We start from the raw sequence: 60,948 nt of genomic DNA on the forward strand, positions 1-60,948 counted from the left end.
TTTTAGGGTTGTTAGGGTTAGGGTTTTAGGGTTGTTAGGGTTAGGGTTAGGGTTTTAGGGTTGTTAGGGTTAGGGTTAGGGTTTTAGGGTTGTTAGGGTAAGGGTTAGGGTTTTAGGGTTGTTAGGGTTAGGGTTTAGGGTTAGGGTTAGGGATAGGGTTAGGGTTAGGGTTTAGGGTTAGGGTTCGGGTTCGGGTTCCGGTTAGGCTTAGGGTTTAGGGTTAGGGTTAGGGTTATTGGTTAAAGTTAGGGTTAGGGTTCGGGTTAGGGGTTAGGGTTTAGGGTTAAGGTTAGGGTTATTGGTTAGGGTTAGGGTTCGGGTTTGGGTTCTGGTTGAGGTTGGGGTTTGGGTTCGGGTTCGGGTTAGGGTTAGGGTTAGGGTCAGGGGTTAGGGGTTAGGGGTTAGGGTTTGGGGTTAGGGGTTAGGGTTAGGGTTAGGGTTTTTGGTTAGGGTTTGGGTTCGGGTTGGGGTTGTGGTTTGGGTTAGGGTTAGGGTTAGGGTTAGGGTTTGGTGTTAGCGTTAGGGGTTAGTGGTTAGGGTTAGTGTAGGGGTTAGGAGTTAGGGGTTAGGGTTAGGGTTTTGTGTTAGGTTTAGGGTTAGGGAAGGGTTAGGGTTAGGGTTAAGGTTAGGGTAAAGGCGTTAGGGTTAGGGTTAGATTACAATTTCTAACCTGTTTTATTTTGTTTTTTTTCTGAGACAGGGTCTCCCTCTGTTGTCCAAGGCTGGAGTGTAGTAGTGCTATCGCAGCTGACTGCAGCCTCAACCTTCCAGGCTGAAGCGATCCTCCTACCTCACCCTCCCACGTGGCTGAGACTACAGGTGCTTGACACTATGCCCAACTAATATTTGGAATTTTCGTATACGTGGATTCCAGAGGGGTGACAGCGAAACGTGAGTAAGCATGGATTTTGGTATATGCAGAGATGGGGTGCTGGAACTGATTCTGTATACTGAGGGACGACGACTGTATATGTTTTTACAATTACGCTGTAGGATACATTCTGTTGCATAGCCTTGAAAATAATCATTTTTAATTGAGTGGAATAATAATAATAATATTGCTAAAAGTAGCAGCTGGCCAGGTGTGGTGGCTCACACTGGTAATCGCAACACTTTGGGAGGCTGAGGCGGGAGGATGGCTTGAGGCCAAGAGTTTGCGATAGGCCTTGGAAACGCAGGGGGAGTCACCGTCCCTACAGAAAAATACATGAATTAGCCTAGTGTGGTGGCATGTTCCTGTAGTCCCAGCTACTTGGGAGGCTGAGGTGGGAGGATCGCTTGAGCCCAGGGAGGCTGAGACTGCAGTGAGTCATGATCAGGCCTCTGCACTCCAGCCTGGGTGACAGAGTGAGACCCTGTCTCAAAACAACAGAAAAGTAGCCGCTAACGTCAACTGAACTTTTATACCAGGTGCCTATTGATACCATAGTTTAATTTCTTAGAACTGTTTCTTATTTCACTTACCAACTCTGTCTTCAGTTACTCCCAGATTTCTACTGTGTGTGTCCAGATGACCTTTTGTTTAGATTGAATTGTCTCCCCAGAAGTAAGATTACTGTGAGTCATGGTGAATGGACATTCTCATTACCCTTGATGTAAGTTGACAGGGTTTTGAGTGCCTCCCAGCTATAATCTTAGCACTTTGGGAGGCCAAGAGAGGAGGATTGCTTGAGGCCAAGAGTTGGAGGAGGCAGTATGGCAGTATGGTGAGACCCTGTCTCCACTATTTTAAAAAATTGACAGGCTTTACCCTGGAAGGCTTATACACAATTTCAACACCCCTCGTAGTATAAGAAAGTGCCCATTTCACTGCACCTTTGCCAGCACAGGGTATTATAATTTAGTAAGTCATTTTTTGTTTGATTATTTTAAATAGATAAAAGACCTCATGTTACTTTACTTGTCACATTTCAACATCTTTCCTTAGCTTATTAGCTCTATCTCTTCTCTGTCTGTAAATGGTTGTTGTTGTTGTTTTGTTCTTTGAGACAGGGTCTTGCTCTGTCACCAGGCTGGACTGTAGCGGCATAATCATGCCTCGCTGCAGCCTTGACCTCCCAGGCTCAAACTTCAGCATTCCGAGTAGCTGGGACTACAAGTGTGCACCACCACTCCCAGCTAACTTTTTTTCATTTTTTTTTTGGATAGAGACAGGGTCTCACTGTGTTGTCCAGACCGGTCTCTAGCTCCTGGCCTTAAGCAATCTTCCTGCATTAGCTTCTCAAATGGCTGGAATTTCAGGCATGAGCCACCATGCCTGGCCTGGGCTAGTCCCATATTCTCTAGAGTTCTCTTTACTTTGTGCTAGCCAATCTCTCATTGTGCTGTTCACCTGTTATAATGAATAATTCTCTGTATTAAATTTTACCACTTTAAACTTTTGAGTGGTTTATGCTTCCTGATTGGACTCTGACTAATATGTTAGGAAGGGTCCCAGGAGGTAAACCCACACAGATGGGATTTGGGCATAGGTTTGGTTTCCCAGGGGGCAGTGCTGAGCTCTTTGCCAGTGGGAAATGGGATGCTGGTGATTTCCAGTAGGTGACCTCACAGTGACTCAAGCTACCACTTACTGCTGATTGTGACAAAATGCCAGCTGAGGCACATGCCTTGGGAGCTAAGTGGTTTCTGCCCTTGACCACTGTGAAGACTGTTTTGGGAAGGGTCGCTTTGGATGCACTTGAGCAGGGGTCCCCAACCCCTGAGCCATGGAGCCGTAAGGAGCCACACAGCAGGAGGTGAGTGGTGTCCAGTGAGGGAGTGAGGGAAGCTTCGTCTGTATTTACAGCCACTCCCCTTTGCTCACATTCCCGCCTGAGCTCCGCCTTCTCAGATGAGCAGCAGCATTAGATTCTCACAGGAGAACGCACCCTGTTGTGAACCGGGTATGTGAGGGATCTAGGTTGCGCTGTCCTTATGAGAATCTAATACCTATTGATCTGTCACTTTCTCCCATCACGCTCAGGTGGGACCATCCAGTTTCAGGAAAACAAGCTTAACACGCCCACTGATTCGACATTATGGTGAGTTCTATAATTATTTTATTATATATTACAGTGTAATAATGGAAATAAAGTGCCTAATAAATGTAAATGTGCTTACATCTTTTGGCCCAGCTCCTACCTCCCGGCAGCCTCTCCAGGCCCAGAACTTTCTCCAGTCAGTCTCTACAGACCAAGCTCCTGACTCACAATGGCCTATTTAGGCCCATACCCTACGTCACGGCAGTCTCCGCAGATGAGGCTACTGCCTCACAACAGCCTCCACAGGCACAGCTCCATCGTTACAATGGCCTCTTTAGACCCAGCTCCTGCCTCCCAGCCTTCTCTCCAGGCCCTGAACTTTCTCCGTAAGTTGAGGTAGCTGGGACTGTAGGTATACATGACGATACTTGGGTAATTTTTAAATTGTTTTGTAGACATGGGGTCTCACTTTGTTGGCCAGGCTGGTTTCAAACTAATGGCCTCAAGTGACCCTTCCACCCCTGCCTCCCATCCTCGAGGTATTTGCCACCACAAGGAGCACTTGTTCAATTTTCTAAAAAAAAAATTTCTAAAGTAAGGCTGTGGGATGATGGCAGGAAGATAAAAGAAAAACAGAAGAATAAGTTAAAGTGACTTATTCACACATATTCTTTTGGCAGCAAGAAGAACTTTTAGTATATACATTCCTTACAAACAAACAAAGGGCAGGTAAACAATGTTGTATAGGAACTTCAACACACACTGTACAGTATTCCCACTTTGCTGACATAAGTTACGGAAATTTCGTAGTTTACTTGAGTGTCGCTACCAGTATTTTGCTTCTCTGATGATTTTTATCAACTTCCTCATCTGTTAACTTCTCTCCAAGGTATGTCATGTCACGACATACTGCCGCTGCACGAACATGGCCAGTGTCTTCCTATTCAACATGTAGAATGCTTTCCTAATTTCTCTTTTTACTCTCTGTCTTTGTGTTCTGCATTTTCCTTACTTTTATTGTCAGAAACTCCAGAAAGTCAATCGTACTAATTTATCACGATTTGCTTTATTAATTTATACTTTGCTTATATGGAATTTTGCCCAGCAGACCTCATTACAGTTTCTAACCTGTTTTATTTATTTATTTATTTTCCGAGACAGGGTCTCCCTCTGTTGTCCAAGGCTGGAGTGTAGTAGCGCTATCGCAGCTGACTGCAGCCTCAACCTTCCAGGCTGAAGCGATCCTCCCACCTCAACCTCCCACGTGGCTGAGACTACAGGTGCTTGCCACTATGCCCAACTAATATTTGGAATTTTCGTATACGTGGATTCCAGAGGGGTGACAGCGTAACGTGAGTAAGCATGGATTTTGGTATATGCAGAGATGGGGTGCTGGAACTGATTCTGTATACTGAGGGATGACGACTGTATATGTTTTTACAATTACGCTGTAGGATACATACTGTTGCATAGCCTTGAAAATAATCATTTTTAATTGAGTGGAATAATAATAATAATATTGCTAAAAGTAGCAGCTGGCCAGGTGTGGTGGCTCACACTGGTAATCGCAACACTTTGGGAGGCTGAGGCGGGAGGATGGCTTGAGGCCAAGAGTTTGCGATAGGCCTTGGAAACGCAGGGGGAGTCACCATCCCTACAGAAAAACACATGAATTAGCCTAGTGTGGTGGCATGTTCCTGTAGTCCCAGCTACTTGGGAGGCTGAGGTGGGAGGATCACTTGAGCCCAGGGAGGCTGAGACTGCAGTGAGTCATGATCAGGCCTCTGCACTCCAGCCTGGGTGACAGAGTGAGACCCTGTCTCAAAACAACAAAAAAGTAGCAGCTAACATCAACTGACCTTTTACCAGGTGCCTACCGATACCATAGTTTAATTTCTTAGAACTGTTTCTTATTTCACTTACCAACTCTGTCTTCAGTTACTCCCAGATTTCTACTGTGTGTGTACAGATGATCTTTTGTTTGGATTGAATTGTCTCCCCAGAAGTAAGATTACTGTGAGTCATGGTGAATGGACATTCTCATTACCTTTGATGTAAATTGACAGGGTTTTGGGTGCCTCCCAGGTATAATCTTAGCACTTTGGGAGGCTAAGAGAGGAGGATTGCTTGAGGCCAAGAGTTGGAGGAGGCAGTATGGCAGTATGGTGAGACCCTGTCTCCATTATTTTAAAAAATTGACAGGCTTTACCCTGGAAGGCTTATACACAATTTAAACACCCCTCATAGTATAAGAAAGTGCCCATTTCACTGCACCTTTGCCAGCACAGGGTATTATAATTTAGTAAGTCATTTTTTGTTTGATTATTTTAAATAGACAAAAGACCTCATGTTACTCTACTTGTCACATTTCAACGTCTTTCCTCAGCTTATTAGCTCTATTTCTTTTCTGTCTGTAAATGGTTGTTGTTGTTTTGTTCTTGGAGACAGGGTCTTGCTCTGTCACCAGGCTGGACTGTAGTGGCATAATCATGCCTCACTGCAGCCTTGACCTCCCAGGCTCAAACTTCAGCATTCCGAGTAGCTGGGACTACAAGTGTGCACCACCACTCCCAGCTAACTTTTTTCTTCTTTTGGATAGAGACAGGGTCTCACTGTGTTGTCCAGACCGGTCTCTAGCTCCTGGCCTTAAGCAATCCTCCTGCATTAGCTTCTCAAATGGCTGGAATTTCAGGCATGAGCCACCATGCCTGGCCTGGGCTAGTCCCATATTCTCTAGAGTTCTCTTTACTTTGTGCTAGCCAATCTCTCATTATGCTGTTCACCTGTTATAATGAATAATTCTCCATATTAAATTTTACCACTTTAAACTTTTGAGTGGTTTATGCTTCCTGATTGGACTCTGACTAATATGTTAGGAAGGGTCCCAGGAGGTAAACCCACACAGATGGGATTTGGGCATAGGTTTGGTTTCCCAGGGGGCAGTGCTGAGCTCTTTGCCAGTGGGAAATGGGATGCTGGTGATTTCCAGTAGGTGACCTCACAGTGACTCAAGCTACCTCTTACTGTTGATTGTGATGAAATGCCAGCTGAGGCACATGCCTTGGGAGCTAAGTGGTTGCTGCCCTTGACCACTGTGAAGACTGTTTTGGGAAGGGTCGCTTTGGATGCACTTGAGCAGGGGTCCCCAACCCCTGAGCCATGGAGCCGTAGGCAGCCACACAGCAGGAGGTGAGTGGTGTCGAGTGAGGGAGTGAGGGAAGCTTCGTCTGTATTTACAGCCACTCCCCTTTGCTCACATTCCCGCCTGAGCTCCGCCTTCTCAGATGAGCAGCAGCATTAGATTCTCATAGGAGAACGCACCCTGTTGTGAACCGTGCATGTGAGGGATCTAGGTTGCGCTGTCCTTATGAGAATCTAATACCTATTGATCTGTCACTTTCTCCCATCACGCTCAGGTGGGACCATCCAGTTTCAGGAAAACAAGCTTAACACGCCCACTGATTCGACATTATGGTGAGTTCTATAATTATTTTATTATATATGGGATATATAATAAATATATATATTTATTATATATATTAATATGTTAAATATATTAATATATGAAATATATTATTATATATTGTAATAATGGAAATAAAGTCCCTAATAAATGTAAATGTGCTTAAATCTTTTGGCCCAGCTCCTACCTCCCGGCAGCCTCTCCAGGCCCAGAACTTTCTCCAGTCAACCTCTACAGACCAAGCTCATGACTCACAATGGCCTATTTAGGCCCATACCCTACGTCACGGCAGTCTCCGCAGATGAGGCTGCTGCCTCACAACAGCCTCCACAGGCACAGCTCCATCGGATATGGGATATATCCAATATCCACAGCCCACAGCTTCCTCAAGCCAAGCTCCCCAGGCCCAGGTCAGGCCTCACGGTGGCCTCTCCAGGATGAGCTCCTGCCCTCCGATGGCACCTGCAGGCCCCAAATGGTCTCCGGTCGGTGGGCTCCTCCACGCCAAGCTTGGGCCTCCCGGCGACCTCTGCAGGCCCAAGTTGTCCTGAAGTTGGCATCTCCCGGCCGTGCCTCCCAGCAAGTAAGCAAGCTCTTTTGGCTCAACTCCTGCCCAGCTCCCAACCGCCTTTGTGGGCCCCGAACTTTCTCCAGCCAAGTTCTTCGGGCCTAATTCCTGCCGCCCGGTGGCCTGTACGGGCCCAGCAATGGTTGGAGAACAGCCTATGCAGGTCCCGCTCTTGCCTCCCAGGGGCCTCTCCAGGCCCAGCTCTTGACCCCACGGCAGCCTCTCAGGGCCAAGTCCCTGCCTGCCTCCCAGCAGCCCGCGTGCGGCCCAGCTCCTCCCTCACGGTGGCCTGTTGATGCCCATGCCTCTGGTACCCTGCCCAGAGGCATGAGCCCCTGCCTCACACCGGCCCCTCCCACGCTGAGAGAGGTCAGCGTGAGCCCTTGCCTCACACCGGCCCCTCCCATGCTGAGAGAGGTCAGAGTGAGCCCCATGCCTCACACCGGCCCCTCCCATGCTGAGAGAGGTCAGCGTGAGCCCTTGCCTCACACCGGCCCCTCCCACGCTGAGAGAGGTCAGCGTGAACCCCTTGCCTCACACCGGCCCCTCCCACGCTGAGAGAGGTCGTGAGCCCTTGCCTCACACCAGCCCCTCCCATGCTGAGAGAGGTCAGAGTGAGCCCCATGCCTCACACCGGCCCCTCCCACGCTGAGAGACGTCAGCGTGAGCCCTTGCCTCATACCTTCCCCTCCCACGCTGAGAGAGGTCAGCGTGAGCCCTTGCCTCACACCGGCCCCTCCCACACTGAGAGAAGTCAGAGTGAGCCCCATGCCTCACACCGGCCCCTCCCAGGCTGAGAGAGGTCAGCGTGAGCCCTTGCCTCACACCGGCCCCTCCCACGCTGAGAGAGGTCAGCGTGAGCCCCTTGCCTCACACCGGCCCCTCCCACGCTGAGAGAGGTCAGCGTGAGCCCTTGCCTCACACCGGCCCCTCCCTCGCTGAGAGAGGTCAGCGTGAGCCCTTGCCTCACACCGGCCCCTCCCACGCTGAGAGAGGTCAGCGTGAGCCCTTGCCTCACACCGGCCCCTCCCACGCTGAGAGAGGTCAGAGTGAGCCCCATGCCTCACACCGGCCCCTCCCACGCTGAGAGAGGTCAGCGTGAGCCCTTGCCTCACACCGGCCCCTCCCACGCTGAGACAGGTCACAGTGAGCCCCATGCCTCACACCGGCCCCTCCCACGCTGAGAGAGGTCAGCGTGAGCCCTTGCCTCACACCGGCCCCTCCCACGCTGAGAGAGGTCAGAGTGAGCCCCATGCCTCACACCGGCCCCTCCCACGCTGAGAGAGGTCAGCGTGAGCCCTTGCCTCACACCGGCCCCTCCCACGCTGAGAGAGGTCAGAGTGAGCCCCATGCCTCACACCGGCCCCTCCCACACTGAGAGAGGTCAGCGTGAGCCCCATGCCTCACACCGGCCCCTCCCACGCTGAGAGAGGTCAGCGTGAGCCCTTGCCTCACACCGGCCCCTCTCACGCTGAGAGAGGTCAGAGTGAGCCCCATGCCCCACACCGGCCCCTCCCACGCTGAGAGAGGTCAGCGTGAGCCCTTGCCTCACACCGGCCCCTCCCACGCTGAGAGAGGTCAGCGTGAGCCCTTGCCTCACACCGGCCCCTCCCTGGCTGACAGAGGTCAGCCTGGGCCCCATGCCTCACACCGGCCCCTCCCACAGTGAGAGAGGTCAGCATGAGCCCTTGCCTCACACCGGCCCCTCCCACGCTGAGAGAGGTCAGCGTGAGCCCTTGCCTCACACCGGCCCCTCCCACGCTGAGAGAGGTCAGAGTGAGCCCCATGCCTCACACCGGCCCCTCCCACGCTGAGAGAGGTCAGCGTGAGCCCCATGCCTCACACCGGCCCCTCCCACGGTGAGAGAGGTCAGCGTGAGCCCTTGCCTCACACCGGCCCCTCTCACGCTGAGAGAGGTCAGCGTGAGCCCCATGCCTCACACCGGCCCCTCCCACGCTGAGAGAGGTCAGCGTGAGCCCTTGCCTCACACCGGCCCCTCCCACGCTGAGAGAGGTCAGCGTGAGCCCTTGCCTCACACCGGCCCCTCCCTCGCTGACAGAGGTCAGCGTGAGCCCCTTGCCTCACACCGGCCCCTCCCACGCTGAGAGAGGTCAGCGTGAGCCCTTGCCTCACACCGGCCCCTCCCACGCTGAGAGAGGTCAGCGCGAGCCCCTTGCCTCACACCGGCCCCTCCCACGCTGAGAGAGGTCAGCGTGAGCCCTTGCCTCACACCGGCCCCTCCCACGCTGAGAGAGGTCAGCGTGAGCCCCTTGCCTCACACCGGCCCCTCCCACGCTGAGAGAGGTCAGCGTGAGCCCTTGCCTCACACCGGCCCCTCCCACGCTGAGAGAGGTCAGCGTGAGCCCCTTGCCTCACACCGGCCCCTCCCACGCTGAGAGAGGTCAGCGTGAGCCCTTGCCTCACACCGGCCCCTCCCACGCTGAGAGAGGTCAGCGTGAGCCCCTTGCCTCACACCGGCCCCTCCCACGCTGAGAGAGGTCAGCGTGAGCCCTTGCCTCACACCGGCCCCTCCCACGCTGAGAGAGGTCAGCGTGAGCCCCTTGCCTCACACCGGCCCCTCCCACGCTGAGAGAGGTCAGCGTGAGCCCTTGCCTCACACCGGCCCCTCCCACGCTGAGAGAGGTCAGCGTGAGCCCCTTGCCTCACACCGGCCCCTCCCACGCTGAGAGAGGTCAGCGTGAGCCCTTGCCTCACACCGGCCCCTCCCACGCTGAGAGAGGTCAGCGTGAGCCCCTTGCCTCACACCGGCCCCTCCCACGCTGAGAGAGGTCAGTGTGAGCCCTTGCCTCACACCGGCCCCTCCCACGCTGAGAGAGGTCAGCGTGAGCCCCTTGCCTCACACCGGCCCCTCCCACGCTGAGAGAGGTCAGTGTGAGCCCTTGCCTCACACCGGCCCCTCCCACGCTGAGAGAGGTCAGCGTGAGCCCCTGCCTCAACAGGCCACCGTGAGGGAGGAGCAGGGTCGCACGCGGGCTGCTGGGAGGCAGGCAGGGACTTGGGCCTGGGAGGTCGCGGTGGGGCGAGAGCTGGGCCTGGAGACACCCCTCTGAGGGAACGGCGGGGCCTACAGACTCTGTTCTCCAGCCGGAGCTGGGACTGTTCAGGTACTGGGAGGCGGGATGTGGGTCTGAAGAGCTTGGTTGCCGAAACTTCGGGGTCTACAAACGCAGGCGGGAGCTGAGCCAAAAGAGCTTGTTTCCTGGGAGGCGGGAGATGCAGCCAGGAGAAACAGCTGTGCCTGCAGAGGCCGCCATGTGGGAGGCGGAGGCCGGGCCTCCTCAAATCGGCCTCTCCAGACCCACTTGCAGCCTCCCGGCGTCCTCCCCGGGCCCAGCTCTTCCTCCCGGCTGTGTCTCCAGGCCTGACTCTGGCCTCCCAACACCGTCTTTGGACTCAGCTCCTGCCCAGCTCCCAGCGGCCCTGGTAGGCCCACCACTTCCCCAAGCCAAGCTCCCCAGGCCCAGCTCAGGCCTCACGGTGGCCTCTCCAGGCTCAGCTCCTGCCCTCCGATGGCAAGGTCGGTGGGCTCCTCTAGGCCCAGCTTGGGCCTCCCGGCGGCCTCTGCAGGCCCAAATCGTCCTGAAGTCGGCCTCTCCAGGCCCAGCTCCGGCCTCCCGGCGGCCTCTGCAGGCCCAAGTCGTCGTCAAGTCGGCCTGGAATTGGGCCTGGAAGAGCAGCAAGTCGGCCTTCCCGGGCCCAGCTCCGTCCTCTCGGCGGCCTCTCCAGGTGCAAAACTTCCTCGAGTCAGCCTCTCCAGGCCCAGCTCCTCCTGCCTCCCAGTGGCCTCTTTCAGCCCAGACCAGCTCATGGCTCTTGGCGGCCTTCCCAGGCCCCGCTTTTGACTTTTGGTGGCCTCTTCAGGCCCAGAAGTTGACCTCCAGTGGGCCTTTGCAGGCCCGGCCTCCTGCCTCTCGAAGGCCTGCATGGGCCTGGACTCACAGCAGACTCACAGCGGACTCTCCATGCCCAGCTAGCTCTTGCCTCATTGCGGCCTCCCGAGTCCAAAGCTCCTGCCTCTCGGCCGCTTCGGCAGGCCCAGCTCCCGCCTGCCAGCGGCCTCTTTAGGCCCAGCTCATTCCTCACAACGGCCTTCCCAGGCCCCGTTTTTCCCTTCCGGCAGCCTCTTGGCCTCTAATTTGTTTATCTTTTGTGTATAAATCCCAAAATATTGAATTTTGGAATATTTCCACCATTATGTAAATATTTTGGTAGGTGATTTATTTGGGGTGAGTTTCTGCACCAAGCCCGAATTTTTTATTTTATTTTACTTATTATTTGGTGTTAAACAGGTTTAATGACGGTCACGGCAACTTTTTGGCACAATGAAAAATATCGCCCATGATCAACGTGTTCTGTTCTGGGGAAGGGGGCAAAGGCAGGGTGAATCACTTTCTTAAAAAGTATAGCTCAAGGTGGGAGTGCAGAGGGAATGGGGAGAAAACCCTCCCGCTGCCTGTGTCGAAGTGCAGGAGCCCCCACCCCCATACTCACCTGAGTCCAGCCCCCCTCTGCCCCCCGGGTGGCTCAGCCCAGCTCCTGCCTAGGAAAGCCTTAGTGTTGGGAGGGACCCTGATGACTGAGGAGCCTGGTAGCTCCAGGTCGCCCACACTTTCAGGTCTCTTGCCCCAGAAGGTGGCAGGATCCATTGGGAGGAAACAGGTCGCCTTGGAAGGCGTCCGTGGGTCCCCATCCCCAGGGGTAGGGGCCACAGGGGGCCCGCTCTGCTGCCTTGACCATACTCCTGGGCTTTGAAGGATCCTGGGCCCAGTAAGAAGGAGGTGGGTGCCAAGGTTGAGGAGGAAGCATCCGAGTATGTGTAGGGGGAGGACAGGGTGGGACCATAGACTTTGCCAAAAGCTGCAGGTGGATCGGGGGACCCTGGGGGCTCAGGATCCAGCAAGGGGCGGCAGGAGTAAAGGAGGAAGGAATGACAGGTGCAGGTACCTTCCCACCAAAGCCCTTGTTGCCCTCTGGCTCCTCCCCAGAGTTGTCCCCACTCTCAAGTCAGTCACCCACTCCTTGAACTTGAGATCAGTGTCAGTGGTGCTAAAGCCATCATCAGCAATGACATCATCACCCCCTCCTCCTCATGGATGACCGTGTGCTCCTCGTCACTCGCTATGTCCTCACTGGCCATGTGCTGGGAATGAGCATCTCAAGTGGGCAGCAGCAGGGCTGCCCACTGGTCACCTCCCTCACCAGGGGCTGCAAAGTGGCCTGGAGCTTCATACTGAGTAGAAGGCTTTGGGCCAGAGTATGATGCAGTGCCAGACACCACCTGTGTCAGTTCCTGTAGTGCCTGACGGTCTATTTCCCTGCCGTCCAGGCTGTGTACCCCCCTGTGGGAGAAGGCTTGGGCCAGGCTGAGCCAGGTTCCCTGACTGTGTGCAGCCGTTCTGCCCCACAGAAGCTGCTCCTTGGTATCCGAGCTCTGGAGTGTTTAGGCTGCAACTGACAGGAGTTCAGAGGACACCCCAGGGGCAGCGGCAGTGCCCGTCTCTGATATGCTCCGCTCCCACGAGCCCTTGTTACACTCCTGCTAGCCCCTGGCTTGTGGGCTTGGCCTCTGAGCTGGACTTCTTTCGGTCCTTGTTGCAAGTGGGCCACCTTCACCTGGAAGGCCAGGTCGTGGTATTTCTGCGTCTCATTGGGCCCCAGGGTGTACCACCGCTCGCTCAGCATCTGGCTGACGGTCCGGATATCCTGGTTGGAGTGACCCTGGTGCGCCCTGCCAGGGCCTGGTGCCGCTTGCTGAAGATCATGACCGCCACTCATGGGCCACCGGATGTGGTCCTTGTCCCATTTGTTGGGGCTGCGTCCATCCTTCTCAGAAGATGAGTCCTGTTCCTTGCGCAGGGCACTGAGGGACTGGGCCTGACATCATCTGAGTGGTAGAGGCAACTGGGTGTCAGGAGACATGATGGAGAGGAAAGCATCATCATGGTCATTCTCTGTCTCACTGTCCAGCAGGGACTCCCCTGAGGGGCCCAGGGCTCCTCCTCCATGGTGGGAGGTGAGCTTTTACCAGGTTCCACCACCCCCAAAGTGTGTGGGGTTGCGGGCCCTGGGCTTTCAGGGCAGGTGGCTCCAGGGGGCTGCCCAGGGTCAACACTCCCTGTCCCACCTGGTGGATGCTCATGAGCAACAGCTGCCAACTTGGCAGGTTGTTTTCTCTGGTTGGAGGCCACTGAGTGACTGGCAGGTTGCTGGGCCTCGTGTGGCTGCAGGGAGGGGTGAGGAAGGGGATGGAGTACCAGGGGAACATGGCCACAGAGTGACCTTCCACATTCCTCCACACGAACATGCTGACGCCACGGGAGGCCTCACTGAACGCAGGCCTGGGGGCCGAGTACTTGGTCCGGGCGGGGGGTTCCTGGCAGGCGCTCACACCTCGCCCCCTCCTCAGCCAAGGTGGCTTGGGCCCAGAGAAGGGGGGGTTGGAGAGGAGCAGAAGGCCAGGCCTCAAGTTTTGTTTTTTTTGTTTTTTTGTTTTTGAAATGTAGTTTGACTCTTGTCACCCAGGCTGGAGTGCAGTGGCACGATCTCAGTGGCCTTCATACCTGGCTAATTTTTTGTATTTTTACTGGAGGTGGGGTTTTGCCATGTTGGCCAGGCTGGTCTTGACCTCCCGACCTCAGGTGATCCACCCACCTCAGCCTCCCAAAATGGGATTACAGGCATGAGCCACTGCTCCCAACTTCATTCATGTTTACTTGAAAAACTCCGTTAAGCATTTTTTTAAGGTAGACCTAGTGGTCCTGAATGCCCTCAGCTTTGTTTGTCGAGGAAGCACGTTATTTCTTTTTTCTTTCTGAAGGACAGCTTTGTCAGACATAGTATTAGTTGCTGGCAGTTTTTTTCTTTCAGCACTTTGAATGTATTACTCGAGTCTGTCCTGACCTGCAAAGTTTCTTTAACTTTTGACTATTTGATTATATTGTGACTTGGTGAGTATCTATTTGGTTTGAACCTCTTTAGGAATCTTTAAGCTTCATGGATTTAGATGTCTAAATCTTTCCCATGATTTAGGCAGTTTTCAGCCATTCTTTAAATAAGCTTTCTTCTCCTTTCTCTACTTTCCTTCCCAAACTCCCATAACCTGACAATGGTTTGCCTAATGGTGTCTTGTTGGCTTTCTTTTCTCTGTCTTTTTTTCTTTTTCTTTTTCTTTTTTTTTTTTTTTTTGAGACAGAGTCATGCTCTGTCACCCAGGCTGGAGTGCAATGTGTGGTCTCGGCTCACTAGGGTTAGGGTTAGGGTTTTAGGGTTGTTAGGGTTAGGGTTTTAGGGTTGTTAGGGTTAGGGTTTTAGGGTTGTTAGGGTTAGGGTTAGGGTTTTAGGGTTGTTAGGGTTAGGGTTAGGGTTTTAGGGTTGTTAGGGTAAGGGTTAGGGTTTTAGGGTTGTTAGGGTTAGGGTTTAGGGTTAGGGTTAGGGATAGGGTTAGGGTTAGGGTTTAGGGTTAGGGTTCGGGTTCGGGTTCCGGTTAGGCTTAGGGTTTAGGGTTAGGGTTAGGGTTATTGGTTAAAGTTAGGGTTAGGGTTCGGGTTAGGGGTTAGGGTTTAGGGTTAAGGTTAGGGTTATTGGTTAGGGTTAGGGTTCGGGTTTGGGTTCTGGTTGAGGTTGGGGTTTGGGTTCGGGTTCGGGTTAGGGTTAGGGTTAGGGTCAGGGGTTAGGGGTTAGGGGTTAGGGTTTGGGGTTAGGGTTTAGGGTTAGGGTTAGGGTTTTTGGTTAGGGTTTGGGTTCGGGTTGGGGTTGTGGTTTGGGTTAGGGTTAGGGTTAGGGTTTGGTGTTAGCGTTAGGGGTTAGTGGTTAGGGTTAGTGTAGGGGTTAGGAGTTAGGGGTTAGGGTTAGGGTTTTGTGTTAGGTTTAGGGTTAGGGAAGGGTTAGGGTTAGGGTTAAGGTTAGGGTAAAGGCGTTAGGGTTAGGGTTAGATTACAATTTCTAACCTGTTTTATTTTGTTTTTTTTCTGAGACAGGGTCTCCCTCTGTTGTCCAAGGCTGGAGTGTAGTAGTGCTATCGCAGCTGACTGCAGCCTCAACCTTCCAGGCTGAAGCGATCCTCCTACCTCACCCTCCCACGTGGCTGAGACTACAGGTGCTTGACACTATGCCCAACTAATATTTGGAATTTTCGTATACGTGGATTCCAGAGGGGTGACAGCGAAACGTGAGTAAGCATGGATTTTGGTATATGCAGAGATGGGGTGCTGGAACTGATTCTGTATACTGAGGGACGACGACTGTATATGTTTTTACAATTACGCTGTAGGATACATTCTGTTGCATAGCCTTGAAAATAATCATTTTTAATTGAGTGGAATAATAATAATAATATTGCTAAAAGTAGCAGCTGGCCAGGTGTGGTGGCTCACACTGGTAATCGCAACACTTTGGGAGGCTGAGGCGGGAGGATGGCTTGAGGCCAAGAGTTTGCGATAGGCCTTGGAAACGCAGGGGGAGTCACCGTCCCTACAGAAAAATACATGAATTAGCCTAGTGTGGTGGCATGTTCCTGTAGTCCCAGCTACTTGGGAGGCTGAGGTGGGAGGATCGCTTGAGCCCAGGGAGGCTGAGACTGCAGTGAGTCATGATCAGGCCTCTGCACTCCAGCCTGGGTGACAGAGTGAGACCCTGTCTCAAAACAACAGAAAAGTAGCCGCTAACGTCAACTGAACTTTTATACCAGGTGCCTATTGATACCATAGTTTAATTTCTTAGAACTGTTTCTTATTTCACTTACCAACTCTGTCTTCAGTTACTCCCAGATTTCTACTGTGTGTGTCCAGATGACCTTTTGTTTAGATTGAATTGTCTCCCCAGAAGTAAGATTACTGTGAGTCATGGTGAATGGACATTCTCATTACCCTTGATGTAAGTTGACAGGGTTTTGAGTGCCTCCCAGCTATAATCTTAGCACTTTGGGAGGCCAAGAGAGGAGGATTGCTTGAGGCCAAGAGTTGGAGGAGGCAGTATGGCAGTATGGTGAGACCCTGTCTCCACTATTTTAAAAAATTGACAGGCTTTACCCTGGAAGGCTTATACACAATTTCAACACCCCTCGTAGTATAAGAAAGTGCCCATTTCACTGCACCTTTGCCAGCACAGGGTATTATAATTTAGTAAGTCATTTTTTGTTTGATTATTTTAAATAGATAAAAGACCTCATGTTACTTTACTTGTCACATTTCAACATCTTTCCTTAGCTTATTAGCTCTATCTCTTCTCTGTCTGTAAATGGTTGTTGTTGTTGTTTTGTTCTTTGAGACAGGGTCTTGCTCTGTCACCAGGCTGGACTGTAGCGGCATAATCATGCCTCGCTGCAGCCTTGACCTCCCAGGCTCAAACTTCAGCATTCCGAGTAGCTGGGACTACAAGTGTGCACCACCACTCCCAGCTAACTTTTTTTCATTTTTTTTTTGGATAGAGACAGGGTCTCACTGTGTTGTCCAGACCGGTCTCTAGCTCCTGGCCTTAAGCAATCTTCCTGCATTAGCTTCTCAAATGGCTGGAATTTCAGGCATGAGCCACCATGCCTGGCCTGGGCTAGTCCCATATTCTCTAGAGTTCTCTTTACTTTGTGCTAGCCAATCTCTCATTGTGCTGTTCACCTGTTATAATGAATAATTCTCTGTATTAAATTTTACCACTTTAAACTTTTGAGTGGTTTATGCTTCCTGATTGGACTCTGACTAATATGTTAGGAAGGGTCCCAGGAGGTAAACCCACACAGATGGGATTTGGGCATAGGTTTGGTTTCCCAGGGGGCAGTGCTGAGCTCTTTGCCAGTGGGAAATGGGATGCTGGTGATTTCCAGTAGGTGACCTCACAGTGACTCAAGCTACCACTTACTGCTGATTGTGACAAAATGCCAGCTGAGGCACATGCCTTGGGAGCTAAGTGGTTTCTGCCCTTGACCACTGTGAAGACTGTTTTGGGAAGGGTCGCTTTGGATGCACTTGAGCAGGGGTCCCCAACCCCTGAGCCATGGAGCCGTAAGGAGCCACACAGCAGGAGGTGAGTGGTGTCCAGTGAGGGAGTGAGGGAAGCTTCGTCTGTATTTACAGCCACTCCCCTTTGCTCACATTCCCGCCTGAGCTCCGCCTTCTCAGATGAGCAGCAGCATTAGATTCTCACAGGAGAACGCACCCTGTTGTGAACCGGGTATGTGAGGGATCTAGGTTGCGCTGTCCTTATGAGAATCTAATACCTATTGATCTGTCACTTTCTCCCATCACGCTCAGGTGGGACCATCCAGTTTCAGGAAAACAAGCTTAACACGCCCACTGATTCGACATTATGGTGAGTTCTATAATTATTTTATTATATATTACAGTGTAATAATGGAAATAAAGTGCCTAATAAATGTAAATGTGCTTACATCTTTTGGCCCAGCTCCTACCTCCCGGCAGCCTCTCCAGGCCCAGAACTTTCTCCAGTCAGTCTCTACAGACCAAGCTCCTGACTCACAATGGCCTATTTAGGCCCATACCCTACGTCACGGCAGTCTCCGCAGATGAGGCTACTGCCTCACAACAGCCTCCACAGGCACAGCTCCATCGTTACAATGGCCTCTTTAGACCCAGCTCCTGCCTCCCAGCCTTCTCTCCAGGCCCTGAACTTTCTCCGTAAGTTGAGGTAGCTGGGACTGTAGGTATACATGACGATACTTGGGTAATTTTTAAATTGTTTTGTAGACATGGGGTCTCACTTTGTTGGCCAGGCTGGTTTCAAACTAATGGCCTCAAGTGACCCTTCCACCCCTGCCTCCCATCCTCGAGGTATTTGCCACCACAAGGAGCACTTGTTCAATTTTCTAAAAAAAAAATTTCTAAAGTAAGGCTGTGGGATGATGGCAGGAAGATAAAAGAAAAACAGAAGAATAAGTTAAAGTGACTTATTCACACATATTCTTTTGGCAGCAAGAAGAACTTTTAGTATATACATTCCTTACAAACAAACAAAGGGCAGGTAAACAATGTTGTATAGGAACTTCAACACACACTGTACAGTATTCCCACTTTGCTGACATAAGTTACGGAAATTTCGTAGTTTACTTGAGTGTCGCTACCAGTGTTTTGCTTCTCTGATGATTTTTATCAACTTCCTCATCTGTTAACTTCTCTCCAAGGTATGTCATGTCACGACATACTGCCGCTGCACGAACATGGCCAGTGTCTTCCTATTCAACATGTAGAATGCTTTCCTAATTTCTCTTTTTACTCTCTGTCTTTGTGTTCTGCATTTTCCTTACTTTTATTGTCAGAAACTCCAGAAAGTCAATCGTACTAATTTATCACGATTTGCTTTATTAATTTATACTTTGCTTATATGGAATTTTGCCCAGCAGACCTCATTACAGTTTCTAACCTGTTTTATTTATTTATTTATTTTCCGAGACAGGGTCTCCCTCTGTTGTCCAAGGCTGGAGTGTAGTAGCGCTATCGCAGCTGACTGCAGCCTCAACCTTCCAGGCTGAAGCGATCCTCCCACCTCAACCTCCCACGTGGCTGAGACTACAGGTGCTTGCCACTATGCCCAACTAATATTTGGAATTTTCGTATACGTGGATTCCAGAGGGGTGACAGCGTAACGTGAGTAAGCATGGATTTTGGTATATGCAGAGATGGGGTGCTGGAACTGATTCTGTATACTGAGGGATGACGACTGTATATGTTTTTACAATTACGCTGTAGGATACATACTGTTGCATAGCCTTGAAAATAATCATTTTTAATTGAGTGGAATAATAATAATAATATTGCTAAAAGTAGCAGCTGGCCAGGTGTGGTGGCTCACACTGGTAATCGCAACACTTTGGGAGGCTGAGGCGGGAGGATGGCTTGAGGCCAAGAGTTTGCGATAGGCCTTGGAAACAAAGGGGGAGTCACCATCCCTACAGAAAAACACATGAATTAGCCTAGTGTGGTGGCATGTTCCTGTAGTCCCAGCTACTTGGGAGGCTGAGGTGGGAGGATCACTTGAGCCCAGGGAGGCTGAGACTGCAGTGAGTCATGATCAGGCCTCTGCACTCCAGCCTGGGTGACAGAGTGAGACCCTGTCTCAAAACAACAAAAAAGTAGCAGCTAACATCAACTGACCTTTTACCAGGTGCCTACCGATACCATAGTTTAATTTCTTAGAACTGTTTCTTATTTCACTTACCAACTCTGTCTTCAGTTACTCCCAGATTTCTACTGTGTGTGTACAGATGATCTTTTGTTTGGATTGAATTGTCTCCCCAGAAGTAAGATTACTGTGAGTCATGGTGAATGGACATTCTCATTACCTTTGATGTAAATTGACAGGGTTTTGGGTGCCTCCCAGGTATAATCTTAGCACTTTGGGAGGCTAAGAGAGGAGGATTGCTTGAGGCCAAGAGTTGGAGGAGGCAGTATGGCAGTATGGTGAGACCCTGTCTCCATTATTTTAAAAAATTGACAGGCTTTACCCTGGAAGGCTTATACACAATTTAAACACCCCTCATAGTATAAGAAAGTGCCCATTTCACTGCACCTTTGCCAGCACAGGGTATTATAATTTAGTAAGTCATTTTTTGTTTGATTATTTTAAATAGACAAAAGACCTCATGTTACTCTACTTGTCACATTTCAACGTCTTTCCTCAGCTTATTAGCTCTATTTCTTTTCTGTCTGTAAATGGTTGTTGTTGTTTTGTTCTTGGAGACAGGGTCTTGCTCTGTCACCAGGCTGGACTGTAGTGGCATAATCATGCCTCACTGCAGCCTTGACCTCCCAGGCTCAAACTTCAGCATTCCGAGTAGCTGGGACTACAAGTGTGCACCACCACTCCCAGCTAACTTTTTTCTTCTTTTGGATAGAGACAGGGTCTCACTGTGTTGTCCAGACCGGTCTCTAGCTCCTGGCCTTAAGCAATCCTCCTGCATTAGCTTCTCAAATGGCTGGAATTTCAGGCATGAGCCACCATGCCTGGCCTGGGCTAGTCCCATATTCTCTAGAGTTCTCTTTACTTTGTGCTAGCCAATCTCTCATTATGCTGTTCACCTGTTATAATGAATAATTCTCCATATTAAATTTTACCACTTTAAACTTTTGAGTGGTTTATGCTTCCTGATTGGACTCTGACTAATATGTTAGGAAGGGTCCCAGGAGGTAAACCCACACAGATGGGATTTGGGCATAGGTTTGGTTTCCCAGGGGGCAGTGCTGAGCTCTTTGCCAGTGGGAAATGGGATGCTGGTGATTTCCAGTAGGTGACCTCACAGTGACTCAAGCTACCTCTTACTGTTGATTGTGATGAAATGCCAGCTGAGGCACATGCCTTGGGAGCTAAGTGGTTGCTGCCCTTGACCACTGTGAAGACTGTTTTGGGAAGGGTCGCTTTGGATGCACTTGAGCAGGGGTCCCCAACCCCTGAGCCATGGAGCCGTAGGCAGCCACACAGCAGGAGGTGAGTGGTGTCGAGTGAGGGAGTGAGGGAAGCTTCGTCTGTATTTACAGCCACTCCCCTTTGCTCACATTCCCGCCTGAGCTCCGCCTTCTCAGATGAGCAGCAGCATTAGATTCTCATAGGAGAACGCACCCTGTTGTGAACCGTGCATGTGAGGGATCTAGGTTGCGCTGTCCTTATGAGAATCTAATACCTATTGATCTGTCACTTTCTCCCATCACGCTCAGGTGGGACCATCCAGTTTCAGGAAAACAAGCTTAACACGCCCACTGATTCGACATTATGGTGAGTTCTATAATTATTTTATTATATATGGGATATATAATAAATATATATATTTATTATATATATTAATATGTTAAATATATTAATATATGAAATATATTATTATATATTGTAATAATGGAAATAAAGTCCCTAATAAATGTAAATGTGCTTAAATCTTTTGGCCCAGCTCCTACCTCCCGGCAGCCTCTCCAGGCCCAGAACTTTCTCCAGTCAACCTCTACAGACCAAGCTCATGACTCACAATGGCCTATTTAGGCCCATACCCTACGTCACGGCAGTCTCCGCAGATGAGGCTGCTGCCTCACAACAGCCTCCACAGGCACAGCTCCATCGGATATGGGATATATCCAATATCCACAGCCCACAGCTTCCTCAAGCCAAGCTCCCCAGGCCCAGGTCAGGCCTCACGGTGGCCTCTCCAGGATGAGCTCCTGCCCTCCGATGGCACCTGCAGGCCCCAAATGGTCTCCGGTCGGTGGGCTCCTCCACGCCAAGCTTGGGCCTCCCGGCGACCTCTGCAGGCCCAAGTTGTCCTGAAGTTGGCATCTCCCGGCCGTGCCTCCCAGCAAGTAAGCAAGCTCTTTTGGCTCAACTCCTGCCCAGCTCCCAACCGCCTTTGTGGGCCCCGAACTTTCTCCAGCCAAGTTCTTCGGGCCTAATTCCTGCCGCCCGGTGGCCTGTACGGGCCCAGCAATGGTTGGAGAACAGCCTATGCAGGTCCCGCTCTTGCCTCCCAGGGGCCTCTCCAGGCCCAGCTCTTGACCCCACGGCAGCCTCTCAGGGCCAAGTCCCTGCCTGCCTCCCAGCAGCCCGCGTGCGGCCCAGCTCCTCCCTCACGGTGGCCTGTTGATGCCCATGCCTCTGGTACCCTGCCCAGAGGCATGAGCCCCTGCCTCACACCGGCCCCTCCCACGCTGAGAGAGGTCAGCGTGAGCCCTTGCCTCACACCGGCCCCTCCCATGCTGAGAGAGGTCAGAGTGAGCCCCATGCCTCACACCGGCCCCTCCCATGCTGAGAGAGGTCAGCGTGAGCCCTTGCCTCACACCGGCCCCTCCCACGCTGAGAGAGGTCAGCGTGAACCCCTTGCCTCACACCGGCCCCTCCCACGCTGAGAGAGGTCGTGAGCCCTTGCCTCACACCAGCCCCTCCCATGCTGAGAGAGGTCAGAGTGAGCCCCATGCCTCACACCGGCCCCTCCCACGCTGAGAGACGTCAGCGTGAGCCCTTGCCTCATACCTTCCCCTCCCACGCTGAGAGAGGTCAGCGTGAGCCCTTGCCTCACACCGGCCCCTCCCACACTGAGAGAAGTCAGAGTGAGCCCCATGCCTCACACCGGCCCCTCCCAGGCTGAGAGAGGTCAGCGTGAGCCCTTGCCTCACACCGGCCCCTCCCACGCTGAGAGAGGTCAGCGTGAGCCCCTTGCCTCACACCGGCCCCTCCCACGCTGAGAGAGGTCAGCGTGAGCCCTTGCCTCACACCGGCCCCTCCCTCGCTGAGAGAGGTCAGCGTGAGCCCTTGCCTCACACCGGCCCCTCCCACGCTGAGAGAGGTCAGCGTGAGCCCTTGCCTCACACCGGCCCCTCCCACGCTGAGAGAGGTCAGAGTGAGCCCCATGCCTCACACCGGCCCCTCCCACGCTGAGAGAGGTCAGCGTGAGCCCTTGCCTCACACCGGCCCCTCCCACGCTGAGACAGGTCACAGTGAGCCCCATGCCTCACACCGGCCCCTCCCACGCTGAGAGAGGTCAGCGTGAGCCCTTGCCTCACACCGGCCCCTCCCACGCTGAGAGAGGTCAGAGTGAGCCCCATGCCTCACACCGGCCCCTCCCACGCTGAGAGAGGTCAGCGTGAGCCCTTGCCTCACACCGGCCCCTCCCACGCTGAGAGAGGTCAGAGTGAGCCCCATGCCTCACACCGGCCCCTCCCACACTGAGAGAGGTCAGCGTGAGCCCCATGCCTCACACCGGCCCCTCCCACGCTGAGAGAGGTCAGCGTGAGCCCTTGCCTCACACCGGCCCCTCTCACGCTGAGAGAGGTCAGAGTGAGCCCCATGCCCCACACCGGCCCCTCCCACGCTGAGAGAGGTCAGCGTGAGCCCTTGCCTCACACCGGCCCCTCCCACGCTGAGAGAGGTCAGCGTGAGCCCTTGCCTCACACCGGCCCCTCCCTGGCTGACAGAGGTCAGCCTGGGCCCCATGCCTCACACCGGCCCCTCCCACAGTGAGAGAGGTCAGCATGAGCCCTTGCCTCACACCGGCCCCTCCCACGCTGAGAGAGGTCAGCGTGAGCCCTTGCCTCACACCGGCCCCTCCCACGCTGAGAGAGGTCAGAGTGAGCCCCATGCCTCACACCGGCCCCTCCCACGCTGAGAGAGGTCAGCGTGAGCCCCATGCCTCACACCGGCCCCTCCCACGGTGAGAGAGGTCAGCGTGAGCCCTTGCCTCACACCGGCCCCTCTCACGCTGAGAGAGGTCAGCGTGAGCCCCATGCCTCACACCGGCCCCTCCCACGCTGAGAGAGGTCAGCGTGAGCCCTTGCCTCACACCGGCCCCTCCCACGCTGAGAGAGGTCAGCGTGAGCCCTTGCCTCACACCGGCCCCTCCCTCGCTGACAGAGGTCAGCGTGAGCCCCTTGCCTCACACCGGCCCCTCCCACGCTGAGAGAGGTCAGCGTGAGCCCTTGCCTCACACCGGCCCCTCCCACGCTGAGAGAGGTCAGCGCGAGCCCCTTGCCTCACACCGGCCCCTCCCACGCTGAGAGAGGTCAGCGTGAGCCCTTGCCTCACACCGGCCCCTCCCACGCTGAGAGAGGTCAGCGTGAGCCCCTTGCCTCACACCGGCCCCTCCCACGCTGAGAGAGGTCAGCGTGAGCCCTTGCCTCACACCGGCCCCTCCCACGCTGAGAGAGGTCAGCGTGAGCCCCTTGCCTCACACCGGCCCCTCCCACGCTGAGAGAGGTCAGCGTGAGCCCCTTGCCTCACACCGGCCCCTCCCACGCTGAGAGAGGTCAGCGTGAGCCCTTGCCTCACACCGGCCCCTCCCACGCTGAGAGAGGTCAGCGTGAGCCCCTTGCCTCACACCGGCCCCTCCCACGCTGAGAGAGGTCAGCGTGAGCCCTTGCCTCACACCGGCCCCTCCCTCGCTGACAGAGGTCAGCGTGAGCCCCTTGCCTCACACCGGCCCCTCCCACGCTGAGAGAGGTCAGCGTGAGCCCTTGCCTCACACCGGCCCCTCCCACGCTGAGAGAGGTCAGCGTGAGCCCTTGCCTCACACCGGCCCCTCCCACGCTGAGAGAGGTCAGCGTGAGCCCTTGCCTCACACCGGCCCCTCCCTCGCTGACAGAGGTCAGCGTGAGCCCCTTGCCTCACACCGGCCCCTCCCACGCTGAGAGAGGTCAGCGTGAGCCCTTGCCTCACACCGGCCCCTCCCACGCTGAGAGAGGTCAGCGCGAGCCCCTTGCCTCACACCGGCCCCTCCCACGCTGAGAGAGGTCAGCGTGAGCCCTTGCCTCACACCGGCCCCTCCCACGCTGAGAGAGGTCAGCGTGAGCCCCTTGCCTCACACCGGCCCCTCCCACGCTGAGAGAGGTCAGCGTGAGCCCTTGCCTCACACCGGCCCCTCCCACGCTGAGAGAGGTCAGCGTGAGCCCCTTGCCTCACACCGGCCCCTCCCACGCTGAGAGAGGTCAGTGTGAGCCCTTGCCTCACACCGGCCCCTCCCACGCTGAGAGAGGTCAGCGTGAGCCCCTTGCCTCACACCGGCCCCTCCCACGCTGAGAGAGGTCAGTGTGAGCCCTTGCCTCACACCGGCCCCTCCCACGCTGAGAGAGGTCAGCGTGAGCCCCTTGCCTCACACCGGCCCCTCCCACGCTGAGAGAGGTCAGTGTGAGCCCTTGCCTCACACCGGCCCCTCCCACGCTGAGAGAGGTCAGCGTGAGCCCCTGCCTCAACAGGCCACCGTGAGGGAGGAGCAGGGTCGCACGCGGGCTGCTGGGAGGCAGGCAGGGACTTGGGCCTGGGAGGTCGCGGTGGGGCGAGAGCTGGGCCTGGAGACACCCCTCTGAGGGAACGGCGGGGCCTACAGACTCTGTTCTCCAGCCGGAGCTGGGACTGTTCAGGTACTGGGAGGCGGGATGTGGGTCTGAAGAGCTTGGTTGCCGAAACTTCGGGGTCTACAAACGCAGGCGGGAGCTGAGCCAAAAGAGCTTGTTTCCTGGGAGGCGGGAGATGCAGCCAGGAGAAACAGCTGTGCCTGCAGAGGCCGCCATGTGGGAGGCGGAGGCCGGGCCTCCTCAAATCGGCCTCTCCAGACCCACTTGCAGCCTCCCGGCGTCCTCCCCGGGCCCAGCTCTTCCTCCCGGCTGTGTCTCCAGGCCTGACTCTGGCCTCCCAACACCGTCTTTGGACTCAGCTCCTGCCCAGCTCCCAGCGGCCCTGGTAGGCCCACCACTTCCCGAAGCCAAGCTCCCCAGGCCCAGCTCAGGCCTCACGGTGGCCTCTCCAGGCTCAGCTCCTGCCCTCCGATGGCAAGGTCGGTGGGCTCCTCTAGGCCCAGCTTGGGCCTCCCGGCGGCCTCTGCAGGCCCAAATCGTCCTGAAGTCGGCCTCTCCAGGCCCAGCTCCGGCCTCCCGGCGGCCTCTGCAGGCCCAAGTCGTCGTCAAGTCGGCCTGGAATTGGGCCTGGAAGAGCAGCAAGTCGGCCTTCCCGGGCCCAGCTCCGTCCTCTCGGCGGCCTCTCCAGGTGCAAAACTTCCTCGAGTCAGCCTCTCCAGGCCCAGCTCCTCCTGCCTCCCAGTGGCCTCTTTCAGCCCAGACCAGCTCATGGCTCTTGGCGGCCTTCCCAGGCCCCGCTTTTGACTTTTGGTGGCCTCTTCAGGCCCAGAAGTTGACCTCCAGTGGGCCTTTGCAGGCCCGGCCTCCTGCCTCTCGAAGGCCTGCATGGGCCTGGACTCACAGCAGACTCACAGCGGACTCTCCATGCCCAGCTAGCTCTTGCCTCATTGCGGCCTCCCGAGTCCAAAGCTCCTGCCTCTCGGCCGCTTCGGCAGGCCCAGCTCCCGCCTGCCAGCGGCCTCTTTAGGCCCAGCTCATTCCTCACAACGGCCTTCCCAGGCCCCGTTTTTCCCTTCCGGCAGCCTCTTGGCCTCTAATTTGTTTATCTTTTGTGTATAAATCCCAAAATATTGAATTTTGGAATATTTCCACCATTATGTAAATATTTTGGTAGGTGATTTATTTGGGGTGAGTTTCTGCACCAAGCCCGAATTTTTTATTTTATTTTACTTATTATTTGGTGTTAAACAGGTTTAATGACGGTCACGGCAACTTTTTGGCACAATGAAAAATATCGCCCATGATCAACGTGTTCTGTTCTGGGGAAGGGGGCAAAGGCAGGGTGAATCACTTTCTTAAAAAGTATAGCTCAAGGTGGGAGTGCAGAGGGAATGGGGAGAAAACCCTCCCGCTGCCTGTGTCGAAGTGCAGGAGCCCCCACCCCCATACTCACCTGAGTCCAGCCCCCCTCTGCCCCCCGGGTGGCTCAGCCCAGCTCCTGCCTAGGAAAGCCTTAGTGTTGGGAGGGACCCTGATGACTGAGGAGCCTGGTAGCTCCAGGTCGCCCACACTTTCAGGTCTCTTGCCCCAGAAGGTGGCAGGATCCATTGGGAGGAAACAGGTCGCCTTGGAAGGCGTCCGTGGGTCCCCATCCCCAGGGGTAGGGGCCACAGGGGGCCCGCTCTGCTGCCTTGACCATACTCCTGGGCTTTGAAGGATCCTGGGCCCAGTAAGAAGGAGGTGGGTGCCAAGGTTGAGGAGGAAGCATCCGAGTATGTGTAGGGGGAGGACAGGGTGGGACCATAGACTTTGCCAAAAGCTGCAGGTGGATCGGGGGACCCTGGGGGCTCAGGATCCAGCAAGGGGCGGCAGGAGTAAAGGAGGAAGGAATGACAGGTGCAGGTACCTTCCCACCAAAGCCCTTGTTGCCCTCTGGCTCCTCCCCAGAGTTGTCCCCACTCTCAAGTCAGTCACCCACTCCTTGAACTTGAGATCAGTGTCAGTGGTGCTAAAGCCATCATCAGCAATGACATCATCACCCCCTCCTCCTCATGGATGACCGTGTGCTCCTCGTCACTCGCTATGTCCTCACTGGCCATGTGCTGGGAATGAGCATCTCAAGTGGGCAGCAGCAGGGCTGCCCACTGGTCACCTCCCTCACCAGGGGCTGCAAAGTGGCCTGGAGCTTCATACTGAGTAGAAGGCTTTGGGCCAGAGTATGATGCAGTGCCAGACACCACCTGTGTCAGTTCCTGTAGTGCCTGACGGTCTATTTCCCTGCCGTCCAGGCTGTGTACCCCCCTGTGGGAGAAGGCTTGGGCCAGGCTGAGCCAGGTTCCCTGACTGTGTGCAGCCGTTCTGCCCCACAGAAGCTGCTCCTTGGTATCCGAGCTCTGGAGTGTTTAGGCTGCAACTGACAGGAGTTCAGAGGACACCCCAGGGGCAGTGGCAGTGCCCGTCTCTGATATGCTCCGCTCCCACGAGCCCTTGTTACACTCCTGCTAGCCCCTGGCTTGTGGGCTTGGCCTCTGAGCTGGACTTCTTTCGGTCCTTGTTGCAAGTGGGCCACCTTCACCTGGAAGGCCAGGTCGTGGTATTTCTGCGTCTCATTGGGCCCCAGGGTGTACCACCGCTCGCTCAGCATCTGGCTGACGGTCCGGATATCCTGGTTGGAGTGACCCTGGTGCGCCCTGCCAGGGCCTGGTGCCGCTTGCTGAAGATCATGACCGCCACTCATGGGCCACCGGATGTGGTCCTTGTCCCATTTGTTGGGGCTGCGTCCATCCTTCTCAGAAGATGAGTCCTGTTCCTTGCGCAGGGCACTGAGGGACTGGGCCTGACATCATCTGAGTGGTAGAGGCAACTGGGTGTCAGGAGACATGATGGAGAGGAAAGCATCATCATGGTCATTCTCTGTCTCACTGTCCAGCAGGGACTCCCCTGAGGGGCCCAGGGCTCCTCCTCCATGGTGGGAGGTGAGCTTTTACCAGGTTCCACCACCCCCAAAGTGTGTGGGGTTGCGGGCCCTGGGCTTTCAGGGCAGGTGGCTCCAGGGGGCTGCCCAGGGTCAACACTCCCTGTCCCACCTGGTGGATGCTCATGAGCAACAGCTGCCAACTTGGCAGGTTGTTTTCTCTGGTTGGAGGCCACTGAGTGACTGGCAGGTTGCTGGGCCTCGTGTGGCTGCAGGGAGGGGTGAGGAAGGGGATGGAGTACCAGGGGAACATGGCCACAGAGTGACCTTCCACATTCCTCCACACGAACATGCTGACGCCACGGGAGGCCTCACTGAACGCAGGCCTGGGGGCCGAGTACTTGGTCCGGGCGGGGGGTTCCTGGCAGGCGCTCACACCTCGCCCCCTCCTCAGCCAAGGTGGCTTGGGCCCAGAGAAGGGGGGGTTGGAGAGGAGCAGAAGGCCAGGCCTCAAGTTTTGTTTTTTTTGTTTTTTTGTTTTTGAAATGTAGTTTGACTCTTGTCACCCAGGCTGGAGTGCAGTGGCACGATCTCAGTGGCCTTCATACCTGGCTAATTTTTTGTATTTTTACTGGAGGTGGGGTTTTGCCATGTTGGCCAGGCTGGTCTTGACCTCCCGACCTCAGGTGATCCACCCACCTCAGCCTCCCAAAATGGGATTACAGGCATGAGCCACTGCTCCCAACTTCATTCATGTTTACTTGAAAAACTCCGTTAAGCATTTTTTTAAGGTAGACCTAGTGGTCCTGAATGCCCTCAGCTTTGTTTGTCGAGGAAGCACGTTATTTCTTTTTTCTTTCTGAAGGACAGCTTTGTCAGACATAGTATTAGTTGCTGGCAGTTTTTTTCTTTCAGCACTTTGAATGTATTACTCGAGTCTGTCCTGACCTGCAAAGTTTCTTTAACTTTTGACTATTTGATTATATTGTGACTTGGTGAGTATCTATTTGGTTTGAACCTCTTTAGGAATCTTTAAGCTTCATGGATTTAGATGTCTAAATCTTTCCCATGATTTAGGCAGTTTTCAGCCATTCTTTAAATAAGCTTTCTTCTCCTTTCTCTACTTTCCTTCCCAAACTCCCATAACCTGACAATGGTTTGCCTAATGGTGTCTTGTTGGCTTTCTTTTCTCTGTCTTTTTTTCTTTTTCTTTTTCTTTTTTTTTTTTTTTTTGAGACAGAGTCATGCTCTGTCACCCAGGCTGGAGTGCAATGTGTGGTCTCGGCTCACTAGGGTTAGGGTTAGGGTTTTAGGGTTGTTAGGGTTAGGGTTTTAGGGTTGTTAGGGTTAGGGTTTTAGGGTTGTTAGGGTTAGGGTTAGGGTTTTAGGGTTGTTAGGGTTAGGGTTAGGGTTTTAGGGTTGTTAGGGTAAGGGTTAGGGTTTTAGGGTTGTTAGGGTTAGGGTTTAGGGTTAGGGTTAGGGATAGGGTTAGGGTTAGGGTTTAGGGTTAGGGTTCGGGTTCGGGTTCCGGTTAGGCTTAGGGTTTAGGGTTAGGGTTAGGGTTATTGGTTAAAGTTAGGGTTAGGGTTCGGGTTAGGGGTTAGGGTTTAGGGTTAAGGTTAGGGTTATTGGTTAGGGTTAGGGTTCGGGTTTGGGTTCTGGTTGAGGTTGGGGTTTGGGTTCGGGTTCGGGTTAGGGTTAGGGTTAGGGTCAGGGGTTAGGGGTTAGGGGTTAGGGTTTGGGGTTAGGGTTTAGGGTTAGGGTTAGGGTTTTTGGTTAGGGTTTGGGTTCGGGTTGGGGTTGTGGTTTGGGTTAGGGTTAGGGTTAGGGTTAGGGTTTGGTGTTAGCGTTAGGGGTTAGTGGTTAGGGTTAGTGTAGGGGTTAGGAGTTAGGGGTTAGGGTTAGGGTTTTGTGTTAGGTTTAGGGTTAGGGAAGGGTTAGGGTTAGGGTTAAGGTTAGGGTAAAGGCGTTAGGGTTAGGGTTAGATTACAATTTCTAACCTGTTTTATTTTGTTTTTTTTCTGAGACAGGGTCTCCCTCTGTTGTCCAAGGCTGGAGTGTAGTAGTGCTATCGCAGCTGACTGCAGCCTCAACCTTCCAGGCTGAAGCGATCCTCCTACCTCACCCTCCCACGTGGCTGAGACTACAGGTGCTTGACACTATGCCCAACTAATATTTGGAATTTTCGTATACGTGGATTCCAGAGGGGTGACAGCGAAACGTGAGTAAGCATGGATTTTGGTATATGCAGAGATGGGGTGCTGGAACTGATTCTGTATACTGAGGGACGACGACTGTATATGTTTTTACAATTACGCTGTAGGATACATTCTGTTGCATAGCCTTGAAAATAATCATTTTTAATTGAGTGGAATAATAATAATAATATTGCTAAAAGTAGCAGCTGGCCAGGTGTGGTGGCTCACACTGGTAATCGCAACACTTTGGGAGGCTGAGGCGGGAGGATGGCTTGAGGCCAAGAGTTTGCGATAGGCCTTGGAAACGCAGGGGGTGTCACCGTCCCTACAGAAAAATACATGAATTAGCCTAGTGTGGTGGCATGTTCCTGTAGTCCCAGCTACTTGGGAGGCTGAGGTGGGAGGATCGCTTGAGCCCAGGGAGGCTGAGACTGCAGTGAGTCATGATCAGGCCTCTGCACTCCAGCCTGGGTGACAGAGTGAGACCCTGTCTCAAAACAACAGAAAAGTAGCCGCTAACGTCAACTGAACTTTTATACCAGGTGCCTATTGATACCATAGTTTAATTTCTTAGAACTGTTTCTTATTTCACTTACCAACTCTGTCTTCAGTTACTCCCAGATTTCTACTGTGTGTGTCCAGATGACCTTTTGTTTAGATTGAATTGTCTCCCCAGAAGTAAGATTACTGTGAGTCATGGTGAATGGACATTCTCATTACCCTTGATGTAAGTTGACAGGGTTTTGAGTGCCTCCCAGCTATAATCTTAGCACTTTGGGAGGCCAAGAGAGGAGGATTGCTTGAGGCCAAGAGTTGGAGGAGGCAGTATGGCAGTATGGTGAGACCCTGTCTCCACTATTTTAAAAAATTGACAGGCTTTACCCTGGAAGGCTTATACACAATTTCAACACCCCTCGTAGTATAAGAAAGTGCCCATTTCACTGCACCTTTGCCAGCACAGGGTATTATAATTTAGTAAGTCATTTTTTGTTTGATTATTTTAAATAGATAAAAGACCTCATGTTACTTTACTTGTCACATTTCAACATCTTTCCTTAGCTTATTAGCTCTATCTCTTCTCTGTCTGTAAATGGTTGTTGTTGTTGTTTTGTTCTTTGAGACAGGGTCTTGCTCTGTCACCAGGCTGGACTGTAGCGGCATAATCATGCCTCGCTGCAGCCTTGACCTCCCAGGCTCAAACTTCAGCATTCCGAGTAGCTGGGACTACAAGTGTGCACCACCACTCCCAGCTAACTTTTTTTCATTTTTTTTTTGGATAGAGACAGGGTCTCACTGTGTTGTCCAGACCGGTCTCTAGCTCCTGGCCTTAAGCAATCTTCCTGCATTAGCTTCTCAAATGGCTGGAATTTCAGGCATGAGCCACCATGCCTGGCCTGGGCTAGTCCCATATTCTCTAGAGTTCTCTTTACTTTGTGCTAGCCAATCTCTCATTGTGCTGTTCACCTGTTATAATGAATAATTCTCTGTATTAAATTTTACCACTTTAAACTTTTGAGTGGTTTATGCTTCCTGATTGGACTCTGACTAATATGTTAGGAAGGGTCCCAGGAGGTAAACCCACACAGATGGGATTTGGGCATAGGTTTGGTTTCCCAGGGGGCAGTGCTGAGCTCTTTGCCAGTGGGAAATGGGATGCTGGTGATTTCCAGTAGGTGACCTCACAGTGACTCAAGCTACCACTTACTGCTGATTGTGACAAAATGCCAGCTGAGGCACATGCCTTGGGAGCTAAGTGGTTTCTGCCCTTGACCACTGTGAAGACTGTTTTGGGAAGGGTCGCTTTGGATGCACTTGAGCAGGGGTCCCCAACCCCTGAGCCATGGAGCCGTAAGGAGCCACACAGCAGGAGGTGAGTGGTGTCCAGTGAGGGAGTGAGGGAAGCTTCGTCTGTATTTACAGCCACTCCCCTTTGCTCACATTCCCGCCTGAGCTCCGCCTTCTCAGATGAGCAGCAGCATTAGATTCTCACAGGAGAACGCACCCTGTTGTGAACCGGGTATGTGAGGGATCTAGGTTGCGCTGTCCTTATGAGAATCTAATACCTATTGATCTGTCACTTTCTCCCATCACGCTCAGGTGGGACCATCCAGTTTCAGGAAAACAAGCTTAACACGCCCACTGATTCGACATTATGGTGAGTTCTATAATTATTTTATTATATATTACAGTGTAATAATGGAAATAAAGTGCCTAATAAATGTAAATGTGCTTACATCTTTTGGCCCAGCTCCTACCTCCCGGCAGCCTCTCCAGGCCCAGAACTTTCTCCAGTCAGTCTCTACAGACCAAGCTCCTGACTCACAATGGCCTATTTAGGCCCATACCCTACGTCACGGCAGTCTCCGCAGATGAGGCTACTGCCTCACAACAGCCTCCACAGGCACAGCTCCATCGTTACAATGGCCTCTTTAGACCCAGCTCCTGCCTCCCAGCCTTCTCTCCAGGCCCTGAACTTTCTCCGTAAGTTGAGGTAGCTGGGACTGTAGGTATACATGACGATACTTGGGTAATTTTTAAATTGTTTTGTAGACATGGGGTCTCACTTTGTTGGCCAGGCTGGTTTCAAACTAATGGCCTCAAGTGACCCTTCCACCCCTGCCTCCCATCCTCGAGGTATTTGCCACCACAAGGAGCACTTGTTCAATTTTCTAAAAAAAAAATTTCTAAAGTAAGGCTGTGGGATGATGGCAGGAAGATAAAAGAAAAACAGAAGAATAAGTTAAAGTGACTTATTCACACATATTCTTTTGGCAGCAAGAAGAACTTTTAGTATATACATTCCTTACAAACAAACAAAGGGCAGGTAAACAATGTTGTATAGGAACTTCAACACACACTGTACAGTATTCCCACTTTGCTGACATAAGTTACGGAAATTTCGTAGTTTACTTGAGTGTCGCTACCAGTGTTTTGCTTCTCTGATGATTTTTATCAACTTCCTCATCTGTTAACTTCTCTCCAAGGTATGTCATGTCACGACATACTGCCGCTGCACGAACATGGCCAGTGTCTTCCTATTCAACATGTAGAATGCTTTCCTAATTTCTCTTTTTACTCTCTGTCTTTGTGTTCTGCATTTTCCTTACTTTTATTGTCAGAAACTCCAGAAAGTCAATCGTACTAATTTATCACGATTTGCTTTATTAATTTATACTTTGCTTATATGGAATTTTGCCCAGCAGACCTCATTACAGTTTCTAACCTGTTTTATTTATTTATTTATTTTCCGAGACAGGGTCTCCCTCTGTTGTCCAAGGCTGGAGTGTAGTAGCGCTATCGCAGCTGACTGCAGCCTCAACCTTCCAGGCTGAAGCGATCCTCCCACCTCAACCTCCCACGTGGCTGAGACTACAGGTGCTTGCCACTATGCCCAACTAATATTTGGAATTTTCGTATACGTGGATTCCAGAGGGGTGACAGCGTAACGTGAGTAAGCATGGATTTTGGTATATGCAGAGATGGGGTGCTGGAACTGATTCTGTATACTGAGGGATGACGACTGTATATGTTTTTACAATTACGCTGTAGGATACATACTGTTGCATAGCCTTGAAAATAATCATTTTTAATTGAGTGGAATAATAATAATAATATTGCTAAAAGTAGCAGCTGGCCAGGTGTGGTGGCTCACACTGGTAATCGCAACACTTTGGGAGGCTGAGGCGGGAGGATGGCTTGAGGCCAAGAGTTTGCGATAGGCCTTGGAAACAAAGGGGGAGTCACCATCCCTACAGAAAAACACATGAATTAGCCTAGTGTGGTGGCATGTTCCTGTAGTCCCAGCTACTTGGGAGGCTGAGGTGGGAGGATCACTTGAGCCCAGGGAGGCTGAGACTGCAGTGAGTCATGATCAGGCCTCTGCACTCCAGCCTGGGTGACAGAGTGAGACCCTGTCTCAAAACAACAAAAAAGTAGCAGCTAACATCAACTGACCTTTTACCAGGTGCCTACCGATACCATAGTTTAATTTCTTAGAACTGTTTCTTATTTCACTTACCAACTCTGTCTTCAGTTACTCCCAGATTTCTACTGTGTGTGTACAGATGATCTTTTGTTTGGATTGAATTGTCTCCCCAGAAGTAAGATTACTGTGAGTCATGGTGAATGGACATTCTCATTACCTTTGATGTAAATTGACAGGGTTTTGGGTGCCTCCCAGGTATAATCTTAGCACTTTGGGAGGCTAAGAGAGGAGGATTGCTTGAGGCCAAGAGTTGGAGGAGGCAGTATGGCAGTATGGTGAGACCCTGTCTCCATTATTTTAAAAAATTGACAGGCTTTACCCTGGAAGGCTTATACACAATTTAAACACCCCTCATAGTATAAGAAAGTGCCCATTTCACTGCACCTTTGCCAGCACAGGGTATTATAATTTAGTAAGTCATTTTTTGTTTGATTATTTTAAATAGACAAAAGACCTCATGTTACTCTACTTGTCACATTTCAACGTCTTTCCTCAGCTTATTAGCTCTATTTCTTTTCTGTCTGTAAATGGTTGTTGTTGTTTTGTTCTTGGAGACAGGGTCTTGCTCTGTCACCAGGCTGGACTGTAGTGGCATAATCATGCCTCACTGCAGCCTTGACCTCCCAGGCTCAAACTTCAGCATTCCGAGTAGCTGGGACTACAAGTGTGCACCACCACTCCCAGCTAACTTTTTTCTTCTTTTGGATAGAGACAGGGTCTCACTGTGTTGTCCAGACCGGTCTCTAGCTCCTGGCCTTAAGCAATCCTCCTGCATTAGCTTCTCAAATGGCTGGAATTTCAGGCATGAGCCACCATGCCTGGCCTGGGCTAGTCCCATATTCTCTAGAGTTCTCTTTACTTTGTGCTAGCCAATCTCTCATTATGCTGTTCACCTGTTATAATGAATAATTCTCCATATTAAATTTTACCACTTTAAACTTTTGAGTGGTTTATGCTTCCTGATTGGACTCTGACTAATATGTTAGGAAGGGTCCCAGGAGGTAAACCCACACAGATGGGATTTGGGCATAGGTTTGGTTTCCCAGGGGGCAGTGCTGAGCTCTTTGCCAGTGGGAAATGGGATGCTGGTGATTTCCAGTAGGTGACCTCACAGTGACTCAAGCTACCTCTTACTGTTGATTGTGATGAAATGCCAGCTGAGGCACATGCCTTGGGAGCTAAGTGGTTGCTGCCCTTGACCACTGTGAAGACTGTTTTGGGAAGGGTCGCTTTGGATGCACTTGAGCAGGGGTCCCCAACCCCTGAGCCATGGAGCCGTAGGCAGCCACACAGCAGGAGGTGAGTGGTGTCGAGTGAGGGAGTGAGGGAAGCTTCGTCTGTATTTACAGCCACTCCCCTTTGCTCACATTCCCGCCTGAGCTCCGCCTTCTCAGATGAGCAGCAGCATTAGATTCTCATAGGAGAACGCACCCTGTTGTGAACCGTGCATGTGAGGGATCTAGGTTGCGCTGTCCTTATGAGAATCTAATACCTATTGATCTGTCACTTTCTCCCATCACGCTCAGGTGGGACCATCCAGTTTCAGGAAAACAAGCTTAACACGCCCACTGATTCGACATTATGGTGAGTTCTATAATTATTTTATTATATATGGGATATATAATAAATATATATATTTATTATATATATTAATATGTTAAATATATTAATATATGAAATATATTATTATATATTGTAATAATGGAAATAAAGTCCCTAATAAATGTAAATGTGCTTAAATCTTTTGGCCCAGCTCCTACCTCCCGGCAGCCTCTCCAGGCCCAGAACTTTCTCCAGTCAACCTCTACAGACCAAGCTCATGACTCACAATGGCCTATTTAGGCCCATACCCTACGTCACGGCAGTCTCCGCAGATGAGGCTGCTGCCTCACAACAGCCTCCACAGGCACAGCTCCATCGGATATGGGATATATCCAATATCCACAGCCCACAGCTTCCTCAAGCCAAGCTCCCCAGGCCCAGGTCAGGCCTCACGGTGGCCTCTCCAGGATGAGCTCCTGCCCTCCGATGGCACCTGCAGGCCCCAAATGGTCTCCGGTCGGTGGGCTCCTCCACGCCAAGCTTGGGCCTCCCGGCGACCTCTGCAGGCCCAAGTTGTCCTGAAGTTGGCATCTCCCGGCCGTGCCTCCCAGCAAGTAAGCAAGCTCTTTTGGCTCAACTCCTGCCCAGCTCCCAACCGCCTTTGTGGGCCCCGAACTTTCTCCAGCCAAGTTCTTCGGGCCTAATTCCTGCCGCCCGGTGGCCTGTACGGGCCCAGCAATGGTTGGAGAACAGCCTATGCAGGTCCCGCTCTTGCCTCCCAGGGGCCTCTCCAGGCCCAGCTCTTGACCCCACGGCAGCCTCTCAGGGCCAAGTCCCTGCCTGCCTCCCAGCAGCCCGCGTGCGGCCCAGCTCCTCCCTCACGGTGGCCTGTTGATGCCCATGCCTCTGGTACCCTGCCCAGAGGCATGAGCCCCTGCCTCACACCGGCCCCTCCCACGCTGAGAGAGGTCAGCGTGAGCCCTTGCCTCACACCGGCCCCTCCCATGCTGAGAGAGGTCAGAGTGAGCCCCATGCCTCACACCGGCCCCTCCCATGCTGAGAGAGGTCAGCGTGAGCCCTTGCCTCACACCGGCCCCTCCCACGCTGAGAGAGGTCAGCGTGAACCCCTTGCCTCACACCGGCCCCTCCCACGCTGAGAGAGGTCGTGAGCCCTTGCCTCACACCAGCCCCTCCCATGCTGAGAGAGGTCAGAGTGAGCCCCATGCCTCACACCGGCCCCTCCCACGCTGAGAGACGTCAGCGTGAGCCCTTGCCTCATACCTTCCCCTCCCACGCTGAGAGAGGTCAGCGTGAGCCCTTGCCTCACACCGGCCCCTCCCACACTGAGAGAAGTCAGAGTGAGCCCCATGCCTCACACCGGCCCCTCCCAGGCTGAGAGAGGTCAGCGTGAGCCCTTGCCTCACACCGGCCCCTCCCACGCTGAGAGAGGTCAGCGTGAGCCCCTTGCCTCACACCGGCCCCTCCCACGCTGAGAGAGGTCAGCGTGAGCCCTTGCCTCACACCGGCCCCTCCCTCGCTGAGAGAGGTCAGCGTGAGCCCTTGCCTCACACCGGCCCCTCCCACGCTGAGAGAGGTCAGCGTGAGCCCTTGCCTCACACCGGCCCCTCCCACACTGAGAGAGGTCAGAGTGAGCCCCATGCCTCACACCGGCCCCTCCCACGCTGAGAGAGGTCAGGGTGAGCCCTTGCCTCACACCGGCCCCTCCCACGCTGAGACAGGTCACAGTGAGCCCCATGCCTCACACCGGCCCCTCCCACGCTGAGAGAGGTCAGCGTGAGCCCTTGCCTCACACCGGCCCCTCCCACGCTGAGAGAGGTCAGAGTGAGCCCCATGCCTCACACCGGCCCCTCCCACACTGAGAGAGGTCAGCGTGAGCCCTTGCCTCACACCGGCCCCTCCCACGCTGAGAGAGGTCAGAGTGAGCCCCATGCCTCACACCGGCCCCTCCCACACTGAGAGAGGTCAGCGTGAGCCCCATGCCTCACACCGGCCCCTCCCACGCTGAGAGAGGTCAGCGTGAGCCCTTGCCTCACACCGGCCCCTCTCACGCTGAGAGAGGTCAGAGTGAGCCCCATGCCCCACACCGGCCCCTCCCACGCTGAGAGAGGTCAGCGTGAGCCCTTGCCTCACACCGGCCCCTCCCACGCTGAGAGAGGTCAGCGTGAGCCCTTGCCTCACACCGGCCCCTCCCTGGCTGACAGAGGTCAGCCTGGGCCCCATGCCTCACACCGGCCCCTCCCACAGTGAGAGAGGTCAGCATGAGCCCTTGCCTCACACCGGCCCCTCCCACGCTGAGAGAGGTCAGCGTGAGCCCTTGCCTCACACCGGCCCCTCCCACGCTGAGAGAGGTCAGAGTGAGCCCCATGCCTCACACCGGCCCCTCCCACGCTGAGAGAGGTCAGCGTGAGCCCCATGCCTCACACCGGCCCCTCCCACGGTGAGAGAGGTCAGCGTGAGCCCTTGCCTCACACCGGCCCCTCTCACGCTGAGAGAGGTCAGCGTGAGCCCCATGCCTCACACCGGCCCCTCCCACGCTGAGAGAGGTCAGCGTGAGCCCTTGCCTCACACCGGCCCCTCCCACGCTGAGAGAGGTCAGCGTGAGCCCTTGCCTCACACCGGCCCCTCCCTCGCTGACAGAGGTCAGCGTGAGCCCCTTGCCTCACACCGGCCCCTCCCACGCTGAGAGAGGTCAGCGTGAGCCCTTGCCTCACACCGGCCCCTCCCACGCTGAGAGAGGTCAGCGCGAGCCCCTTGCCTCACACCGGCCCCTCCCACGCTGAGAGAGGTCAGCGTGAGCCCTTGCCTCACACCGGCCCCTCCCACGCTGAGAGAGGTCAGCGTGAGCCCCTTGCCTCACACCGGCCCCTCCCACGCTGAGAGAGGTCAGCGTGAGCCCTTGCCTCACACCGGCCCCTCCCACGCTGAGAGAGGTCAGCGTGAGCCCCTTGCCTCACACCGGCCCCTCCCACGCTGAGAGAGGTCAGCGTGAGCCCTTGCCTCACACCGGCCCCTCCCACGCTGAGAGAGGTCAGCGTGAGCCCCTTGCCTCACACCGGCCCCTCCCACGCTGAGAGAGGTCAGCGTGAGCCCTTGCCTCACACCGGCCCCTCCCACGCTGAGAGAGGTCAGCGTGAGCCCCTTGCCTCACACCGGCCCCTCCCACGCTGAGAGAGGTCAGCGTGAGCCCTTGCCTCACACCGGCCCCTCCCACGCTGAGAGAGGTCAGCGTGAGCCCCTTGCCTCACACCGGCCCCTCCCACGCTGAGAGAGGTCAGCGTGAGCCCTTGCCTCACACCGGCCCCTCCCACGCTGAGAGAGGTCAGCGTGAGCCCCTTGCCTCACACCGGCCCCTCCCACGCTGAGAGAGGTCAGTGTGAGCCCTTGCCTCACACCGGCCCCTCCCACGCTGAGAGAGGTCAGCGTGAGCCCCTTGCCTCACACCGGCCCCTCCCACGCTGAGAGAGGTCAGTGTGAGCCCTTGCCTCACACCGGCCCCTCCCACGCTGAGAGAGGTCAGCGTGAGCCCCTGCCTCAACAGGCCACCGTGAGGGAGGAGCAGGGTCGCACGCGGGCTGCTGGGAGGCAGGCAGGGACTTGGGCCTGGGAGGTCGCGGTGGGGCGAGAGCTGGGCCTGGAGACACCCCTCTGAGGGAACGGCGGGGCCTACAGACTCTGTTCTCCAGCCGGAGCTGGGACTGTTCAGGTACTGGGAGGCGGGATGTGGGTCTGAAGAGCTTGGTTGCCGAAACTTCGGGGTCTACAAACGCAGGCGGGAGCTGAGCCAAAAGAGCTTGTTTCCTGGGAGGCGGGAGATGCAGCCAGGAGAAACAGCTGTGCCTGCAGAGGCCGCCATGTGGGAGGCGGAGGCCGGGCCTCCTCAAATCGGCCTCTCCAGACCCACTTGCAGCCTCCCGGCGTCCTCCCCGGGCCCAGCTCTTCCTCCCGGCTGTGTCTCCAGGCCTGACTCTGGCCTCCCAACACCGTCTTTGGACTCAGCTCCTGCCCAGCTCCCAGCGGCCCTGGTAGGCCCACCACTTCCCCAAGCCAAGCTCCCCAGGCCCAGCTCAGGCCTCACGGTGGCCTCTCCAGGCTCAGCTCCTGCCCTCCGATGGCAAGGTCGGTGGGCTCCTCTAGGCCCAGCTTGGGCCTCCCGGCGGCCTCTGCAGGCCCAAATCGTCCTGAAGTCGGCCTCTCCAGGCCCAGCTCCGGCCTCCCGGCGGCCTCTGCAGGCCCAAGTCGTCGTCAAGTCGGCCTGGAATTGGGCCTGGAAGAGCAGCAAGTCGGCCTTCCCGGGCCCAGCTCCGTCCTCTCGGCGGCCTCTCCAGGTGCAAAACTTCCTCGAGTCAGCCTCTCCAGGCCCAGCTCCTCCTGCCTCCCAGTGGCCTCTTTCAGCCCAGACCAGCTCATGGCTCTTGGCGGCCTTCCCAGGCCCCGCTTTTGACTTTTGGTGGCCTCTTCAGGCCCAGAAGTTGACCTCCAGTGGGCCTTTGCAGGCCCGGCCTCCTGCCTCTCGAAGGCCTGCATGGGCCTGGACTCACAGCAGACTCACAGCGGACTCTCCATGCCCAGCTAGCTCTTGCCTCATTGCGGCCTCCCGAGTCCAAAGCTCCTGCCTCTCGGCCGCTTCGGCAGGCCCAGCTCCCGCCTGCCAGCGGCCTCTTTAGGCCCAGCTCATTCCTCACAACGGCCTTCCCAGGCCCCGTTTTTCCCTTCCGGCAGCCTCTTGGCCTCTAATTTGTTTATCTTTTGTGTATAAATCCCAAAATATTGAATTTTGGAATATTTCCACCATTATGTAAATATTTTGGTAGGTGATTTATTTGGGGTGAGTTTCTGCACCAAGCCCGAATTTTTTATTTTATTTTACTTATTATTTGGTGTTAAACAGGTTTAATGACGGTCACGGCAACTTTTTGGCACAATGAAAAATATCGCCCATGATCAACGTGTTCTGTTCTGGGGAAGGGGGCAAAGGCAGGGTGAATCACTTTCTTAAAAAGTATAGCTCAAGGTGGGAGTGCAGAGGGAATGGGGAGAAAACCCTCCCGCTGCCTGTGTCGAAGTGCAGGAGCCCCCACCCCCATACTCACCTGAGTCCAGCCCCCCTCTGCCCCCCGGGTGGCTCAGCCCAGCTCCTGCCTAGGAAAGCCTTAGTGTTGGGAGGGACCCTGATGACTGAGGAGCCTGGTAGCTCCAGGTCGCCCACACTTTCAGGTCTCTTGCCCCAGAAGGTGGCAGGATCCATTGGGAGGAAACAGGTCGCCTTGGAAGGCGTCCGTGGGTCCCCATCCCCAGGGGTAGGGGCCACAGGGGGCCCGCTCTGCTGCCTTGACCATACTCCTGGGCTTTGAAGGATCCTGGGCCCAGTAAGAAGGAGGTGGGTGCCAAGGTTGAGGAGGAAGCATCCGAGTATGTGTAGGGGGAGGACAGGGTGGGACCATAGACTTTGCCAAAAGCTGCAGGTGGATCGGGGGACCCTGGGGGCTCAGGATCCAGCAAGGGGCGGCAGGAGTAAAGGAGGAAGGAATGACAGGTGCAGGTACCTTCCCACCAAAGCCCTTGTTGCCCTCTGGCTCCTCCCCAGAGTTGTCCCCACTCTCAAGTCAGTCACCCACTCCTTGAACTTGAGATCAGTGTCAGTGGTGCTAAAGCCATCATCAGCAATGACATCATCACCCCCTCCTCCTCATGGATGACCGTGTGCTCCTCGTCACTCGCTATGTCCTCACTGGCCATGTGCTGGGAATGAGCATCTCAAGTGGGCAGCAGCAGGGCTGCCCACTGGTCACCTCCCTCACCAGGGGCTGCAAAGTGGCCTGGAGCTTCATACTGAGTAGAAGGCTTTGGGCCAGAGTATGATGCAGTGCCAGACACCACCTGTGTCAGTTCCTGTAGTGCCTGACGGTCTATTTCCCTGCCGTCCAGGCTGTGTACCCCCCTGTGGGAGAAGGCTTGGGCCAGGCTGAGCCAGGTTCCCTGACTGTGTGCAGCCGTTCTGCCCCACAGAAGCTGCTCCTTGGTATCCGAGCTCTGGAGTGTTTAGGCTGCAACTGACAGGAGTTCAGAGGACACCCCAGGGGCAGCGGCAGTGCCCGTCTCTGATATGCTCCGCTCCCACGAGCCCTTGTTACACTCCTGCTAGCCCCTGGCTTGTGGGCTTGGCCTCTGAGCTGGACTTCTTTCGGTCCTTGTTGCAAGTGGGCCACCTTCACCTGGAAGGCCAGGTCGTGGTATTTCTGCGTCTCATTGGGCCCCAGGGTGTACCACCGCTCGCTCAGCATCTGGCTGACGGTCCGGATATCCTGGTTGGAGTGACCCTGGTGCGCCCTGCCAGGGCCTGGTGCCGCTTGCTGAAGATCATGACCGCCACTCATGGGCCACCGGATGTGGTCCTTGTCCCATTTGTTGGGGCTGCGTCCATCCTTCTCAGAAGATGAGTCCTGTTCCTTGCGCAGGGCACTGAGGGACTGGGCCTGACATCATCTGAGTGGTAGAGGCAACTGGGTGTCAGGAGACATGATGGAGAGGAAAGCATCATCATGGTCATTCTCTGTCTCACTGTCCAGCAGGGACTCCCCTGAGGGGCCCAGGGCTCCTCCTCCATGGTGGGAGGTGAGCTTTTACCAGGTTCCACCACCCCCAAAGTGTGTGGGGTTGCGGGCCCTGGGCTTTCAGGGCAGGTGGCTCCAGGGGGCTGCCCAGGGTCAACACTCCCTGTCCCACCTGGTGGATGCTCATGAGCAACAGCTGCCAACTTGGCAGGTTGTTTTCTCTGGTTGGAGGCCACTGAGTGACTGGCAGGTTGCTGGGCCTCGTGTGGCTGCAGGGAGGGGTGAGGAAGGGGATGGAGTACCAGGGGAACATGGCCACAGAGTGACCTTCCACATTCCTCCACACGAACATGCTGACGCCACGGGAGGCCTCACTGAACGCAGGCCTGGGGGCCGAGTACTTGGTCCGGGCGGGGGGTTCCTGGCAGGCGCTCACACCTCGCCCCCTCCTCAGCCAAGGTGGCTTGGGCCCAGAGAAGGGGGGGTTGGAGAGGAGCAGAAGGCCAGGCCTCAAGTTTTGTTTTTTTTGTTTTTTTGTTTTTGAAATGTAGTTTGACTCTTGTCACCCAGGCTGGAGTGCAGTGGCACGATCTCAGTGGCCTTCATACCTGGCTAATTTTTTGTATTTTTACTGGAGGTGGGGTTTTGCCATGTTGGCCAGGCTGGTCTTGACCTCCCGACCTCAGGTGATCCACCCACCTCAGCCTCCCAAAATGGGATTACAGGCATGAGCCACTGCTCCCAACTTCATTCATGTTTACTTGAAAAACTCCGTTAAGCATTTTTTTAAGGTAGACCTAGTGGTCCTGAATGCCCTCAGCTTTGTTTGTCGAGGAAGCACGTTATTTCTTTTTTCTTTCTGAAGGACAGCTTTGTCAGACATAGTATTAGTTGCTGGCAGTTTTTTTCTTTCAGCACTTTGAATGTATTACTCGAGTCTGTCCTGACCTGCAAAGTTTCTTTAACTTTTGACTATTTGATTATATTGTGACTTGGTGAGTATCTATTTGGTTTGAACCTCTTTAGGAATCTTTAAGCTTCATGGATTTAGATGTCTAAATCTTTCCCATGATTTAGGCAGTTTTCAGCCATTCTTTAAATAAGCTTTCTTCTCCTTTCTCTACTTTCCTTCCCAAACTCCCATAACCTGACAATGGTTTGCCTAATGGTGTCTTGTTGGCTTTCTTTTCTCTGTCTTTTTTTCTTTTTCTTTTTCTTTTTTTTTTTTTTTTTTTGAGACAGAGTCATGCTCTGTCACCCAGGCTGGAGTGCAATGTGTGGTCTCGGCTCACTAGGGTTAGGGTTAGGGTTTTAGGGTTGTTAGGGTTAGGGTTTTAGGGTTGTTAGGGTTAGGGTTTTAGGGTTGTTAGGGTTAGGGTTAGGGTTTTAGGGTTGTTAGGGTTAGGGTTAGGGTTTTAGGGTTGTTAGGGTAAGGGTTAGGGTTTTAGGGTTGTTAGGGTTAGGGTTTAGGGTTAGGGTTAGGGATAGGGTTAGGGTTAGGGTTTAGGGTTAGGGTTCGGGTTCGGGTTCCGGTTAGGCTTAGGGTTTAGGGTTAGGGTTAGGGTTATTGGTTAAAGTTAGGGTTAGGGTTCGGGTTAGGGGTTAGGGTTTAGGGTTAAGGTTAGGGTTATTGGTTAGGGTTAGGGTTCGGGTTTGGGTTCTGGTTGAGGTTGGGGTTTGGGTTCGGGTTCGGGTTAGGGTTAGGGTTAGGGTCAGGGGTTAGGGGTTAGGGGTTAGGGTTTGGGGTTAGGGTTTAGGGTTAGGGTTAGGGTTTTTGGTTAGGGTTTGGGTTCGGGTTGGGGTTGTGGTTTGGGTTAGGGTTAGGGTTAGGGTTAGGGTTTGGTGTTAGCGTTAGGGGTTAGTGGTTAGGGTTAGTGTAGGGGTTAGGAGTTAGGGGTTAGGGTTAGGGTTTTGTGTTAGGTTTAGGGTTAGGGAAGGGTTAGGGTTAGGGTTAAGGTTAGGGTAAAGGCGTTAGGGTTAGGGTTAGATTACAATTTCTAACCTGTTTTATTTTGTTTTTTTTCTGAGACAGGGTCTCCCTCTGTTGTCCAAGGCTGGAGTGTAGTAGTGCTATCGCAGCTGACTGCAGCCTCAACCTTCCAGGCTGAAGCGATCCTCCTACCTCACCCTCCCACGTGGCTGAGACTACAGGTGCTTGACACTATGCCCAACTAATATTTGGAATTTTCGTATACGTGGATTCCAGAGGGGTGACAGCGAAACGTGAGTAAGCATGGATTTTGGTATATGCAGAGATGGGGTGCTGGAACTGATTCTGTATACTGAGGGACGACGACTGTATATGTTTTTACAATTACGCTGTAGGATACATTCTGTTGCATAGCCTTGAAAATAATCATTTTTAATTGAGTGGAATAATAATAATAATATTGCTAAAAGTAGCAGCTGGCCAGGTGTGGTGGCTCACACTGGTAATCGCAACACTTTGGGAGGCTGAGGCGGGAGGATGGCTTGAGGCCAAGAGTTTGCGATAGGCCTTGGAAACGCAGGGGGTGTCACCGTCCCTACAGAAAAATACATGAATTAGCCTAGTGTGGTGGCATGTTCCTGTAGTCCCAGCTACTTGGGAGGCTGAGGTGGGAGGATCGCTTGAGCCCAGGGAGGCTGAGACTGCAGTGAGTCATGATCAGGCCTCTGCACTCCAGCCTGGGTGACAGAGTGAGACCCTGTCTCAAAACAACAGAAAAGTAGCCGCTAACGTCAACTGAACTTTTATACCAGGTGCCTATTGATACCATAGTTTAATTTCTTAGAACTGTTTCTTATTTCACTTACCAACTCTGTCTTCAGTTACTCCCAGATTTCTACTGTGTGTGTCCAGATGACCTTTTGTTTAGATTGAATTGTCTCCCCAGAAGTAAGATTACTGTGAGTCATGGTGAATGGACATTCTCATTACCCTTGATGTAAGTTGACAGGGTTTTGAGTGCCTCCCAGCTATAATCTTAGCACTTTGGGAGGCCAAGAGAGGAGGATTGCTTGAGGCCAAGAGTTGGAGGAGGCAGTATGGCAGTATGGTGAGACCCTGTCTCCACTATTTTAAAAAATTGACAGGCTTTACCCTGGAAGGCTTATACACAATTTCAACACCCCTCGTAGTATAAGAAAGTGCCCATTTCACTGCACCTTTGCCAGCACAGGGTATTATAATTTAGTAAGTCATTTTTTGTTTGATTATTTTAAATAGATAAAAGACCTCATGTTACTTTACTTGTCACATTTCAACATCTTTCCTTAGCTTATTAGCTCTATCTCTTCTCTGTCTGTAAATGGTTGTTGTTGTTGTTTTGTTCTTTGAGACAGGGTCTTGCTCTGTCACCAGGCTGGACTGTAGCGGCATAATCATGCCTCGCTGCAGCCTTGACCTCCCAGGCTCAAACTTCAGCATTCCGAGTAGCTGGGACTACAAGTGTGCACCACCACTCCCAGCTAACTTTTTTTCATTTTTTTTTTGGATAGAGACAGGGTCTCACTGTGTTGTCCAGACCGGTCTCTAGCTCCTGGCCTTAAGCAATCTTCCTGCATTAGCTTCTCAAATGGCTGGAATTTCAGGCATGAGCCACCATGCCTGGCCTGGGCTAGTCCCATATTCTCTAGAGTTCTCTTTACTTTGTGCTAGCCAATCTCTCATTGTGCTGTTCACCTGTTATAATGAATAATTCTCTGTATTAAATTTTACCACTTTAAACTTTTGAGTGGTTTATGCTTCCTGATTGGACTCTGACTAATATGTTAGGAAGGGTCCCAGGAGGTAAACCCACACAGATGGGATTTGGGCATAGGTTTGGTTTCCCAGGGGGCAGTGCTGAGCTCTTTGCCAGTGGGAAATGGGATGCTGGTGATTTCCAGTAGGTGACCTCACAGTGACTCAAGCTACCACTTACTGCTGATTGTGACAAAATGCCAGCTGAGGCACATGCCTTGGGAGCTAAGTGGTTTCTGCCCTTGACCACTGTGAAGACTGTTTTGGGAAGGGTCGCTTTGGATGCACTTGAGCAGGGGTCCCCAACCCCTGAGCCATGGAGCCGTAAGGAGCCACACAGCAGGAGGTGAGTGGTGTCCAGTGAGGGAGTGAGGGAAGCTTCGTCTGTATTTACAGCCACTCCCCTTTGCTCACATTCCCGCCTGAGCTCCGCCTTCTCAGATGAGCAGCAGCATTAGATTCTCACAGGAGAACGCACCCTGTTGTGAACCGGGTATGTGAGGGATCTAGGTTGCGCTGTCCTTATGAGAATCTAATACCTATTGATCTGTCACTTTCTCCCATCACGCTCAGGTGGGACCATCCAGTTTCAGGAAAACAAGCTTAACACGCCCACTGATTCGACATTATGGTGAGTTCTATAATTATTTTATTATATATTACAGTGTAATAATGGAAATAAAGTGCCTAATAAATGTAAATGTGCTTACATCTTTTGGCCCAGCTCCTACCTCCCGGCAGCCTCTCCAGGCCCAGAACTTTCTCCAGTCAGTCTCTACAGACCAAGCTCCTGACTCACAATGGCCTATTTAGGCCCATACCCTACGTCACGGCAGTCTCCGCAGATGAGGCTACTGCCTCACAACAGCCTCCACAGGCACAGCTCCATCGTTACAATGGCCTCTTTAGACCCAGCTCCTGCCTCCCAGCCTTCTCTCCAGGCCCTGAACTTTCTCCGTAAGTTGAGGTAGCTGGGACTGTAGGTATACATGACGATACTTGGGTAATTTTTAAATTGTTTTGTAGACATGGGGTCTCACTTTGTTGGCCAGGCTGGTTTCAAACTAATGGCCTCAAGTGACCCTTCCACCCCTGCCTCCCATCCTCGAGGTATTTGCCACCACAAGGAGCACTTGTTCAATTTTCTAAAAAAAAAATTTCTAAAGTAAGGCTGTGGGATGATGGCAGGAAGATAAAAGAAAAACAGAAGAATAAGTTAAAGTGACTTATTCACACATATTCTTTTGGCAGCAAGAAGAACTTTTAGTATATACATTCCTTACAAACAAACAAAGGGCAGGTAAACAATGTTGTATAGGAACTTCAACACACACTGTACAGTATTCCCACTTTGCTGACATAAGTTACGGAAATTTCGTAGTTTACTTGAGTGTCGCTACCAGTGTTTTGCTTCTCTGATGATTTTTATCAACTTCCTCATCTGTTAACTTCTCTCCAAGGTATGTCATGTCACGACATACTGCCGCTGCACGAACATGGCCAGTGTCTTCCTATTCAACATGTAGAATGCTTTCCTAATTTCTCTTTTTACTCTCTGTCTTTGTGTTCTGCATTTTCCTTACTTTTATTGTCAGAAACTCCAGAAAGTCAATCGTACTAATTTATCACGATTTGCTTTATTAATTTATACTTTGCTTATATGGAATTTTGCCCAGCAGACCTCATTACAGTTTCTAACCTGTTTTATTTATTTATTTATTTTCCGAGACAGGGTCTCCCTCTGTTGTCCAAGGCTGGAGTGTAGTAGCGCTATCGCAGCTGACTGCAGCCTCAACCTTCCAGGCTGAAGCGATCCTCCCACCTCAACCTCCCACGTGGCTGAGACTACAGGTGCTTGCCACTATGCCCAACTAATATTTGGAATTTTCGTATACGTGGATTCCAGAGGGGTGACAGCGTAACGTGAGTAAGCATGGATTTTGGTATATGCAGAGATGGGGTGCTGGAACTGATTCTGTATACTGAGGGATGACGACTGTATATGTTTTTACAATTACGCTGTAGGATACATACTGTTGCATAGCCTTGAAAATAATCATTTTTAATTGAGTGGAATAATAATAATAATATTGCTAAAAGTAGCAGCTGGCCAGGTGTGGTGGCTCACACTGGTAATCGCAACACTTTGGGAGGCTGAGGCGGGAGGATGGCTTGAGGCCAAGAGTTTGCGATAGGCCTTGGAAACAAAGGGGGAGTCACCATCCCTACAGAAAAACACATGAATTAGCCTAGTGTGGTGGCATGTTCCTGTAGTCCCAGCTACTTGGGAGGCTGAGGTGGGAGGATCACTTGAGCCCAGGGAGGCTGAGACTGCAGTGAGTCATGATCAGGCCTCTGCACTCCAGCCTGGGTGACAGAGTGAGACCCTGTCTCAAAACAACAAAAAAGTAGCAGCTAACATCAACTGACCTTTTACCAGGTGCCTACCGATACCATAGTTTAATTTCTTAGAACTGTTTCTTATTTCACTTACCAACTCTGTCTTCAGTTACTCCCAGATTTCTACTGTGTGTGTACAGATGATCTTTTGTTTGGATTGAATTGTCTCCCCAGAAGTAAGATTACTGTGAGTCATGGTGAATGGACATTCTCATTACCTTTGATGTAAATTGACAGGGTTTTGGGTGCCTCCCAGGTATAATCTTAGCACTTTGGGAGGCTAAGAGAGGAGGATTGCTTGAGGCCAAGAGTTGGAGGAGGCAGTATGGCAGTATGGTGAGACCCTGTCTCCATTATTTTAAAAAATTGACAGGCTTTACCCTGGAAGGCTTATACACAATTTAAACACCCCTCATAGTATAAGAAAGTGCCCATTTCACTGCACCTTTGCCAGCACAGGGTATTATAATTTAGTAAGTCATTTTTTGTTTGATTATTTTAAATAGACAAAAGACCTCATGTTACTCTACTTGTCACATTTCAACGTCTTTCCTCAGCTTATTAGCTCTATTTCTTTTCTGTCTGTAAATGGTTGTTGTTGTTTTGTTCTTGGAGACAGGGTCTTGCTCTGTCACCAGGCTGGACTGTAGTGGCATAATCATGCCTCACTGCAGCCTTGACCTCCCAGGCTCAAACTTCAGCATTCCGAGTAGCTGGGACTACAAGTGTGCACCACCACTCCCAGCTAACTTTTTTCTTCTTTTGGATAGAGACAGGGTCTCACTGTGTTGTCCAGACCGGTCTCTAGCTCCTGGCCTTAAGCAATCCTCCTGCATTAGCTTCTCAAATGGCTGGAATTTCAGGCATGAGCCACCATGCCTGGCCTGGGCTAGTCCCATATTCTCTAGAGTTCTCTTTACTTTGTGCTAGCCAATCTCTCATTATGCTGTTCACCTGTTATAATGAATAATTCTCCATATTAAATTTTACCACTTTAAACTTTTGAGTGGTTTATGCTTCCTGATTGGACTCTGACTAATATGTTAGGAAGGGTCCCAGGAGGTAAACCCACACAGATGGGATTTGGGCATAGGTTTGGTTTCCCAGGGGGCAGTGCTGAGCTCTTTGCCAGTGGGAAATGGGATGCTGGTGATTTCCAGTAGGTGACCTCACAGTGACTCAAGCTACCTCTTACTGTTGATTGTGATGAAATGCCAGCTGAGGCACATGCCTTGGGAGCTAAGTGGTTGCTGCCCTTGACCACTGTGAAGACTGTTTTGGGAAGGGTCGCTTTGGATGCACTTGAGCAGGGGTCCCCAACCCCTGAGCCATGGAGCCGTAGGCAGCCACACAGCAGGAGGTGAGTGGTGTCGAGTGAGGGAGTGAGGGAAGCTTCGTCTGTATTTACAGCCACTCCCCTTTGCTCACATTCCCGCCTGAGCTCCGCCTTCTCAGATGAGCAGCAGCATTAGATTCTCATAGGAGAACGCACCCTGTTGTGAACCGTGCATGTGAGGGATCTAGGTTGCGCTGTCCTTATGAGAATCTAATACCTATTGATCTGTCACTTTCTCCCATCACGCTCAGGTGGGACCATCCAGTTTCAGGAAAACAAGCTTAACACGCCCACTGATTCGACATTATGGTGAGTTCTATAATTATTTTATTATATATGGGATATATAATAAATATATATATTTATTATATATATTAATATGTTAAATATATTAATATATGAAATATATTATTATATATTGTAATAATGGAAATAAAGTCCCTAATAAATGTAAATGTGCTTAAATCTTTTGGCCCAGCTCCTACCTCCCGGCAGCCTCTCCAGGCCCAGAACTTTCTCCAGTCAACCTCTACAGACCAAGCTCATGACTCACAATGGCCTATTTAGGCCCATACCCTACGTCACGGCAGTCTCCGCAGATGAGGCTGCTGCCTCACAACAGCCTCCACAGGCACAGCTCCATCGGATATGGGATATATCCAATATCCACAGCCCACAGCTTCCTCAAGCCAAGCTCCCCAGGCCCAGGTCAGGCCTCACGGTGGCCTCTCCAGGATGAGCTCCTGCCCTCCGATGGCACCTGCAGGCCCCAAATGGTCTCCGGTCGGTGGGCTCCTCCACGCCAAGCTTGGGCCTCCCGGCGACCTCTGCAGGCCCAAGTTGTCCTGAAGTTGGCATCTCCCGGCCGTGCCTCCCAGCAAGTAAGCAAGCTCTTTTGGCTCAACTCCTGCCCAGCTCCCAACCGCCTTTGTGGGCCCCGAACTTTCTCCAGCCAAGTTCTTCGGGCCTAATTCCTGCCGCCCGGTGGCCTGTACGGGCCCAGCAATGGTTGGAGAACAGCCTATGCAGGTCCCGCTCTTGCCTCCCAGGGGCCTCTCCAGGCCCAGCTCTTGACCCCACGGCAGCCTCTCAGGGCCAAGTCCCTGCCTGCCTCCCAGCAGCCCGCGTGCGGCCCAGCTCCTCCCTCACGGTGGCCTGTTGATGCCCATGCCTCTGGTACCCTGCCCAGAGGCATGAGCCCCTGCCTCACACCGGCCCCTCCCACGCTGAGAGAGGTCAGCGTGAGCCCTTGCCTCACACCGGCCCCTCCCATGCTGAGAGAGGTCAGAGTGAGCCCCATGCCTCACACCGGCCCCTCCCATGCTGAGAGAGGTCAGCGTGAGCCCTTGCCTCACACCGGCCCCTCCCACGCTGAGAGAGGTCAGCGTGAACCCCTTGCCTCACACCGGCCCCTCCCACGCTGAGAGAGGTCGTGAGCCCTTGCCTCACACCAGCCCCTCCCATGCTGAGAGAGGTCAGAGTGAGCCCCATGCCTCACACCGGCCCCTCCCACGCTGAGAGACGTCAGCGTGAGCCCTTGCCTCATACCTTCCCCTCCCACGCTGAGAGAGGTCAGCGTGAGCCCTTGCCTCACACCGGCCCCTCCCACACTGAGAGAAGTCAGAGTGAGCCCCATGCCTCACACCGGCCCCTCCCAGGCTGAGAGAGGTCAGCGTGAGCCCTTGCCTCACACCGGCCCCTCCCACGCTGAGAGAGGTCAGCGTGAGCCCCTTGCCTCACACCGGCCCCTCCCACGCTGAGAGAGGTCAGCGTGAGCCCTTGCCTCACACCGGCCCCTCCCTCGCTGAGAGAGGTCAGCGTGAGCCCTTGCCTCACACCGGCCCCTCCCACGCTGAGAGAGGTCAGCGTGAGCCCTTGCCTCACACCGGCCCCTCCCACACTGAGAGAGGTCAGAGTGAGCCCCATGCCTCACACCGGCCCCTCCCACGCTGAGAGAGGTCAGGGTGAGCCCTTGCCTCACACCGGCCCCTCCCACGCTGAGACAGGTCACAGTGAGCCCCATGCCTCACACCGGCCCCTCCCACGCTGAGAGAGGTCAGCGTGAGCCCTTGCCTCACACCGGCCCCTCCCACGCTGAGAGAGGTCAGAGTGAGCCCCATGCCTCACACCGGCCCCTCCCACACTGAGAGAGGTCAGCGTGAGCCCTTGCCTCACACCGGCCCCTCCCACGCTGAGAGAGGTCAGAGTGAGCCCCATGCCTCACACCGGCCCCTCCCACACTGAGAGAGGTCAGCGTGAGCCCCATGCCTCACACCGGCCCCTCCCACGCTGAGAGAGGTCAGCGTGAGCCCTTGCCTCACACCGGCCCCTCTCACGCTGAGAGAGGTCAGAGTGAGCCCCATGCCCCACACCGGCCCCTCCCACGCTGAGAGAGGTCAGCGTGAGCCCTTGCCTCACACCGGCCCCTCCCACGCTGAGAGAGGTCAGCGTGAGCCCTTGCCTCACACCGGCCCCTCCCTGGCTGACAGAGGTCAGCCTGGGCCCCATGCCTCACACCGGCCCCTCCCACAGTGAGAGAGGTCAGCATGAGCCCTTGCCTCACACCGGCCCCTCCCACGCTGAGAGAGGTCAGCGTGAGCCCTTGCCTCACACCGGCCCCTCCCACGCTGAGAGAGGTCAGAGTGAGCCCCATGCCTCACACCGGCCCCTCCCACGCTGAGAGAGGTCAGCGTGAGCCCCATGCCTCACACCGGCCCCTCCCACGGTGAGAGAGGTCAGCGTGAGCCCTTGCCTCACACCGGCCCCTCTCACGCTGAGAGAGGTCAGCGTGAGCCCCATGCCTCACACCGGCCCCTCCCACGCTGAGAGAGGTCAGCGTGAGCCCTTGCCTCACACCGGCCCCTCCCACGCTGAGAGAGGTCAGCGTGAGCCCTTGCCTCACACCGGCCCCTCCCTCGCTGACAGAGGTCAGCGTGAGCCCCTTGCCTCACACCGGCCCCTCCCACGCTGAGAGAGGTCAGCGTGAGCCCTTGCCTCACACCGGCCCCTCCCACGCTGAGAGAGGTCAGCGCGAGCCCCTTGCCTCACACCGGCCCCTCCCACGCTGAGAGAGGTCAGCGTGAGCCCTTGCCTCACACCGGCCCCTCCCACGCTGAGAGAGGTCAGCGTGAGCCCCTTGCCTCACACCGGCCCCTCCCACGCTGAGAGAGGTCAGCGTGAGCCCTTGCCTCACACCGGCCCCTCCCACGCTGAGAGAGGTCAGCGTGAGCCCCTTGCCTCACACCGGCCCCTCCCACGCTGAGAGAGGTCAGCGTGAGCCCTTGCCTCACACCGGCCCCTCCCACGCTGAGAGAGGTCAGCGTGAGCCCCTTGCCTCACACCGGCCCCTCCCACGCTGAGAGAGGTCAGCGTGAGCCCTTGCCTCACACCGGCCCCTCCCACGCTGAGAGAGGTCAGCGTGAGCCCCTTGCCTCACACCGGCCCCTCCCACGCTGAGAGAGGTCAGCGTGAGCCCTTGCCTCACACCGGCCCCTCCCACGCTGAGAGAGGTCAGCGTGAGCCCCTTGCCTCACACCGGCCCCTCCCACGCTGAGAGAGGTCAGCGTGAGCCCTTGCCTCACACCGGCCCCTCCCACGCTGAGAGAGGTCAGCGTGAGCCCCTTGCCTCACACCGGCCCCTCCCACGCTGAGAGAGGTCAGTGTGAGCCCTTGCCTCACACCGGCCCCTCCCACGCTGAGAGAGGTCAGCGTGAGCCCCTTGCCTCACACCGGCCCCTCCCACGCTGAGAGAGGTCAGTGTGAGCCCTTGCCTCACACCGGCCCCTCCCACGCTGAGAGAGGTCAGCGTGAGCCCCTGCCTCAACAGGCCACCGTGAGGGAGGAGCAGGGTCGCACGCGGGCTGCTGGGAGGCAGGCAGGGACTTGGGCCTGGGAGGTCGCGGTGGGGCGAGAGCTGGGCCTGGAGACACCCCTCTGAGGGAACGGCGGGGCCTACAGACTCTGTTCTCCAGCCGGAGCTGGGACTGTTCAGGTACTGGGAGGCGGGATGTGGGTCTGAAGAGCTTGGTTGCCGAAACTTCGGGGTCTACAAACGCAGGCGGGAGCTGAGCCAAAAGAGCTTGTTTCCTGGGAGGCGGGAGATGCAGCCAGGAGAAACAGCTGTGCCTGCAGAGGCCGCCATGTGGGAGGCGGAGGCCGGGCCTCCTCAAATCGGCCTCTCCAGACCCACTTGCAGCCTCCCGGCGTCCTCCCCGGGCCCAGCTCTTCCTCCCGGCTGTGTCTCCAGGCCTGACTCTGGCCTCCCAACACCGTCTTTGGACTCAGCTCCTGCCCAGCTCCCAGCGGCCCTGGTAGGCCCACCACTTCCCCAAGCCAAGCTCCCCAGGCCCAGCTCAGGCCTCACGGTGGCCTCTCCAGGCTCAGCTCCTGCCCTCCGATGGCAAGGTCGGTGGGCTCCTCTAGGCCCAGCTTGGGCCTCCCGGCGGCCTCTGCAGGCCCAAATCGTCCTGAAGTCGGCCTCTCCAGGCCCAGCTCCGGCCTCCCGGCGGCCTCTGCAGGCCCAAGTCGTCGTCAAGTCGGCCTGGAATTGGGCCTGGAAGAGCAGCAAGTCGGCCTTCCCGGGCCCAGCTCCGTCCTCTCGGCGGCCTCTCCAGGTGCAAAACTTCCTCGAGTCAGCCTCTCCAGGCCCAGCTCCTCCTGCCTCCCAGTGGCCTCTTTCAGCCCAGACCAGCTCATGGCTCTTGGCGGCCTTCCCAGGCCCCGCTTTTGACTTTTGGTGGCCTCTTCAGGCCCAGAAGTTGACCTCCAGTGGGCCTTTGCAGGCCCGGCCTCCTGCCTCTCGAAGGCCTGCATGGGCCTGGACTCACAGCAGACTCACAGCGGACTCTCCATGCCCAGCTAGCTCTTGCCTCATTGCGGCCTCCCGAGTCCAAAGCTCCTGCCTCTCGGCCGCTTCGGCAGGCCCAGCTCCCGCCTGCCAGCGGCCTCTTTAGGCCCAGCTCATTCCTCACAACGGCCTTCCCAGGCCCCGTTTTTCCCTTCCGGCAGCCTCTTGGCCTCTAATTTGTTTATCTTTTGTGTATAAATCCCAAAATATTGAATTTTGGAATATTTCCACCATTATGTAAATATTTTGGTAGGTGATTTATTTGGGGTGAGTTTCTGCACCAAGCCCGAATTTTTTATTTTATTTTACTTATTATTTGGTGTTAAACAGGTTTAATGACGGTCACGGCAACTTTTTGGCACAATGAAAAATATCGCCCATGATCAACGTGTTCTGTTCTGGGGAAGGGGGCAAAGGCAGGGTGAATCACTTTCTTAAAAAGTATAGCTCAAGGTGGGAGTGCAGAGGGAATGGGGAGAAAACCCTCCCGCTGCCTGTGTCGAAGTGCAGGAGCCCCCACCCCCATACTCACCTGAGTCCAGCCCCCCTCTGCCCCCCGGGTGGCTCAGCCCAGCTCCTGCCTAGGAAAGCCTTAGTGTTGGGAGGGACCCTGATGACTGAGGAGCCTGGTAGCTCCAGGTCGCCCACACTTTCAGGTCTCTTGCCCCAGAAGGTGGCAGGATCCATTGGGAGGAAACAGGTCGCCTTGGAAGGCGTCCGTGGGTCCCCATCCCCAGGGGTAGGGGCCACAGGGGGCCCGCTCTGCTGCCTTGACCATACTCCTGGGCTTTGAAGGATCCTGGGCCCAGTAAGAAGGAGGTGGGTGCCAAGGTTGAGGAGGAAGCATCCGAGTATGTGTAGGGGGAGGACAGGGTGGGACCATAGACTTTGCCAAAAGCTGCAGGTGGATCGGGGGACCCTGGGGGCTCAGGATCCAGCAAGGGGCGGCAGGAGTAAAGGAGGAAGGAATGACAGGTGCAGGTACCTTCCCACCAAAGCCCTTGTTGCCCTCTGGCTCCTCCCCAGAGTTGTCCCCACTCTCAAGTCAGTCACCCACTCCTTGAACTTGAGATCAGTGTCAGTGGTGCTAAAGCCATCATCAGCAATGACATCATCACCCCCTCCTCCTCATGGATGACCGTGTGCTCCTCGTCACTCGCTATGTCCTCACTGGCCATGTGCTGGGAATGAGCATCTCAAGTGGGCAGCAGCAGGGCTGCCCACTGGTCACCTCCCTCACCAGGGGCTGCAAAGTGGCCTGGAGCTTCATACTGAGTAGAAGGCTTTGGGCCAGAGTATGATGCAGTGCCAGACACCACCTGTGTCAGTTCCTGTAGTGCCTGACGGTCTATTTCCCTGCCGTCCAGGCTGTGTACCCCCCTGTGGGAGAAGGCTTGGGCCAGGCTGAGCCAGGTTCCCTGACTGTGTGCAGCCGTTCTGCCCCACAGAAGCTGCTCCTTGGTATCCGAGCTCTGGAGTGTTTAGGCTGCAACTGACAGGAGTTCAGAGGACACCCCAGGGGCAGCGGCAGTGCCCGTCTCTGATATGCTCCGCTCCCACGAGCCCTTGTTACACTCCTGCTAGCCCCTGGCTTGTGGGCTTGGCCTCTGAGCTGGACTTCTTTCGGTCCTTGTTGCAAGTGGGCCACCTTCACCTGGAAGGCCAGGTCGTGGTATTTCTGCGTCTCATTGGGCCCCAGGGTGTACCACCGCTCGCTCAGCATCTGGCTGACGGTCCGGATATCCTGGTTGGAGTGACCCTGGTGCGCCCTGCCAGGGCCTGGTGCCGCTTGCTGAAGATCATGACCGCCACTCATGGGCCACCGGATGTGGTCCTTGTCCCATTTGTTGGGGCTGCGTCCATCCTTCTCAGAAGATGAGTCCTGTTCCTTGCGCAGGGCACTGAGGGACTGGGCCTGACATCATCTGAGTGGTAGAGGCAACTGGGTGTCAGGAGACATGATGGAGAGGAAAGCATCATCATGGTCATTCTCTGTCTCACTGTCCAGCAGGGACTCCCCTGAGGGGCCCAGGGCTCCTCCTCCATGGTGGGAGGTGAGCTTTTACCAGGTTCCACCACCCCCAAAGTGTGTGGGGTTGCGGGCCCTGGGCTTTCAGGGCAGGTGGCTCCAGGGGGCTGCCCAGGGTCAACACTCCCTGTCCCACCTGGTGGATGCTCATGAGCAACAGCTGCCAACTTGGCAGGTTGTTTTCTCTGGTTGGAGGCCACTGAGTGACTGGCAGGTTGCTGGGCCTCGTGTGGCTGCAGGGAGGGGTGAGGAAGGGGATGGAGTACCAGGGGAACATGGCCACAGAGTGACCTTCCACATTCCTCCACACGAACATGCTGACGCCACGGGAGGCCTCACTGAACGCAGGCCTGGGGGCCGAGTACTTGGTCCGGGCGGGGGGTTCCTGGCAGGCGCTCACACCTCGCCCCCTCCTCAGCCAAGGTGGCTTGGGCCCAGAGAAGGGGGGGTTGGAGAGGAGCAGAAGGCCAGGCCTCAAGTTTTGTTTTTTTTGTTTTTTTGTTTTTGAAATGTAGTTTGACTCTTGTCACCCAGGCTGGAGTGCAGTGGCACGATCTCAGTGGCCTTCATACCTGGCTAATTTTTTGTATTTTTACTGGAGGTGGGGTTTTGCCATGTTGGCCAGGCTGGTCTTGACCTCCCGACCTCAGGTGATCCACCCACCTCAGCCTCCCAAAATGGGATTACAGGCATGAGCCACTGCTCCCAACTTCATTCATGTTTACTTGAAAAACTCCGTTAAGCATTTTTTTAAGGTAGACCTAGTGGTCCTGAATGCCCTCAGCTTTGTTTGTCGAGGAAGCACGTTATTTCTTTTTTCTTTCTGAAGGACAGCTTTGTCAGACATAGTATTAGTTGCTGGCAGTTTTTTTCTTTCAGCACTTTGAATGTATTACTCGAGTCTGTCCTGACCTGCAAAGTTTCTTTAACTTTTGACTATTTGATTATATTGTGACTTGGTGAGTATCTATTTGGTTTGAACCTCTTTAGGAATCTTTAAGCTTCATGGATTTAGATGTCTAAATCTTTCCCATGATTTAGGCAGTTTTCAGCCATTCTTTAAATAAGCTTTCTTCTCCTTTCTCTACTTTCCTTCCCAAACTCCCATAACCTGACAATGGTTTGCCTAATGGTGTCTTGTTGGCTTTCTTTTCTCTGTCTTTTTTTCTTTTTCTTTTTCTTTTTTTTTTTTTTTTTTTGAGACAGAGTCATGCTCTGTCACCCAGGCTGGAGTGCAATGTGTGGTCTCGGCTCACTAGGGTTAGGGTTAGGGTTTTAGGGTTGTTAGGGTTAGGGTTTTAGGGTTGTTAGGGTTAGGGTTTTAGGGTTGTTAGGGTTAGGGTTAGGGTTTTAGGGTTGTTAGGGTTAGGGTTAGGGTTTTAGGGTTGTTAGGGTAAGGGTTAGGGTTTTAGGGTTGTTAGGGTTAGGGTTTAGGGTTAGGGTTAGGGATAGGGTTAGGGTTAGGGTTTAGGGTTAGGGTTCGGGTTCGGGTTCCGGTTAGGCTTAGGGTTTAGGGTTAGGGTTAGGGTTATTGGTTAAAGTTAGGGTTAGGGTTCGGGTTAGGGGTTAGGGTTTAGGGTTAAGGTTAGGGTTATTGGTTAGGGTTAGGGTTCGGGTTTGGGTTCTGGTTGAGGTTGGGGTTTGGGTTCGGGTTCGGGTTAGGGTTAGGGTTAGGGTCAGGGGTTAGGGGTTAGGGGTTAGGGTTTGGGGTTAGGGTTTAGGGTTAGGGTTAGGGTTTTTGGTTAGGGTTTGGGTTCGGGTTGGGGTTGTGGTTTGGGTTAGGGTTAGGGTTAGGGTTAGGGTTTGGTGTTAGCGTTAGGGGTTAGTGGTTAGGGTTAGTGTAGGGGTTAGGAGTTAGGGGTTAGGGTTAGGGTTTTGTGTTAGGTTTAGGGTTAGGGAAGGGTTAGGGTTAGGGTTAAGGTTAGGGTAAAGGCGTTAGGGTTAGGGTTAGATTACAATTTCTAACCTGTTTTATTTTGTTTTTTTTCTGAGACAGGGTCTCCCTCTGTTGTCCAAGGCTGGAGTGTAGTAGTGCTATCGCAGCTGACTGCAGCCTCAACCTTCCAGGCTGAAGCGATCCTCCTACCTCACCCTCCCACGTGGCTGAGACTACAGGTGCTTGACACTATGCCCAACTAATATTTGGAATTTTCGTATACGTGGATTCCAGAGGGGTGACAGCGAAACGTGAGTAAGCATGGATTTTGGTATATGCAGAGATGGGGTGCTGGAACTGATTCTGTATACTGAGGGACGACGACTGTATATGTTTTTACAATTACGCTGTAGGATACATTCTGTTGCATAGCCTTGAAAATAATCATTTTTAATTGAGTGGAATAATAATAATAATATTGCTAAAAGTAGCAGCTGGCCAGGTGTGGTGGCTCACACTGGTAATCGCAACACTTTGGGAGGCTGAGGCGGGAGGATGGCTTGAGGCCAAGAGTTTGCGATAGGCCTTGGAAACGCAGGGGGAGTCACCGTCCCTACAGAAAAATACATGAATTAGCCTAGTGTGGTGGCATGTTCCTGTAGTCCCAGCTACTTGGGAGGCTGAGGTGGGAGGATCGCTTGAGCCCAGGGAGGCTGAGACTGCAGTGAGTCATGATCAGGCCTCTGCACTCCAGCCTGGGTGACAGAGTGAGACCCTGTCTCAAAACAACAGAAAAGTAGCCGCTAACGTCAACTGAACTTTTATACCAGGTGCCTATTGATACCATAGTTTAATTTCTTAGAACTGTTTCTTATTTCACTTACCAACTCTGTCTTCAGTTACTCCCAGATTTCTACTGTGTGTGTCCAGATGACCTTTTGTTTAGATTGAATTGTCTCCCCAGAAGTAAGATTACTGTGAGTCATGGTGAATGGACATTCTCATTACCCTTGATGTAAGTTGACAGGGTTTTGAGTGCCTCCCAGCTATAATCTTAGCACTTTGGGAGGCCAAGAGAGGAGGATTGCTTGAGGCCAAGAGTTGGAGGAGGCAGTATGGCAGTATGGTGAGACCCTGTCTCCACTATTTTAAAAAATTGACAGGCTTTACCCTGGAAGGCTTATACACAATTTCAACACCCCTCGTAGTATAAGAAAGTGCCCATTTCACTGCACCTTTGCCAGCACAGGGTATTATAATTTAGTAAGTCATTTTTTGTTTGATTATTTTAAATAGATAAAAGACCTCATGTTACTTTACTTGTCACATTTCAACATCTTTCCTTAGCTTATTAGCTCTATCTCTTCTCTGTCTGTAAATGGTTGTTGTTGTTGTTTTGTTCTTTGAGACAGGGTCTTGCTCTGTCACCAGGCTGGACTGTAGCGGCATAATCATGCCTCGCTGCAGCCTTGACCTCCCAGGCTCAAACTTCAGCATTCCGAGTAGCTGGGACTACAAGTGTGCACCACCACTCCCAGCTAACTTTTTTTCATTTTTTTTTTGGATAGAGACAGGGTCTCACTGTGTTGTCCAGACCGGTCTCTAGCTCCTGGCCTTAAGCAATCTTCCTGCATTAGCTTCTCAAATGGCTGGAATTTCAGGCATGAGCCACCATGCCTGGCCTGGGCTAGTCCCATATTCTCTAGAGTTCTCTTTACTTTGTGCTAGCCAATCTCTCATTGTGCTGTTCACCTGTTATAATGAATAATTCTCTGTATTAAATTTTACCACTTTAAACTTTTGAGTGGTTTATGCTTCCTGATTGGACTCTGACTAATATGTTAGGAAGGGTCCCAGGAGGTAAACCCACACAGATGGGATTTGGGCATAGGTTTGGTTTCCCAGGGGGCAGTGCTGAGCTCTTTGCCAGTGGGAAATGGGATGCTGGTGATTTCCAGTAGGTGACCTCACAGTGACTCAAGCTACCACTTACTGCTGATTGTGACAAAATGCCAGCTGAGGCACATGCCTTGGGAGCTAAGTGGTTTCTGCCCTTGACCACTGTGAAGACTGTTTTGGGAAGGGTCGCTTTGGATGCACTTGAGCAGGGGTCCCCAACCCCTGAGCCATGGAGCCGTAAGGAGCCACACAGCAGGAGGTGAGTGGTGTCCAGTGAGGGAGTGAGGGAAGCTTCGTCTGTATTTACAGCCACTCCCCTTTGCTCACATTCCCGCCTGAGCTCCGCCTTCTCAGATGAGCAGCAGCATTAGATTCTCACAGGAGAACGCACCCTGTTGTGAACCGGGTATGTGAGGGATCTAGGTTGCGCTGTCCTTATGAGAATCTAATACCTATTGATCTGTCACTTTCTCCCATCACGCTCAGGTGGGACCATCCAGTTTCAGGAAAACAAGCTTAACACGCCCACTGATTCGACATTATGGTGAGTTCTATAATTATTTTATTATATATTACAGTGTAATAATGGAAATAAAGTGCCTAATAAATGTAAATGTGCTTACATCTTTTGGCCCAGCTCCTACCTCCCGGCAGCCTCTCCAGGCCCAGAACTTTCTCCAGTCAGTCTCTACAGACCAAGCTCCTGACTCACAATGGCCTATTTAGGCCCATACCCTACGTCACGGCAGTCTCCGCAGATGAGGCTACTGCCTCACAACAGCCTCCACAGGCACAGCTCCATCGTTACAATGGCCTCTTTAGACCCAGCTCCTGCCTCCCAGCCTTC

General features: G+C 53.5%; 4 protein-coding genes and 3 pseudogenes across 4 annotated transcripts; 4 read left to right on the top strand and 3 right to left on the bottom strand.

Annotated features, from left to right (window-relative positions):
• Positions 1-9,995: 9,995 nt before the first annotated feature.
• Positions 9,996-11,216, top strand: LOC134807091 (putative uncharacterized protein FLJ44672). Its single transcript, XM_063781231.1, has one exon. It carries the CDS (start codon positions 10,229-10,231, stop codon positions 11,078-11,080), a length of 852 nt encoding a protein of 283 aa, XP_063637301.1. The 5' UTR covers positions 9,996-10,228; the 3' UTR covers positions 11,081-11,216.
• A 44-nt stretch (positions 11,217-11,260) lies between these two features.
• Positions 11,261-16,898, bottom strand: LOC134807052 (protein capicua homolog; annotated as a pseudogene).
• Positions 16,899-24,768: 7,870 nt separating this feature from the next.
• LOC134807083 (putative uncharacterized protein FLJ44672) lies at positions 24,769-25,943 on the top strand. Its single transcript, XM_063781223.1, has one exon. The coding sequence runs from the start codon at positions 24,956-24,958 to the stop codon at positions 25,805-25,807; it is 852 nt and encodes a 283-aa protein (XP_063637293.1). The 5' UTR covers positions 24,769-24,955; the 3' UTR covers positions 25,808-25,943.
• Positions 25,944-39,019: 13,076 nt separating this feature from the next.
• Positions 39,020-40,240, top strand: LOC134807092 (putative uncharacterized protein FLJ44672). The gene has a single exon (XM_063781232.1). It carries the CDS (start codon positions 39,253-39,255, stop codon positions 40,102-40,104), a length of 852 nt encoding a protein of 283 aa, XP_063637302.1. The 5' UTR covers positions 39,020-39,252; the 3' UTR covers positions 40,105-40,240.
• A 44-nt stretch (positions 40,241-40,284) lies between these two features.
• LOC134807053 (protein capicua homolog) lies at positions 40,285-45,930 on the bottom strand (annotated as a pseudogene).
• Positions 45,931-53,318: 7,388 nt separating this feature from the next.
• Positions 53,319-54,539, top strand: LOC134807093 (putative uncharacterized protein FLJ44672). Its single transcript, XM_063781233.1, has one exon. It carries the CDS (start codon positions 53,552-53,554, stop codon positions 54,401-54,403), a length of 852 nt encoding a protein of 283 aa, XP_063637303.1. The 5' UTR covers positions 53,319-53,551; the 3' UTR covers positions 54,404-54,539.
• Positions 54,540-54,583: 44 nt separating this feature from the next.
• On the bottom strand, positions 54,584-60,229 carry LOC134807054 (protein capicua homolog; annotated as a pseudogene).
• Positions 60,230-60,948: the final 719 nt, after the last annotated feature.

Source organism: Pan troglodytes, chromosome 8 (genome assembly GCF_028858775.2).
Source record: "Pan troglodytes isolate AG18354 chromosome 8, NHGRI_mPanTro3-v2.0_pri, whole genome shotgun sequence".
Taxonomy (NCBI): Eukaryota; Metazoa; Chordata; class Mammalia; order Primates; family Hominidae; genus Pan; species Pan troglodytes.

What these genes read in the sequence shown, in the direction of transcription:
- LOC134807091 (XM_063781231.1), top strand. Translation starts at nt 10,229, where the DNA reads ATGCAGCCAGGAGAAACAGCTGTGCCTGCAGAGGCCGCCATGTGGGAG.
- LOC134807093 (XM_063781233.1), top strand. Translation starts at nt 53,552, where the DNA reads ATGCAGCCAGGAGAAACAGCTGTGCCTGCAGAGGCCGCCATGTGGGAG.
- LOC134807083 (XM_063781223.1), top strand. Translation starts at nt 24,956, where the DNA reads ATGCAGCCAGGAGAAACAGCTGTGCCTGCAGAGGCCGCCATGTGGGAG.
- LOC134807092 (XM_063781232.1), top strand. Translation starts at nt 39,253, where the DNA reads ATGCAGCCAGGAGAAACAGCTGTGCCTGCAGAGGCCGCCATGTGGGAG.